We start from the raw sequence: 72089 nt of genomic DNA, 5'->3' as shown, positions 1-72089 counted from the left end.
CTTTGTGAGTCTGTTAATCATATGGATCATGGCTCCTCACTTAGTACTGGCTAAAGTAGAATTTCACACCAGGCTCAAAAACGGACACTTTTGTCTCTCATTGGCTTTGGCAAACCATGAACATATGCAGCAGCAGAAGCAAAGCTGTATTTTTATTTCCTTTCCCAGAAGCTGTGTTAAGTCTGGCATTGTTCTTATTCATATTATGCAGGCTTTCCCTTCATTAATAAAGCATGTTTTTAAATAATAAAATTTTATTTTAAAAGGACAATATTCCATATTAAGGGAGGAATTGTTGTGTTAAGTTGAATAAAGTTTTACTGGTATTCATATCTTTAAAAACATCTTCTAAAACTTGACCCTGAATTTCGAAAGCCCTTGAAGCAAACTTTCTTAGTAAGAACTAGCAGGAGAAAGACTGCAGTAGAAAAGAGGTCATGACTAATTGCCTGGGAACGTTTCCTCACACTTAAAAAGAGGTGGAACAGTGGGGTGAGGAAGTGGGGTGATGTGACCTTTTGATCCTAGACGGCTTGTTTATATTTTCTTATCACAGATCTTTTTGCTAAAAGTGAAGTGTTGGTAAAGTGACTGTAGTCTGCCAGAGAGACTCTTGGCCTTGCTCCAAACCTAACTGAAATATTATCAGAAATACATTCTTTACCATGTATAGCACTTGCAAGTTCTTCTAATGAGGCCCACACATGGTAGCCAATTAGGCAGGATGATCCAGTGCCTTGGGCAGAGAAGAGCAAGCCCTCTCACGAGTGTGTCATGTAGGGGTTCCCCACCAAATGTGGCTCTGTGTGGCATGTCTGGAGGATGGTGCCCAGGTGCTGTCTTGCAGGACAGAAATAAGCAGCATTATGTATATATGAGGCTACAAAAAAAAAAAAATCTAGTTTTTATACTCTCATTTGAGAAAAAAAAGACTTGAAGCTCATTTTGTTCTAAGATAAAACTACAAAAGAAACCTTGTTGGAGTATGCCTCTAGAAGGAGGCTGCACGTGGCAGGACAAGAAGAAAGGGTTGGTGGAAGTGACAGACTTCGGGAGGTAACAAGTTCGTGACATAACAACAAGCTCAAAATATACACGCATCCATAGAATGTCTAAAATCACTGCGGCAAACTACACAAGGATCCAAAATATACTCTACGACATCAGGTGTTCTCTGCCTTTTATTTATATAGTGCTTATTTTTAAGAAACTTCATGAAGATTTAAAAAAAAGTTGATGTTTTTGGTTGTGCCAGGTCTTAGTTGAGGCACCCAGGATCTTTGATCTTCATTGTGCCATGCAAGACATTTTAGTTGCAGCATGTGGGATCTAGTTCTCTTACCAGGGATTGAACCCTGGCCCCCTGCATTGGGAGCTCAGAGTCTCAGCCACTGGACCACCAGGGAAGTCCCTCCAGAAGTTTCATTTAGAATTTGCATGTGTGCTAAGTCGCTTCAGTCATGTCTGACTCTTTGTGACCCCATGGACTGTAACCCGCCAGGCTCCTCTGTCCATGGGGTTCTCTAGGCGAGAAGACTGGAGTGGGTTGCTGTGCCCTCCTCCTGAGGATCTTCCCGACCCAAGTACTGAGTCCTAGTCTCTTCTGTCTCTTGCATTAGCAGGTGGGTTCTTTATCACTAGCGCCACTTGGGACGCCCATTTAGAATTTGGATTAGCAGCGGTCCATGGGGTCGCTAAGAGTCGGACACAACTGAGTGACTTTCCTTTCACTTTTCACTTTCACGCATGGAGAAGGAAATGGCAACCCACTCCAGCCTTGTACCATTTCCTCTTAGGAAACCAAATTCCACTCAACATTTTCTGAAGATAGCTTTGATTAAAATTAGATCTGTTCTCCAGAGTCATCAATGGTCAAAACTAAAAGGCCTGTGGTAGGACCTGCCTCTGGCTAGAACATTTTGAAATGCTATGGGCAGCCAGTAAGCCAGCAAAACTGTGACCAGAGTTGCTTCATTGTTGTTCTTTGGCGCAATGGAGCTGTACTTCTCAAGGGTGCCCTTCTTGAGCACAAAGGGGTCCCTGGCAGCTAATGCGTTAGAGAGAGCATTGCAAATTGGCAAAAGGCATATGTCTTATTCCTCAAGAAGACCCTACACTAGCTTGTATATCCAAACATTTCAGAGCTGCTAGAGCTTATAGGAAAAAAAAAATTTATCCTTCTCTCACAGTCACTCTCTATTAAAGAAAAACCACCTGGAAATCTGTCATTGGCATGGATCTGTCTTGATTGGGTTTGCCAGTGAGTGAAGTGAAAATCGCTCAGTCATGTCTGACTCTTTGCGACCCCATGGACTATACAGTGCATAGAATTCTCCAGGCCAGAATACTGGAGTGGGCAGCCTTTACTTTCTCCAGGGTATCTTCCAAACCCAGGGATTGAACCCAGGTCTCCTGCCCTGCAAGTGGATTCTTTACCAGCTAAGCCACAAGGAAAGCCCAGGGATGTACCTAAATGGAATTCTAAAGTCTTGGTCATTTTTGAAGACCATTCTGCTTCCTTCTTGTGCCTCTCTAAAGTGTAAGCAATGCTAATGAATCTATGTGTTACATCTTGTAAGTCATACATTTGCATTTTAACAGGGGCCTCCCTGGAGAGCTCTACCCAGAGGTGTGAATCTTACTGTGGGAATTCCCACCACTGTGGCAGACCAGGGGGAAAGAAATTTTGAGAGTGAGTTAGCTTAGTGGAAAGGTTTAACTCAACCCAAGAGGATGGATAGGTGCAATTTATGTTGTGCTCTGACTTGCTAGAGTTATTTTGTGGGAGCTCGCCTGGCGGGCTACAGTCCACGGGGTTGCAAGGAGTCAGACATGACTGAGCGACTAACACACTCTAATGGGGATTCCATAGAACTCTGCAAATCAGAAGGACTCCAGGGAGTGGCCTCAGCTCTAGTGGGGGCTGCCTACCTCCATCTGTGCCAGGGTCTGGATGACAGGGAGTGAAATATAAACCCTAGTACCGTGTCCTCTTGGAAGGTCTGGCTGGGTTCCTCCAGTCCTGGGTTCCTCTGGGTTCCTCCCTCTGGAAAGTGGCTTGGGGTACACACCACTGAGGTGCCACATAGGAGAGAGAAGAATAGGTCTGTGGAAAGGGAGAAGGCCATCCACTGTCTTACTCCTGTCCTGGAAGAGCCTTCAGAGTATAGGGAAGGGTGCTCATTTATTCTAGACCTCAGTTGGCCCTCATCTGGCTGAGTGGCCTTGCTGTATCCTAGTCAGCAGCTGCATAATCCAGGTGCTTCCTTAAAGCCTGCTCAAAGCCAGACATTTTCTTGGAGCAACATTGGCAATTTCATTTACTGTCGTAAGTTACTTCTGCTTTGAAAACAACTTAAACCAAATAGCTTTGGAGATGATATATGGTGAAGAACTCTATGGCCTTAATTTGCTGCTTATTCACATCTGGGGTAGATCTAGAACCGCTTTTGGGGGGAAACCTTGGCTCTGCCTGTACGTGCTATGAGGCCTCTGCAGGATGGCTGGGTTGATGGGCCCTTCAGGCAAGTCAGGATTAGGATCTTAAAGTAGGAGCTTAAATAGTCAAGTTGAGTATTTAATGACTTTTTATGATTATAATTTATACAAATTATGGAAAATATAAGCAAATAATAAAAATCACTCATAGTTCTGTGATTCAGAGATACTGCTACTAAAATTTTGGAGTATTTCCTCCCATTCTTAATGCATTAATGCATTCTTAATTCTTATATGCATTATATATATGTATATATTTAAAATTTCTGTTTCTTTTACTTGTTACTAAATCAGAAATGTTTTCTTATGTTATTTTATTTGAAATCATGCTATTTACTGGTTGCTTACTATTTCATTGTAAGAATGTATTATAATTTATTTGTGAAAGTGAAAATGTTAGTGTCTCAGTCATATCTGACTCTTTGCAACCCCATGGACTGTAGCCCGCCAGGCTCCTCTGTCCATGGGATTCTCCAGGCAAGAATACTGGAGTGGGTAGCCATGTCCTCCTCCAGGTGACCTTTCCTTTACATGATTCGTTATGGTGATGGCTCAAATTACTTTTGTCTCTCAGGCTTTGCCATCTGCTGATGTGCCCTTAACTTTCATGAGAGATGCTATTAAAAACATAAGCTTGTTCGATGGTTCATTTTATGTCTCAGCTTGCTTAGGCTATGGTACCAGGTTGTTTGATCAAACACTAGTCTAGATGTTGCTGTAAAGGTAATTTGTTGATGTGATTAACATTTAAAACAGTTTATCTGTAAGTAAAGGAGATTACCTGAGGTAGTATATGTGGGCTCATCCAATTAGTTGAAAATTTTTTGAGCAAAAATTGAGGTTTGCTGGAAAAAAAGGAATCTACCCCAAGACTATAACAGAAATTCTACCTTGAGTTTCCAGCCTGCTGGGCTGCCCTACAGATTTCAGATGTGCCAGCCTCTGTAATCCCATGAGCCAATCCTTGAAATACATCTTCTGTTAGATCTTTTTTCTGGAGAACCCCAACTAATATACCTGTGAAATCTGTTATCACATTTGCCTTGACAATGCCATCAAAGACTTTGTCTGTCACATAAATTAGAATACCCGCAAGAAATCTCATATAAAATTTTCTTAAAAATTAGTAGTAGGGAAATATCTGCTTCAGTTGCGTACTTGTGTTTCCTGTTCTCTGAGAGTGAGAAGCACACCACTGTCCTGCTCCTCTTTGGGTTTAATTGGGAAGAAGCATGGAGCTCAGCTATGATGGGTCAATTTCTATTCTTTCATCTTGGTCACAACTTAGCACCTCACCTAAATTTTCCTCTATCCTTTTCCTTTACTCTTATCTGTACAATGTCACAATTCTCTGTGAAAAGGATAAGATGTAGAGAGCTAAAGTCCACCCTCCATTTTCCTTCCTTTGATTTTCAGGTACTCTCTTTGGTTGAATAAAGTTACATTTACTTTTGCCATTTTCCTAAAGACTTGAGAAAAACCTGTTAAACAATATCTGTTTTCTTTTCTCCAGTCTGTACTAGAGTCGTGGCTTGCCACTGAGGTATAGCCCGTGGGGCCAACCGCCTTGGGCGGCCTCCTTGGACCAGCTCTCTGGAGTTGTAAGCCTGGTCAGTGGATGAGCCTAGGGACGAGAAGGCGGGATGTTGAATAGACTTAGCTTGCTCAATTACTTGTATGTATTAAGGAGCTTGGCTTAAGAATTTTTCCAGAATAATCCCCATTATTTCCATTTGAAGGCCTATGTCAATAAAAGTCATTCTGTTGTCAGTGTCAAACTTTTCTGCCTAATAATCTGGTGCAGTCGTGGCCATTGGCAGTTTATTAAGATTCAGACGGCATACAACCCATATGAAAGATGTGAAATTCTTAGACATGCAATAACACCTCCCAGCCCTGGCACCACAGAATATCAGCAAACCCCAGGTCTGCTTTTTGCTTCCAGTAGATGCTTTTGATTTACAGACACATTAAAATTACATAGGAAATATAAATATCCAAAGTAAAAGGCATGTGACAGAGACGATTTCACCTGTCCAGGAATATTTTATACTTTGATGAGAAGAAAATGTGGCAGCCTGGCACATTTGGAATTCCAGAAGGGAAAGGGAGCCAGACAGCCCATAAAGAGAGATGTATCGAACAGAATCATCTCCAGTGACTAATGAATATGGCTAGTACCGTATATCAGGAAACAGAACTCTCTCATTTTCTTCTTCTGAAAGCACAAAGTAGACAGGAATCTAATGTTCTTTGGACAAATATTTTTGTATTTATTGTTTAGTCTCCCAAATGGCTGTTCTCAAGAAAGGCAAGCATAGTTTGAGTTCCTGAATTTGGATTTCGCCTTAGAGTCTCTCTAAATACCACTTGTCTGATGTTTCTTTAATATGGAGATTAAACGCAAACATGAAATTAGCTTCCTTGAAACATTCACTTTGAACTTGGCTCCTCGGCTACCGAGGAGATGAGCTTTTGAACAGACGCTCTGCCACATTGACGGTGAGTTCAGAGATTGGATGTGGGCCAGCCTCGCTTAGCCATTTTTCCTTATTTAAGTTGCTCAATATTATTGGCAGGTTGCTTCCACCAAAACCTCTATTTTCTAAAGGATTTTGACAACTTCAAGTAGGTTCAATATCTTTCATGGGAAGTTGTGCTAACTGGGCAGAAAGACTGAAGCGCCAATTATAGCAGCAGCAGAAACTGACCAGGTTTTGTTTTACTGGAAATATAAGAGAATCCTATGCAGGCCAATATATAGAGCCTCTGGGGTAATTTTTAAAGTAATACACAAGTGGAAGACTATTTAAATTGCATAGTGTTGCTTTTCTGAATGGTCTTGGAGGACCTTTATAAATAATTTCAAAATTCTTTAGTTTTATAATGGAGATGAGCATTATCATCCTCCCTTTAAAAAGGAGAATTTATTTTACTTTTTTTTAAAAAAAGTTTTTATTTTGTATTGGAGTATAACCAATTAACAATGTGATACAACAAAGGAAACTATAAGCAAGGTGAAAAGACAGCCTTCTGAATGGGAGAAAATAATAGCAAATGAAGCAACTGACAAACAACTAATCTCAAAAATATACAAGCAACTTATGCAGCTCAAGTCCAGAAAAATAAATGACCCAATCAAAAAATGGGCCAAAGAACTAAATAGACATTTCTCCAAAGAAGACATATGGATGGCTAACAAACACATGAAAGATGCTCAGCATCACTCATTATCAGAGAAATGCAAATCAAAACCACAATGAGGTACCATTTCACACCAGTCAGAATGGCAGCAATCCAAAAGTCTACAAGCAATAAATGCTGGAGAGGGTGTGGAGAAAAGAGAACCCTCTTACACTGTTGGTGGGAATGCAAACTAGTACAGCCACTATGGAGAACAGTGTGGAGATTGCTTAAAAAATTGCAAATAGAACTGCCTTATGACCCAGCAATCCCACTGCTGGGCATACACACCAAGGAAACCAGAATTGAAAGAGACACATGTACCCCAATGTTCATCACAGCACTGTTTATAATAGCCAGGACATGGAAATAACCTAGATGTCCATCAGCAGATGAATGGATAAGAAAGCTGTGGTACATATACACAATGGAGTATTACTCAGCCATTAAAAAGAATATATTGGAATCAGTTCTAATGAGGTGGATGAAACTGGAGCCTATTATACAGAGTGAAGTAAGCCAGAAAGAAAAACCCCAATACAGTATACTAACACATATATATGGAATCAGAAAGATGGTAATGATGACCCTATATGCAAGACACCAAAAGAGACACAGATGTGTAGAACGGACTTTTAGACTCTGAGGGAGAGGGTAAGGGTGGGATGATTTGGGAGAATGGCATTGAAACATGTATACTATCAGGTAAGAAACGAATCGCCAGTCTAGGTTTGATACAGGATACAGCATGCCTGGGGCTGGTGTAAGGGGATGATCCAGAGAGACGGTATGGGGAGGGAGGTGGGAGGGGGTTCAGGATCGGGAACTCATGTACACCTGTGGCTGATTCATGTCAATGTATGGCAAAACCAATACAGTATTGTAAAGCAAAAAAAGAAATAAAATAATAAAATGATGCTCATTTCAAAAAAAAAATGTTGTGATAGTCTCAGGTGAACAGCAAAGGGACTCAGCCATGCATACATGTATATATACACATGTATCCTTTCTTCCCCCAATTCCCCTTCCATCTAGGCTGCCATAGAACATTGAGCAGAGTTCCCTGTGCTGTGGAGTAGGACTTTATTGGTTGTCCATTTTAAATATAGCAGTGTGTACATGTTCATCCTAAATTCCCTATCTATCCCTTCCCACCACCCTTCCCCTGTCCCCCACAACCGTGAGTTCATTGTCTGAGAGTCTGTGTCTGTTTTCTGATAAGTGCCTTTGTATCATTTCTTTAGATTCCACATATAAGGGGTGTCATAGGATATTTCTCCTTCTCTGTCTTGCTTACTTGACCCAGTGTGACAATTTCTAGATCCATTCATGTTGCTGCAAATGAGAATTTACTTTTATGATTAGCAAGATTCTTTCCCTCTATTTTGGCAACTATCTGAAGGTGACTGAATTGGCTCCAACCTTTTTTTAACATCTGGGAACTCAGGATGATTGGTGGGATAACCTTTTAAGTTACACTGTCTATTTGAAACATTCACTAAAATGTGTAGGCTGAAAAATTACACAGTTCTTAATTTGTTATTTAGGTAGCATTGTTAGGTAGCATTGTTCACTGATGAACCAAGAATTATTTGTTAATGAGGAACATTGATTCTTGTGTGTTTCAATGCAGAAAATTATTTTTAAAAAAGGCTTGGTAGAAATTGGGAATGCCATTGAGTGGACACAGGAAATGTTCTCCTATTAACACTTCACAAATACATTTTATGATGATTCCTGTATAAAGAAAGCCTTATGAATTCAGTAAGGGCCCTTATACAAAATTTTTGGATGTTATACATAGTAGTTCTATTTTTTAAGTTAACACAGCATGCAATACAATAAGCCTAATAAAGCAGGGAAATAGTTTGTTTTATATATTCTTCATCCTCAGAATTAAAGTCCTTTGTATTAGGTTGTGAGGAGTGAAGGTATTATCCAGCCTTATTAGGCAATGAAGGAGTGTAATGCCGTATTGATAGAATAGTGGGTGTAAAATTGGGGATTATAGGCAATTCTATGGTTCAGGAAGGAAAATGGGTAGCTAATAGACAAAAGATACTTAGGAAATATGAACTGCACAGGAAATATGAACTGTTCGGAGTTTTCTGCTGCCAGCAGTTTTCATTGTAGACAATTTCTCGAAATTTTCTATTACTTTTCCTTGCAGTGCCTTGGCAACAGGTAAGGTAACAGTGCAGAAACAAGTAACACATTTTCTACTTGCCTTGCTTGAACATTCTGTTGGCTATGTCAGACAGGTCCAGCTGTTCTTAGGGTTCCTGAGGAGGCTGTGGCCTGAGAACTCTGCTTGGAACCTTTTGGATATATTCTCAGCCTCTGCCTCCTGGCTTGGTGACAGTGACCAGAAGGGAGAGCAACGTCAGAGGGTCGTCCATGCTGGGGAGTGGGTTTCTGGGCAGAGGAGAGCAATGTAGGCTTCCTTCGCATGTCCTTCTTCTCCTCGGATGGCATTGTCTTTATTGAGCCCTGGAGACTAGAGCAGTCTTGCTTAGCTGACACCTAGAGGCATTCCAGAGGAAAGAGCAAGCAGAATTCTTAAATTTCACTGTGTGGCTGAGGGAAAGGGAGGAACTCCTGCTCTTTGAATCCTGGGACCGACACAAACCATAAGGATTGTCCACAAGGAAAATGAACAGAAAACACACTTTGACAGTTCTGTTACTTGTTGAGACCAACTGTCACAGCCCTTTTTTCTTTTTATAAGGAGACATTAAATAGAGATAGAGAAGTTTTTAAAAAAATCCTTGGCAATGTGGCTGGCATATGCCTTTGGAATCTAGAGAAGTCTTGTATAACAAAGCTAATTTTTATGGCATAATACATTTTTTATTTATTAGAAAATGGATGGAAGCCCTCTGACAATGGGAATCAGCGAAAGGAAAATTCTTCATATATTAACACTAGTGTTTGACGTGTTCCCTCCTTCTCTTTCCTTCCTCCCTCCCTTTTTTCCTTCCCTCCCCCCTTTCTTCCTTCCCTTTCTCCTTCCTTTCTTCCTTTTTTAAAAATTAAGTACCTAGCACACTGCTATATTTACAATGGATAACCAACAAAGGCCTACTGTATAGCAGTTGGAACTCTGCTCAATGTTATGTGGCAGCCTGGATGGGAAGGAAGTTTGGGGGAGAATGGATCCCTGTATACGTATGGCTGAGTCCCTTCGCTCTTTACCTGAAACTATCACAACATCATTAATCACCTATGCCCCAATGCCAGGTTCTTCTATCCATGGGATTCTCCAGGCAAGAGTACTGGAGTGGGTTGCCATTTTCTTCTCCAGGGTATCTTCCCAACCCAGGAATCGAACCCAGGTCTCCTGCACTGCAAGCAGATTCTTTACCAACTGAGCTATGAGGGAACACTGACTAAATCACCACCCCAATACAAAAGTAAAAGTTTTAAAAAATTGAATAGTGTTAGTTGCTCAGTAGTGTCTGACTCTTTGTGACCCCATGGACTGTAACCTGCCAGGCTTCTCTGTCCAAGGGATTTCCCAGGCAAGAATACTGGAGTGGGTTGCCATTTCCTTCTCCAGGGGATCTTCCTGACCCAGAGATCGAACCTAAGTCTCCTGTACTGCAAGTAGATTCTTTACCATCTGAGCCACCAGGAAAGCCCCAGAATATATGAGTATATGCCAGATAAATCAGATACAGATCTTACCCTGAGTAATATAATATATTAATGTTATATACATATGTATATATAAATAATATACGATGGTTAAGATGAAATTGAACATATGACAAATACGATGCTAGAGTAGTTAAACTTTTTATTTATTCTCATAATCGGTATTTTTTAAGGATACTAGGGACAGGGTATTGCGTCAATGCTGGGGTTATGACTTTAGTTGCCCTGGAAGAATATAAACATCAGTAGAGGACACAGACGTTTACAGGCATTTACAGTGTGGCACAGTCAATGGTAAATCTCATTCTTTCAACAAATAAATTTCATTGCTTACTAAATGCTAAGCATTCCTTAAGAAAAGTTGAGATGAATTCATAGAGAAGGTCTCCTTTAAGCTGGATTTTGAAGGGTGGGCTTGAGCATAGAGATGGGGGAGAAAAGCATTCATGTCTGAGAATGAGGAGAGAGTGATGGGCAGAGTGAGAATGAGGGGACATTCAAGATTTTAGGAAGAAAATAAGGTAGCCATAGCAATAGCTAACCTTATGTAATATTTAATCTGTGCCAGGTACCATTCTAAGTGCTTGGTGTATGCTTTATTAACTCAAGTGTTTCTCATATTATTCCTATGATTTTTAAATAATTTTATTCGTTTCATTTATGTTTCGTTTTGACTGCGCTGAGTCTTCATTCCTGCACTTGGGCTTCCTCTAGTTCGGTGGGCGGGGCCTGCTCTCCAGTGGCCGTGTGTGGGCCTCTCACTGCGGGGGCTCCTCTTGTTGCTGAGCACGGGCTCTGGGGCTCGTGGGCTTCAGTAGCTGTGGCTCATGGGCTTCGTTGCTCCACCGCATGTGGGGTCTTCCTGGACCGGGGATGGAACCTTGTCTCCTGCATTGGCACGTGGACTCTTTACCACTGGGTCACCAGGCAAGTCCATCCCTGCAATTTGGATACTGTTGCCATTTTACACAGGGGTAAACTGAGGCACAGAGAGGTTATATGACTCCCCCAAAGCAGTACAGCTAGGGAGGGATCAACTGGGGATTCAAACTCAGGCAGTCCAGCTTGCTATAAAGAAAAGTCAAAGAAGGGGAAAGCTGTGAAGTGGAAAATAGCAAGGAGTTCAGTTTGCCCTGAGACTAAGGTTGATGTGGAGGAAATGTGGGAAATAAATAGGCAAGGTATTTGGGGCTGTATTTCAAAAGGCCCTGAGAGCTTGGTTGTGAGTTTGAATTTCCTTTTGCCAATAAAGGGAAGCCGCTGAAAGTTTTTGAGCAGGGAGTACTGTTATGTGAGCTGTATTTCAGAAGATTCAACCTGAAACACTGTGAAATGAGGGGTGTCAAGGCAGGAAGAGAAGTTAGGGACTGATTGTGGGGGTGGGTGGGAATGAGGCTCAGTGATAGTAATGAGAGTTCTTAAAAAAGGGGGCTTACAGGGCTTAGGAATTTATTAGGATGCTGAGGATTAGGATGTTAACCTTTGGCTTACGGCAGGCAGTGGTCGCAAATGGTTAAATGAATATGCCTGCTATGGAAATTTCTTGGGCATTAACATTTTCCACTCATTGGTGGTTGTGGTGGTTGTATCGAATGCCCTTGTGATGGGAGAAAAAGAACAAACATCAAAAGTACCTTTTAACTTCACAATTCTTTCTAAACTTCTTTAAGCTTATATGCTATACTGCTGATTTGCAGACTTCAAAGTACACAGAAGGATCAGGGTCAGATTGAAAAATTATTTCTTACAGTTTGATAAAATATGCATGTTAATCCTATGACCTGCTACTGGAATTATTTATGTGTTAATGTGACTTTGTAACACTAATTGTACTCTTTAGGGCCCCATGGTCCCCCTCTCATAGCTTTTTCACTGTAAGTTCTGGCAAATAATTTTTGCTTATTATTTATCCTATACTTTACTGGTTCCATGTGTTGTTTATAGATTCAAGCTGGGTTATTTTGGAGGGATTATGGTAAGAATACTAAACTCGAATGTGTTCCTGTGGGCAGTGGTTGGGAGTTTTGTATTCAATTTGCTATCTGGTTCTAAATGTTCCTTTAGTTGTTATTACCCAATGAGAACACCATCTCAATATATTTGTGATAATTTTTTTAGATGCAACACTTAATAGTTTTTCAATTCTTTTTCGAATAGGAGTTATTGCTTTTCTTCCTTCCATGTGAATGGGAAAACCAAGATAGAAAATTAATTGACGTTTTCACCATAAACTCACCAGGTTTTCCTAGTTTTCATATTTGTGAGATTCCTATTAATAACAATATCAGATTGTCTATGATTTTATAGGTTAAGGTGTTGTTTCTTTTGTTTTATAGATTGAAACTTTGTTGGAATTGATAGAAATATACCATTTGATTGTTTGCTTGGCAGTTTTCAGAGACTGGTCATTTGCAGTTTTCCTTTTTAGAGTTGAATGCTAACATTTAAGAGTTCTTAAAGCAGTGGGTGTCTTAGTTATGTGATGTCTACACAATTATTTTTAACAGTTTTCCTGACTTCCAGAAGTTTATTATAGTACTGTGAAACTGGTAAGAAAATGAAGCTTTGGGGTTTACTATTACTTCTTAAACTTCAGCGTGCTTATGAATTACTGGAAAATCTTTTCAAAGGGCAGACGTGCTGCAGTCCATGGAGTCGTGAAAAATCAGACACAACTTGATGACTGAACAACATGACGAGTAAGTCAGGGGCAGGGCCTGAAATTCTGCTTTCTAATAAGTTGGTCTTATGGGCTACACTTTGTGTGGCACTGTCTAGGGTCTAGTCCTTGTGTATAGTACTTCCTAACTGTGTGACTCTGAGCTCTCAGTTCATTTTTCTCATCTGCCACGTAACAGAGGGAGGCTATGAGGATTAAGTGAGAAAGCAGACACAAAGAGCCCGGTACATTGAAAATATTTTATAGAGTAAATGGTAACTACTGTTATTTACCATTGCCTACATAGTAGAATATAATTCCAAGAGTTTGCTGAGGGACTTCCCTAGTGGTCTACTGCATGGGGCATGGGTTTGGGAACTATTGCTAAGATCCCACAAGCTACTGTGGCGTGACACCCCTACCCTGCCCCCCCCCAAAAAGATGAAAAAGAGCTTGCTGAGAAGTCAAAAATTTTGTATCGGTTTTGGAGCGAAAGTCCTTGGTGGAAATTCTGTCTCTTTTATGTATTGCTGTGGGTCCACAGAAAGGTCATTTCGTTTCATTTTCATGAGTTATAGTTGTGAAATAAGAGACGGTTGGGTGAGGGATTTGTGAGGTTTCTTTCAACTTGAACCAGTGATTCTATAACCATTTGATTTGTATACTATTCTGTTTTTTAGACTGTTGACATAGAATAAGTCATGTATTTGCTTCATCTGCTTTAAAATTCATTTGATTTAAATTTGACTCCAAAGGTCCCCACTAATTTTTCTCCTCACCCCCCATATGTTGGTTATTGTTTTGATAAAGAATTCCAAAAAGCTATTGAGACTGCAAATTGAAGCTATGGGCAATTCTGAAGTAACAAAAGAAAGCTCATTTAGGATACCAGAGAAACCACTATGTAGCTGAAGACAAAAATTGCCTTCAGCTTCTTTGTAAACTATCATATCTGAACCATTATTATAGCTTATGAAATCATTCAGATTGCATCCTGCTTGCTGGATAATTGTCTAGAGCTTGCCTCCAAATTTCAATCTTAGAGAAAAGGCATTCCCTAAATATTCCAATCCTAATGTCTGCTAGTATGTTTTGAAAGTTGTATTGAATTATTTTAACATGCTAGAAGTATCAAATATAAATGGTCTCTCCAAAGGGAAAAGATCTTTATTAAGAAAATAAATAGCTACATGGACAGGTGTTTGGGAAAACATCTATTGTAAAAAATTTGTTAGTCATCAAAATTTTCTTTTGCTAAATTATCAGCTTTAGGGTATGAACGTGACTTTTAGCAGTGAATAAATAGGAGTTTGAAAATTGGAGGTAGAAGAGTTGAATTTTATTACTATGGAAATACTCCTGTCCATTTCCAAAAAGATTTTGAAGTAGCTGGAAGCTTTGTTAAAAATGTAGCATTGATAAAGAAATGTTACTGTCAATAAGAATGCAAATTTGTATGACCTTTCTGGGAGGTAACTTGTCAATATTTCTTAAGAGTCTTAAAAATCTTAATATTCTTTGACCCCAAAATTGTACCTTTGAAATTTCATTCATAAGGAATTAATATAAAATAAGAACATAGGTCTGTGTTGAAGATTTTAATCACATTATTAATAATAGTGATATGTTAGACTATAGGTTCCATGAGGACAATCATTATACTTGTTTGTGCTCATTATTATATCATCAGTGCTGAGTACAGTTTCTGGCATACACTAGGCATTCAGTAAATATTTACTGAATAAATGAACCTAAATGTTCAACAGTGGGGAAATGGTTGAATAAAAGATGGGGTATCACATATGATGGCATATTATATAGTCATTAAAATGTGCTTTGAGAAGTTTTTAATTATACGTGAAATAGTCATTTAAAAAGTAAGATAAAACACTACTTGTATAGTATGAGATAAACCATGTAAAAATATACACATATAAAATAAAGACTGAGAATTTTGCTAGTGGCCTAGTAATGAGAACTCTGTACTCTCAGTGCTGAGGGCCTGGGTTCAGTCCCTGGTTGGGAATCTAAGGTCCCTACAAGCTGTGTATGTGGCCAATAAGTAAATAAAAAACAAAACAAGAAAGACTGAAAGAAGAGTCATTAAAATTTCAGTAGTGATCATGTTTGAATGTTGCATTGATAGGAGCTGTATTTATTTCTCAGATTTTCTCCAGTGTGCATGTTATATTAAAAAGATTTTTTTTTTTCTTAAAGGGCAGTATTTTCCTTAGGCAACTGAAAAGATTATATAAACTTATTCTAAGTCTAAAGAAGAAGACTCTTCTTCTTTTACCTCTGTGGTCTTCATTTTCTCTGCTTTAAAATGAGTTGAAGAGAAATAAAAACAAGTCTACATTAAGACTTATGTGCAAACGTTCATAGCACTATTATTAATAAAGACTTGCACGGAAATATCCATAGCAGAATTATCCATAATAGCCAAAATGTAGAACCAACCCAAATATTTATCAATTGGTAAATGGATTAAACAAATGTGGAGTATCTGCATAATGCAATACTGGTCCGCAGTAAAAAGGAATGAGGTACTGTTATAGACTTACAACACGGATGAATCTTGAAAACATGCTAAGGGAAAAAAGTCAGATGCAAAAGATCACTTATGTGATCTACATGAAATATGCAGAAAAGATAAGTCTATGGGGACTTCCCTGGTGGTCCAGTGGTTAAGAATCTGCCTGCCAATACAGGGGACAAAGGTTTGATCCCTGGTCTGGGAAGATTCCACATGCTGTAGGCTAGTAAGCCCATGTACCACAGCTGCTGAGCCTGTGCTCTAGAGCTGGTGCTCTGGGACGAGAGAATGCACCACAACTAGAGGGTGGCCCCTGCTTGCTGTAGCTAGAGAATGCCTGTGTGCAGCAGTGAAGACCCAGCACAGCCAAAAGTAAATGGAAATAAATAAATAGACAAGTCTATGGAAGGAGAAGGTAGGTTAGAGCTTGCCAGAGCCTGGGTGTGGTAATGTCAAGTAACTGTAAGAGTGTATGAAGGATCTCATTGGGGTGATGAAAATGTTTTGATACTGGACTGTTATGATGGTTACACAACTTGGCAAACTTGCTAAAAAAAAAATCATTCAAATGTACACATAAAATTGGAGGTTTTTATGATAGGTGCATGCTAAGTCACTTGTTGTGTCTGACTCTGTGCAGCCTTGTGGACTGCAGTCTGCCAAGGCTCCTCTGTCCATGGGCTTCTCTAGGCATGAACACTGGAATGGGTTGCCATGCCCTCCTTCAGGGGATCTTCCCAACCCAGGGATCAAACCCATATCTCTTACATCCCCTGCGCTGGCAGGAGGGTTCTTTACCACTAGCGCCACCTGGGGAAGCAGATTCTTCACCATCTGAGCCACCAGAGAAGCCACTTATGACGGGTAGTTTAACGCAATTAAAAAAACATAATGACATTGGATCTGTAAAACTCCATAGTGTGAGAATGTAAAAGTAATATATAAAAAGAATATATACAGAAAGCAAGTACTGTATGTGTGAGAGGAAATCATATGTCTTATTTTCTAACAGAGAAAACTTGCTTTTCATTTGTATGAATTAAATAATTCTCTAAGGGAAAACATGAGTCTAAGTAGGATAGTTCAAAAATTTTTCTCAGGTGCTTCTGTAATTGAACAAATATTTGAGGTTTCATTTAATGTGAAATCCCTGCATTGCCACCCACCTCATATGCATACTGCTGCTAAGTCTCTTCAGTCGTGTCTGACTCTGTGCGACCCCATAGACGGCAGCTCCCCAGGCTTCCCCGTCCCTGGGATTCTCCAGGCAAGAACACTGGAGTGGGTTGCCATTTCCTTCTCCAATGCATGAAAGTGAAAAGTGAAAATGAAGTCGCTTAGTCGTGTCCAACTCTTAGTGAACCCATGGACTACAGCCTACCAGGCTCCTCCACCCATGGGATTTTCCAGGCAAGAGTACTGGAGTGGGGTGCCATAACCCTATCAACCTCTTCTCTCTTCTGCAGAAGGAGTTTTAAGTTCTTGTGCTGTATCATTTTTTGGGTCAAAGAATATATATAATCTGAAGAGTAACTAACAAAAATCTCTTGACCATTTTCACTGTAACACAGAGATGTCACCCTGCATGACTTATTAAGATGGGAAGGGATAAAACGAGCAACCATTCCAGTAGTTCCTCGGCCTGCATAATTCCCTGTAGCTCTTGTGCCCAGCATTCGCCGATCATATATACGTACTGACCTATCAGAACAACCAACAGCAAGATAATATGGTATTGGTGGACAAATAGCTACTGATGTGGCAGCACGTCGGCAGTTAATTAAAATATCATCTTTGCACTCTTCTTTTGTACAGCTAGTTTTGATGCGTGTATCAAACTACCTAACAGTGCTTAATTATTTACTCCTATTGCAAGTTTCCTGCTCTGATTAAGAACACAGCCCTAGGTTTATGCTGGGGGAAAGAGCTGCCTTTGATCAGGATTGCATTTTTCCAGCACTTCCCAGCTCACGTGACTCTCCAATGGCGATTCCCCTCTGGGAAATAGTTTTCTTCAAGTCTGAAAAGCCTCTCTTTGCTCGATAGCCCTTTAGTTCAATTCACAGTGAAGTTAGTAGTTTAGGGAAAAAAAAGCCTTTTGAGTCGTTAGCTTGTTTATCGATATGACAAGTTGTCCTGGCCTCTGTTGGTGAAACAGAGAGAAGTACAAACAGCCGAGGGCCCAGGCAGTGCAGATGGCAGGCAGAAACCAGATTAGGCTCTCTTCCTCCGAGGCACTGTGGGGGGCTTGAGTTACCCAAGCTGGGGTTCTGTCTCCCCCTCTCGACTTCCCTGTTACAATCTGCCCAGCGATAGGATTTCCTCTGCTCCACAAACACTGGCGTTTCCCCCACTTTGGCTTTGAATGCTGCACTCTAATGTAACAGGAGATCCCAATTTGAACAGCAGAGATTGATTTCATTGTTGTTGCAAAAGGATGGTAGGTAAGCGATCTCCTGATGCCTGCACCCTTTAATGAGCCGGCATCTCAGGTTTCTAGAGGGTGTCAGCTGCCACCAGCATGGCACAGAAATGGAACGACTTTTACAAAAGAAAAAGTGTGGAACTTGCCTCTCATTGACCATTTAGCGGTTATTTTAAACCAGAGTTTACTCTTACTCTAGGCTTGTGTTCCTAATTATAAAAGCCAGTCCCCTTACCTCAATCTCAGTTGAGAGCAGTGTGGGCCGGGAGAGGATTAGACTCAGATCGATGGGTTCAGCCTGGAGATAGGTATTCAGATTTCTCAGTTTAGTTTGGAGGGATTTTGGGTGGGGATGGGGTTGGAGTAACTTCTCTTTAGTTTTCAATGTTGTTAACTGTGCCGTAAGGATACTATTTCCTTTCTATCACTCCTCAGCGCCTGACGTTTTCTCTAGGCCTCTCAGTGTGTGCCGATGACTTCCAACTGCCAGTTATCTGCATTTCTGTGCCTGAAGACTTTGTTCTTCTGGGACGAAGGATAAAGGATTAAGGAATCAGCATGGGCCCACCCCCACCCCTGGGCCCTCTTTTAAAACTTTATTCATTTACTTATTGGTTGTACTGCGTCTTCATTGCTGTGCAGGCTTTACTCTAGGTATGGTGAGCGGGGCCTCCTTTCTAGTTGCCGTGTGCAGACATATTATTGAGGTGGCTTCCTTCGTTGTGGAGCATGGGTTCTAGGGTGCTTGGGCTTCTGTAATTACAGCACTAGGGCTCTAGAGCACAAGCTCAATAGTTGGGCACCTGGGCTTCATTGCATGTGGCATCTTCCTGGATCAGGAATCAAACCCGTGTTTCCTGCGTTGGCAGGCAGATGCTTTACCACTGAGTCACCAGGGAAGCTCCCTGGGCCCTCTTATAATGACTAAGGAGTTGATATATAAATACTCCAATTCCCTTACCCCTTAGGTGGATTATTTAGAAGCATGCATTGTACCCCATTTCCAGAATTTCCTGATGGGATTAAACTTCACATAGTTGTTCTCCATGGTAGCATGTGTAATGGCACAGCTTTTATTGACAGCTTTTCTTGCCTATATCTCTTTCAACTTTTCTACCTATGTTCTCTGCACCTCCCAAATACACCACTTACAGTTCAATCCTCTTCTCAGGGCCTGCTTCTAGAAAGGGCTTCCCAGCTGGGGCTAGTAGTGAAGAATCCACCTGCCAATGCAAGAGACATGAGAGGCGGGTTCGGTTCCTGGGTCGGGAAGATCCCCAAGAGAAGGAAATGGCAACCCACTCCAGTATTCTTGCCTGGGAAATCCCATGGACAGAGGAACCTGGTGGGCTATAGTCCTATAGTTCTACAGTCCACGGGGTCACAAAGAGTCAGAGATGACTGAGCATGCACACACTTCTGGGAGAACCTAAATTAAGAGACTCCCAAACTCATTTTGAAGTATAAGGTTGGGTTGGGGGCAAAATTGGGGCCCTGAATTCTCCAGAGAATAACCCTCATTCTGCATAGTATTGTAAGAACCTGAGTTTAGTTACACTGTGAATTTTAGTTCTTTTGTGGCTTGGTTGGATGCCCAACCACCATGTATAAGATATTTTTATGGCAAATTTGTTCCAAATTTCAAATAACCCACTTCTGAATTAATTTAATGCCCATACTTAGCTACCTATATTATTTCAATCATATTTTTGAAAAAAACTTTACTTTTTTTACAAAAGCATCAGAATTAATGTGAAATATTGACATGGTTAGGAACCATGGTCATATTGAAGCAGATAAAGGAAATTAAAACGATTACTTTTAAGAAATAATATGACAATTTCCAGATTAACTGGAACTGAACCCTGGTTAGAATTTCCAGATAATTTCTGCTCTTGTGTTTTATTTCTTCATTCCACCATCATTTATTGGGTGCCCTTAACTCTATGAGTGGAAAAATGTTAGACATGGTCCCTGTCCTAGTGAGCCCACGGTCTGATAGGAAGGCTGCTGCTGCTAAGTCACTTCAGTCATGTCCGACTCTGTGTGACCCCATAGACGGCAGCCCACCAGACTCCCCCTGTCCCTGGGATTCTCCAGGCAAGAACACTGGAGTGGGTTGCCATTTCCTTCTCCAATGCATGAAAGTGAAAAGTGAAAGTGAAGTCGCTCAGTCGTGTCCGACCCCTAGCGACCCCATGGACTGCAGCCTTCCAGGCTCCTCCATCCATGGGATTTTCCAGGCAAGAGTACTGGAGTGGGGTGCCATTGCCTTCTCTGATAGGAAGGCTGACGAGCAGACAATTATGTTAAGAGTGGGGTAAGTGCTGGAGCAGAGAGAGAAGCACAGATGCTCAAAGAATGCACCGCAAGGGTTTGTGTTCCAGAGAAGCTGACGTTGGAGCTGCCTAAGGACATGGGGAATTATCCAGGTGAGGGGCATTCTGACTAAGGAGTTGTGCACATGTGCATACAAAGATGGGAGACAATGAAGACTGTCAACTGTCTTCCAACATCTGTTTCTTCCTTCATTTTAGAATGAAACCTTCCAGGTTTTAGCTAAGCACGCGGGCACCCAGCTAGAGACTACATTTCCCAGTCTAGAGTTAGGACTAATTAGCACTTGTGAGACATGAACCCAAGTGATGTGGGCTGGCAGTCTATCTATTATGGATTATAATATATATACAGATCTATTTTTAATGTGTATATATACATGTATACATATATGTGTGTAATATATATATGTGTGTAGGTATATGTGTATTGCACTCATCTCACACGCTAGTAAAGTAATGCTCAAAATTCTCCAAGCCAGGCTTCAGCAATACATGAACCATGAACTTCCAGATGTTCAAGCTGGTTTTAGAAAAGGCAGAGGAACCAGAGATCAAATTGCCAACATCCGCTGGATCATGGAAAAGTAAGAGAGTTCCAGAAAAACATCTATTTATGCTTTATTGACTATGCCAAAGACTTTGACTGTGTGGATCACAATAAACTGTGGAAAATTCTGAAAGAGATGGGAATACCAGACTACCTGACCTGCCTTTTAAGAAACCTATATGCAGGTCAGGAAGCAACAGTTAGAACTGGACATGGAACAACACACTGGTTCCAAATAGGAAAAGGAGTACATCAAGGCTGTATATTGTCACCCTGCTTATTTAACTTATATGAAGAGTACATCATGAGAAACGCTGGGCTGGAAGAAACACAAGGTGGAATCAAGATTGCCGGGAGAAATATCAATAACCTCAGATATGCAGATGACACCACCATTATGGCAGAAAGTGAAGAGGAACTAAAAAGCCTCTTGATGAAAGTGAAAGAGGAGAGTGAAAAAGTTGGCTTAAAGCTCAACGTTCAGAAAATGAAGATCATGGCATCCGGTCCCATCACTTCATGGGAAATAGATGGGAAACAGTGGAAACAGTGTCTGACTTTATTTTTCTGGGCTCCAAAATCACTGCAGATGGTGACTGCAGCCATGAAATTAAAAGACACTTACTCCTTGGAAGAAAAGTTCTGACCAACCTAGATAGCATACTGAAAAGCAGAGACATTACTTTGCCAACAAAGGTCCATCTAGTCAAGGCTATGGTTTTCCATTGGTCATGTATGGATGTGAGAGTTCGACTGTGAAGAAAGCTGAGTGCCAAAGAATTGATGCTTTTGAACTGTGGTGTTGGAGAAGACTCTTGAGAGTCCCTTGGACTGCAAGGAGCTCCAACCAGTCCATTCTGAAGGAGATCGGCCCTGGGATTTCTTTGGAGGGAATGATGCTGAAGCTGAAACTCCAGTACTTTGGCCACCTCATGCGAAGAGTTGACTCATTGAAAAAGACTCTGATGCTGAAAGGGATTGGGGGCAGGAGAAGGGGATGACAGAGTATAAGATGGCTGGATGGCATCACTGACTCGATGGACGTGAGTCTGAGTGAACTCCAGGACTTAGTGATGGACAGGGAGGCCTGGTGTGCTGCGATTCATGGGGTCGCAAAGAGTCGGACACGACTGAGCAACTGAACTAAACTGATATGTGTATATGTATGTATACATGCATGTATATATGTGTGTGTATATGTGTGTATGTATATATATATGTATATGTATGTATATGTGTGTGTGTGTGTATATATATATATATATAGCAGCTTATCTATAATACAGTAGGTTCAGGTAGCCGCAAATATTATCATTCAGTATGGTTAGAGGATGGGACGGTTAGATAGCATCACCAACTCAATTGACATGAATTTGAGCCAACTCTGGGAGATAGTGAAGGACAGAGGAGCCTGGTGTGCTGCAGTCCAGGGGGTCACAAAGAGTTGGACATAGCTTGGCAACTGAACAACAACAACGATGGCCAGAGTAAGTGTAAGAGCAGTGTGGTGATATATGTGGCTGGAAAAATGAAATGGGCCAGATCGCAGAAGGTCCAGCATGCCATGCTAGGCTGGTTGGATTGTTAGCTTGAAGCTGATGGAAATCCTTTGAAAGATCCTTGATCTAGCTTGAGCTCACAGCTGACTATGATTTTTCTTTCCCAGTTAAGAACTGTATAGAATTTAAGAATCTCAGATAGGCTTTTAATGCTATTCAGCTTGCTGTTTCAAGTTTGGTTACTTACGGTTCTTTATTGGCTAGAGGAGGACAGTTTTCTGGAGTGTACAGATGGGAAATGGTAGGTCAATAGAGACCAGGTAAGATGGCTCTCGGGTATCCCTTCACTTCTGCTAACATTTTCCTTAGAGTGTTTCCAACTTCTAAAAATCCCAATGCTTGTCTAACTCAGTTTTTCAGACCTTAATTTATATGTCCCTTTTCCCAGGAAGCCTTCCACGACCATTTTTATTATATTGGACTGTAACTGCATATTTAATTTAGACTATAAATGCCTCCATGGATGGCTAGGTGTTGGTCTTATTTATTGTTGTCTCCTCAGCTTAGAATTTAGTACAGTGCCTGGACTATACTCCACAAGTATTTTGGATTGAAAACCATCTTTAACCAAGGCTAACACAGATCAAAATAAAGTGAGTTGGGGTAAAGTTTAGATGGCCCCCTCTGCACACAAAATGAATGACTGTGGTCTGAATGAATTCCCCAAGACGTTTTTGGCCCTCTTCTACTTGAGATGAAGAGGAAGCATCAGGAAAATAAAAACTTCTAAGAATGACTCTGCTTTCAGGAGAGAGAATTCTAAAAACACGCATACTTGTGGGGGAAGGAAAATAGGATTGGGAATTTGGAGGCGGGAACTGGGACTCTGGCTTCTTGACTAATTATGATCTCAGACAATTGATGAAGTCTCTCTGAACAAAAGTTTCCTCATCTATAAAATGTAGATAAAACAAAACCTGCCCAGCTTCTGTCACAGAGCTCTCATAAAGATATGAAAAGGCTTTATGAGCTATAAAATACTGTAGAGGCATTAATTATCAGAATTATATGTAACATTGCTGTGAGTCTTGCAACTTAAGGGAAGGCAAGCAAGTTCCCTGAGGTAGAAGGGGGCAGACTCCAGAGACCCCAATTTTAATTTCTCAGAGAATTTTTCTCAGGGACTGACCTGGGGTTTTAGAAACTGATTCCCTCAAAGAGAATGGTCTGCTTAATTTTTCTAGATGGTATTGCTTGGTCTTCAGGGAGGGAGTTATAAAGCCCTAGTACTGGACACAATAAATAGGATTCCTAAGTAGGATTGGGACACAGACAAGGCAAGATTGGGGGTAAGGAGAAAAATCCTGGAGTGAGGGTTGGGGACGTGCCTGAGACGTGCCTTGGATGTTTCCATGCCAAGTCAACGCAGTCAGGTTTGTTTCTTGGAGACCTTTCTCAGGTTGATGTCTTCCTCCAAATGAGCCCTTATTCATGGTGTAATTTTGGCTTGAAATACTTTCAGAAAGTCTGAAAAGCAGAGTAAAATTTTTAAAAGAGAGTCGCCCCATCAGTCTGGCTTCTCTGCAGTTTCCAGACTGCTTCTCCCTTGTTGTAAGAGCTATCCACTTAGGGGGTACCATGAAGTTGCTCTAACTTTAAATTTAAACTTGGCAAAGTTAAGAGCTGTGCAACCTGATCTGAATAGAAATGTGGTCGCAAAGCGTAAAGAAAGTCAATGAAAACAGGATTTTAATATTTTAGAAGCCATTTCCTCTGCTGCATTGGAAATTCAAATAGAACAGCACGGGGGCATGGGAATTAGAAGGAGAATATGAAGCCTACCAGGACAGGAGAGTGAAACAGATACGCCTGGTTTCCCTGTCCATCATAAATAAAGAATTGCTAATAAGCAGCTCAAATATGGGAAGTCCTCCTTTTCTCTGTTAATCAAAGGATAAAAAGTAAAGAACACAGGTGAAGTTTTGAAACTGAGCAATTTTGGTGTAGCTATTTGCTGTTAAATGTTTTTGCATTAAAACATGTTCTTGGAAGATGTCTTGAACCCTTTGGTTATTTCGAATCACTTTCACACCCACATCTGTTTCCCATTATAAACCTCCTCAGATTTAATTACTTTTTTCTATCATCCACTTTCTCATTGAAAAACAACTAATATATTTAATTTTACTTCCTCTATGCTTTTTTTCCCCCTCCCTTCTCTTTTAGATGTGTCTAAAATGTGGCTACTACCCAGAAATACCCAGATGGAGAGAATGATTCTTAATGCTAAAAGATCAGTAAAATCACTTTTCCTTTGATTCAGAAAATAGGCCTGTCAATTTGTTAGGTGGAAATGTGTATTTGAAATCTGACAGAATGCCAACATATGACATCAAGTTGTAGGCCAGGAATACTCCTGCCGAGTGGATCCTCCAGTGACACGTTAAGGAGTGTGTCTACTGGGAACATTCCGCCCAACGCAGACCCCTCAAGGTGATGAATTGCTTTATGTGTCTGCTTTGTGCTTTGAACTTGAAAAGCCCAATGTAAATACAAAGTATATTGTGATGGGGACTGGCGGTGAGGATGCTAATGACAGGATGATAGATAAGAACCTTAGCTAAGAGTGACTTTAAGCAGTTTAACAGAATTCAACATTTTCCTTGTTTTTGACACAAGTAAATAGTATTTGAATCCATGCAGCAGTTCACTAGGTTTGATTCCAGTGTGCCATATTGCTTTACTCCCATTCATAATGATTTTCAGCTTTATACACATGGTACATGAATTTTTGTTTCCCATCATGACATCTGTTTCTCCATCTCTTTGGCTGCCATTAACAACTAGAGAAAAGAATCTATAAAACTATATAGCCTCTCTCTAAATAGACTTAACTGGCCACACCTGAAAAGAAGTCCCTTCCCTTGAATGTATTGTGCAACCAAATGCTTTGCACCCCTTTCCCAACTTCCAATCAATTTGGGGCCTCAGGCTGGTGCAATCCATTGTTGACAGATATGTTTAATGAGCCTGGCTTTGAGTATTCATAGCTGAGGGACTGTGGATTAGGTTTTATCTTATTTTGCATCTTGATTAATAATCTGGGAGGAGGCTTCGACATGCTAATGGAATGAAATTTGCTGTATGAACAAAGCTTGGAGACATTACAAAGAGGAAGGACAGCTTAGAAAGGCTAGCATGGGGCGGGCAGGTGGGGAGGTGTTTTTGTGAGCTGGCCCCCTGGCTCTGTTCTCCAGAGAGGCTGTTGGAGGGCAAAGTGGACCCTTTCCTGGGGTCGCCATGCTGTATCAGCTTGCCCAACACAGAGCTCTTTTGCAATATGTTACTCACTGTTAGTTCAGGCCAAATTTGGCGAAATAATCAGAAACATGGGTTTTCCACATTAAGCAGGAAACCAGAATGTCGCAGTGCTCAAACAGACCCAGAGGCAGAGTTCCTTATGGGGTGGGCTGTTGGAAAGTGTCTCATGAGCAGGCTTCACTGTGCACACCTGGAAACCCCTTGCTCGGCCCACCTGAGTTAATTCCCCTACCCTATCAAATTGCTTCTAGAACTGTTCCTCTACTCGAGGAGCAAAGCAACCCAAACCTTCCTCTTATTGGAAGCACTCTCACATAATCTAAAAAGTGGGATCTCTCTATTAGGAGATTCTTAACTTGATGAACCCATTTTTTATGGAGTTAGTAAAGACTATGTGTTCTGATTTCCATTCTTGTGGTGATAAAAATGGTTTTCCCGTGTTAAATTTATTAAACAAGGAGGCCTTACTAAATATTTAGCCAATACATAGAAGCAACCTAAATGTTTGTTGACAGATGAAAGGATTTATGTATGTATACAACAGGATATAACTCAGCCATAAAAAATGGAATAACATCAATTATAGCAACATGGATGGACCTAGAGATTATCATCCTAAGTAAGTCAGAGAAAGACAAATATCATGATATCACTTATACATGGAATCTAAAATACCAGACAGATGAACTTATTTACATGACAGAAACAGAGTCAGTGACATCGAAAGCAAACTTATGGTTAACAAAAGGGAAAAGAGGCTTTTGAGCACTTTGCTTATGTTAGAGGATTCTCCTAGAATTTTCAAAGGCTCAGAAGATAGGAACATATGAGCATGGGGAAAGATCCACAGAAAGAACACTTTAAACCCATGATTTTATTCTTGTAGCTGTTTCAAAATTGCTTGCTAATTTCAGAGCCATTTATATACCCAGTTTGTTGGCCTGACGAATAAAGGAAACTTCCGTAATATTTGGAAAGATGAGAATGTCAAACAAATTCTACTTCTCAATGAAACCATTCTGTTGTAGGCTTTTAACACATTGGCTGACAGTCTTTAGAGCATCATCATTGAAATGATTTGTGGAGAGAAACCTTTCAAAATTAGCCACTTTAAAGCACATTGGAAGATAGGGTGGGAGCTATTAGAAGCAGTAGGAGGGAAAATATAATAGAAGTAGTTCATGAAGACATTCCAGTTTTAGCAGAGTTCTTACTGTGTGTTTGGCAGATGAACACACTCTTGCTGCTGCTTCCTCATCATAATATTTATATGTGAGAAAAACTGCATGTAGAGTTTAATTGATTTGAAAGTTGTTCTTCTGCCTTGAAATGAAGGGTATTGGACAAGTATAAATACAAGCATGATTATTTTTATTATCCTTGGTTTAAACTCCAAACTTCAAAGGGCATTGAGGAAGGAGGGGTTCCTGACACCCACGAGCCTCTGAAGTAGAACTTTTGATAGACCCTAAATATGAAAAATATGTCTTGCCCAGGAAAATAAATTTGACCTTTTAAATTTTTATTTTTTTAATAAAATAATGCTAGTACACAGGCTTTTTTCTTTTAAAAAATGGCTCAATTTCTGTGTTTTATAAGTTTGAAAGCACATGGCCAGCACTGTGTGGTATGCCTGGATGAAAGGAAAAGTCCTACCTGAAGAAAGAAGTAAAAGAGAAGGGGAAAAAAAAAAAAGGCAAAGGGAAAAGCAAATCAAGTTGAAATCAGACGAGGGGTAAAAATGTCAATGGAAAAATAGGAGAGTTCCAGTCTTCTTAAATTTTTTATAGTGGCTTTAGTATAAGCTTGATACCCAAAGGACACACCACAGGGATTAATGTTTGGAAGTGAACAACAGATGTTGGATGTCAACAGACAATATCCCAGTGGGTGAAGAGCATTTAGGGTGATTGAAAGTAAAACACATTGTCAGATGATCTCTGATACTTGGGTAAATCTTTGATAATGAGTAAGTTTCTCGTGCAGCTGTCAGAGATTCAGTGGGACAACCCAATGGCTTTTCTAGATAACAAGCTCCTAAGTGAACATCAGAGTGAAATTAATTAGGCAATGGTAATTTGCAGAAATATCTTCTCTATATGTCACTGTACTTTGACATAAACCCTTCCCTGAAGGGAAATATAACTGAGAATGATCCTTTGATTAACAAACATCTTTGAGCAAGTTGGCTGGGGCGGAGAGAAATTGTTGCTCTTTTCACCACTGGAATTGCTTCAAAAGCATCTTCCCTGGCCATCATATTTACAGGGTGACCATACCCTACCTTCTCAGTTACTCTTTATTCCAGTACTGTGATGTACTTTCTTCATAGTTTTTCTCTAAAGTTTTGTACATATATTTGTTTCCTTGTTCATTCCCCCACCAGAATATAAACCCCATGAAATTAGGGATGACCTTTGTTTTCTTCATCATAGTGCGTACACAGAGCCTAGAATAGTACCTGGCATGTGGTTGGAACTTCAAAATGCAGCCAGTGGTGTTGCAGACAGAATATTTAATTCTAGAATTTGAATAAATACAAATCACTATAAGAAATAGAGAAGATAGAAACCAAGGAGAAGAGAAGATGGAAGAGAGTGATGAAGCATAGTTTTCATGTCCTGGGTGTTTCTTGACTTACACATTGAGAAAGTACTGACTCTGGGTGACTGAGTGCAGACAGCCTTTGGTCAATGTGGATGTCTTTGAGAAACTTGCAGAAATGGACAGGACAGGCTGGAAATGCTGTCTTTATTTCAGGTGAGATCGCTGTTGCTGAGCATCAGGTATACTCATCATCTCATCCTTTTCTCATCTTCTTCCCTCTCCTGTCTACCACTTCCAAATAAAAAACACTGTAGGTTGTTATTCTACTCTCAGAAACTTGGACACTCACAGTGCTTCCAAAAGACTCGATCTATCCATTATCTAGTAAATGTTCTCTGATGACATACTAAGTAGTGAGGCCTCCCAAACGGAACAAGACATAGCTTTAACTCCACATGGACTTATCATTAGTGACTAGCAAATCTCTAGCTGCCATTGTGACTGGTGAGAGTCCATGCTTACTGTTCTCTGTAGAGGATAATGACCACAATAGGATCCTCTGGTCTCTAGCTTTGTTCCTTTGCTAGGGGGCATCAGTGGGAAAGGGGTAGATGTAGGAATTCAGTGTTTACCTACTGTTTATGGAAAATAAGATAGTTTCATAACTGTTTCAAAAATGATTGCCATCTTAAAGTATAAACACAATTGTTCTGCAAAGCACTTCATTGAACTCTGTTTCTCAGAGTTCATTTATTTAGTGAACTGGTTTCTCTACTGTGAAGGATCAGTCTGTTCACCAGTCAGATTGAACGTCTACTGTATGCTAGGCTCTGCTGTATGCGAGGTGCTGTGGAAGCAAAATGAGGTGAACAGCATCCTTGTCCTCGAGGAGCCCACGTTCCAGTGGAGGAGACAAACAAACCATGACCACAAAATAGTATAAAAGGAACAGAGTACGTGTAAGGTCCAGAAGTAACTGAGAAAAAGAGCAGTTTACTCTCTGAAGAGTAAATGACATGGAAGACATGGGGAGGTGAGCCTAGCCAAGAATGTTTACTGTTTCGAGAAGAGAAGCTACTTTAAATTTCCCCTGAGTCTTGAGCTCACTGAGGCCTGAGTGGTGGAAGCATCTCTCTGGCAGGATGGGTAGTAGAGCTGGTTACCACAGGAAAGCTTGTGAGTTCGTTCCAAGTTTAGTTTTAAATCCAAGTGTTGAAGTTATGGAGACCACATGGCTTTAGCATTGAGATGAATCTAGCCTAGATATATTTTGTATAAAGGTAAATCTATTCCATTTGAAAAATTATTCCTTAATCTGAGACTGCCTAGTTTGGTGTTAAAAATTCAATTTCTTTGCAAAATGATAATGAAGAAAGGTTATTGTTGTTGTTTTAATACTTTAAGAATTAGCAGAGATAATCCTCGGGTCAGAAACCTAAGATGCAGAAAAGAGGGTCAACCAAAATGGCAGTAGGAGTCAGGAGTTTCTGGGAAAGTGAAAAGGCAGAAATGCAGAGGAAAGGGAACAGTGACCATAGTAGTAATGTGTGTTCCAGCAGGGAGATGGGCAGTGAGAAGATAAGAGGGGCTGGAGAGCTGGCAACCCGGTTGGGGAGGAGAGGTCCACCTTCTCACACTTACCCTGTATAAGCCCCACCAAGGAGTTACTTCCCTCTTCTGTCTTTTAAGATTTGTTTGTTTATTTGACTGTGTCTGGTCTTAGTGGCAGCACTCAGTGCTTCCGTTGTGGCTGCAGGATCCTTTAATTGCAGCACCTGGGCTTAGTTGCCTTGCAACATGCGGGATCTTAGTTCCCTGACTAGGGTTGAACTCGAGACCCCTGCATTGGAAGGCAGATTCTTAACCACTGGACCACCAGGGGAGTTGAGGAGCTGCTGCTTTATTCTATAATCAGACAGGTGTGTGTTTGACTTGAGTTCTTTCACTTACTAGCTTTCATAGGAATGCTATGAGAGCTTAATAGTGATGATCCACAGGAAGATTATCTTGTTGTTGTTCAGTCGCTAAGTCATGTCCGGCTCTTGGAGACTCCATGGATTGCAGCATGCCAGGCTTCCCTGTCCTTTACCATCTCTCAGAGTTTGGTCAAACTAATGTCCACTAAGTGGTTGGTGATGCTATCCATCCTTCTCATCCCCTGTTGCTCCTGTCTCCTCTTGCCCTCAATCTTTCCCAGCAGCAGGGTCCTCCAATGAGTATTGGAGCTTCCAAAGTATTGGAGCTTCAGCTTCAGCACCAGTCCTTGCAATGAATATTCAGGGTTGGTTTCCTTTAATATTGACTGGTTTGATCCCCTTGCTTTCCAAGGGAGTCTCAAGAGTCTTCTCCAGCACCACAGTTCAAAAGCATTGTGTCTGGAGCATAGCACATGTTCAAAAAATATTACTACTACTACTGCTCTGTCATTGACGATGCCTGTTCCTAGTAGGTAGTCTCATTAGTACTAAACACCATCACCACCAGCCTCAAAGCAAGACCCACTATCAATAGTCAGCTTTGGGGCAAGATGAGAAATCACACCTGCATGTTGGAGGGTTGAGGAGTCCCAGGAAGCTGTGGGGTTTGCAGTGGAGAAGAAAGTACAACCCCACACATAAAGACAGAGAAGGAGAGGGAATCCTGGAGCTACTCAGCTGAGGGTGTGGGTAGATTGGACTTAAGTTAGGGAGGAAGGGATGCAAACACAAAGCAGATGTCGCAGGAAAATCACTGAAATGGCTGAATAACTAGAATGGCCAAGATACATTTAAAAAATCAATGGGTAAATTTATATTTCCAGATTATGAGCAGAATCTGTATGTCAGTCTTATAATTGTGACCCTCCGTTTGCTATGAAGACATCTTTGTCAGTTCTCAAGGATTTGGTGCACCTTGGATTTAAATAAAAAGTATAAATCTCTTTCTTTGATCTGGATTAACCAGTTTTTAAACATTTTAAACTAGCTTCTCTGTCCAGCAGTTTGGAAAATGTTAATAGAAAGATATTAGTAATGATAATAATATGTATTTATCTTGCTATCATAATTTGATTTAAGAAGAGAGCCAGTTGAGGAAGTAATTAGCCTTCCATTAAAGAAGAGGGTGGTTAAGATAGGCTGGACCTGGGTGTGTGTCCGTGATCCCAGAATTCTAGAACCCAATAAATCATTCCCTCACTTACCAAAACTGGGGTAAGCAGGGGAAATACAGGTAAGAATGAGCTGCAAAGCCTCTAAAGGGTTTACAGTCTGGTGAGTGAAGCACGTAAAAACAATTACAATATGGGATGTGGGAAATAGAGCCTCAAATAACACTCTGTGGGAACGTAGACAAAATGCCTTGCCTGCATGAGGTGGTCATTGAAGATTTCCAGAGAAGAATCCAGGCTGAATCACTTGAACAGGAATTTTCAGAGGTGGATGGTTGGAGGAGTGACTGGGGAAGAATTTTTAGGGTAGAGAGCTGTCTGTTGTTCAGTCGCTCTGTTGTGTCCGATTCTTTGCAACTTCATGGACTGCAGCATGCCAGGCTTCCCTGTCCTTCACCATCTCTGTCTGTAGAGAAAGCTTTTACCTTTTGGAGAACAAGTAGTTCAGTGCAGCTGAACATGGGTTACCTATGGGGAAATGGCAGAAGATGTAACTAGGTAGGAACTGATCAGAAGTGGGTTTTTATGCCTCAATAGCAAATTTGGATTCATCCTATATACGTGGGGAAGCACTGTGACTAGATAATATTTTAGAAAGATCTTCTGACACTGACATGGAGACTAGATTGAAGGGTTTTGGGATTGAAGACAGAGACTCAAAGTAGGTGACTACCTTATGGTGCAGGTGGGAAGTCATAGGGCTTACACAGAGGCGGTGGGGCTGGAGAGGAAGGAGGAAGAGGACTTGAAAGTTGTGTGGGTGGCGATAGTGGGTGATGGAGTAGAGAAGGGAATCTTAAATTATGTTCTGAATTCTCTTAGGCACTGGGTAATTGGGGATGCCACCCCAATTTAGAGGCTACAAGACAGGTAAGGGTGAGGGGCCTTCTTTGAAACATACTCTATTCTCTGAATAAAGATCAATAATAAAGGGATTCTAGGTACAATACTTGCCCCATGTTTCACATGAAATTAAAAAACACTTGCTCCTTGAAAGGAAAGCTATGACAAACTTAGACAGCATATTAAAAAGCAGAGACATCATTTTGCCAGCAAAGGTCCCTATAGTCAAAGCTATGTTTTTTCCAGTAGCCATGTACGGATGTGAAAGTTGGATCATAAAGAAGGCTGAGTGCCAAAGAATTAATGCTTTTGAATTGTGATGTTGGGTAAGACTCTTAAGAGTCTCTTGGACTGCAAGGAAATCAAACCAGTCAATACTAAAGGAGATCTAACCCTGAATATTCACTGGAAGGACTGATGCTGAAGCTCCAATACTTTGGCCACTTGATGAGAGGGTGAGAAGGGTAGATAGCGTCACTAACTCAATGGACATGAATTTGAGCAAACCGGGAGATAGTGGAGGGCAGATAGTGGAGCCTGGTACACTGCAGTCCATCGGGTCGCAGAGTCAGACATGACTTAGCAACTGAACAATAGCAACAATCTCCCAGACATTTTTTTCTTCCCTGGGAATGCCCTCCTCCATATTTCTGCAAATTCAAGAGCTATCTATTCTTCTAGGTCCAACACAAATCCCAACTGGTCTTTGGATTCTCCACCAGACAAAAGTAATCTGTTCAGGGGTTCGCTCCTATAGCTCTGTTCTTCTGAGAATCAGTATAGGATTGTTTTAAGAATGTGATTCTGGAGCGAGACTGTGTGGGTTTAACTTTATCTCTATCACATCTGAGTCATCTGGTCTAACAACTCTCTGCTTCCATTTTCTCATCTGAAAAAAGGAGCTAAGATTAGCACCTACCTCACAAGCTTATTCAGAGAAGGCAATGGCACCCCACTCCAGTACTCTTGCCTGGAAAATCCCATGGATGGAGGAGCCTGGTAGGCTGCAGTCCATGGGGTTGCTAAGAGTCGGACACGACTGAGCGACTTCACTGTCCCTTTTCACTTTAATGCATTGGAGAAGGAAATGGCAACCCACTTCAGTATTCTTGCCTGGAGAATCCCAGGGACAAGGGAAGCCTGGTAGGATGCAGTCCATGGGGTCGCACAGAGTCAGACATGACTGCAGCGACTTAGCAGCAGCAGCAGCACAAGCTTATTTGACTACTAAATGAGTTCATGTGGATAAAGCAATTCAGACAATGCCAGGCACATAGGAAGTGTTCATAAATTCTGGCTGCTACAGGTATTTCTCTTCTGGTACTAAACCCTTCCTATATTGTATTTTAATTATTTATGTAAATTTTCCTGATAAGTCTGTCAGCTTCTTGGGGTTAGGAATCACCTTTCGAATTTCTTTCGGCATCAGTCATTATGCCTTACACAACAAATATTTATTAATTCATCAGTCTGTTCTGTACTATTGTTTTGAAGTACAGAGTGTTCTTGTTTAGGACAAGCAATACATTTCAACCTATTTTTTCTGGGGGCTTCAGCCAAGGGTTTTAAATAATTTGAGAGTTTATCATTGATGGCTGAGACATGTTCTCATTCATATTTATGGTTTTCCTGCTGCTGAATATTTGGTCAGGAATGCAACCACCAATTATTTAATTTTTCTAGTGGGAAACATGATCTTCTTTATGACTCAGTTTCCAGGAATGGGTGAAAACTGAGGACTATTTGTGCTTTTCTAAGGAACACTAATATACATTGTCTCAGATCTCATAATTTCTTACTTTTTCTGCCTACCTCCCTGACACTAAGCCAAGAGAAGAACTTGCTGAGTGTGGGTACAGTTGCCCACCCACACAATAATTGTGTGGTCTAGTAATTCTAGACCCTACTTTCCCAGTTTAATTGTGAGTATATATATCTGTGAATCTGTATATTTGTCCTGTAATTTTCTTTTTTGTAGCATCCTTGTCTGGTTTTAGTATCAGAGTAATAACTGGTCTCATAAAAAGAGTTTGGAAGTGCTCCTTCCTTTTCAGTTTTTTGGGAAGCGTTTAAGAAGGATTGGAAAAATTGTTTCAGTATTTGATAAAATTCACCAGTGAAGCCATCTGGTCCAGGGCTTTTATTTGTTGGGAAAATTTACATTACTGATTCAATCTCCTTGTTCATTATTGGTCTGTTCAGATTTTCTATTACTTCATGATTCAGTCTTGATAAGTTATATGTTTCTAAGAATTTATCCATTTTTCTAAATTATTTAATTTGTATATACTTTTCATATTCTCTTGTGATCCTTTGTATTTCTGAGGTACTAGTTGTAATGTCTCCTGTTTCATTTATAATTTTTTTACTATTTCTTTAAAACTTATTGGAGTATAGTTAATCTACTATGATTTTAATTTTATGGAAAATCTTTTGCCATCCATTTACTTTCAGCCTGTGAGTGTCAATAAAGAAAGCTTAAATGAATCTCTTATAGGCAGCATAGAGTTGGATCTTGTTTTTTCCCTATCCAGCCACTTTGTCTTTTAATTGGAGAATTTAACCATTAACATTTAGCATAACTATAAGGATTTACTACTGACATTTTGTTAATTGCTTTTTCATTGTTTTGTAGTTCCTCTCTTGTCTTTCTTTGTGAATTGATGACTTTTTGTAGTGTTATGCTTTAATTCTTTTCTCTTCGTCATTTGTGTTTCTGTTATGTTTGTTTACTTGATGATCACCATGAGGCTTTCAAAATGTACTTCATATTTATAACAGTCTAATTTAAACTGAAAACTATTTAACTTCAATTGCATAAGAAAGTTTTACATATTTACTTGCCCCTCTCCTATTTTTTGTTGTTGATACCAGAATTTGCACCTTTTTATGTTGTTCACTAACAAAACATTGCAACAGCAGTTATTTTATCACTCTTACCTTTTAGCTTGTGTGCTACAGTTCACAGTGATTTTCACCTTACCGTTGCAGTTGATCAAGGGCCACGTCAGCAATGGGAGGGAGATAGTTGCAAAGTGGGAGGCCAGAGCACAGGTTCAGGTAGGTCCAGATAAGCTCAGAAGCAAGACTATCTGTATACCTCTAGGCTCTCCTCCCATTTCTTTCCTCTGGGTTCATTGGCAGGTTTGTTTCTTTCCTGCTCTTCCTTCTCCCATTTTACTTTTCACTTTTCTTGTTTTATTTTCCTCTCTTGTTTCCTCTTCAGTCACCCTCTGCCCAACATGGACGCCCTTTCCCTTCTCTCTCTTCCTCTTAACCTTTGAACAGCTCTGTCCTCTGTACTTTTTTTTTTTTCCCCTCAGGCCCCTGGAGAGGAGAGGAACTTTCTATTGTTAGGTTGATACGTGCTTGCAGTTCTGGGAACCATTTGGAGCTACTCATATCTCCTCCCACATTCTCATCTAAAATTTCTATTGACAGCATCAGCCTCATTCTTGACTTTAGGGGCCACTTTTAGCTTTCAGGGTTGGCTCCTATCTGCCTGTACAAATTGTAATATGATCTGAGGGTGTTCCTACTGGTTTCTGTAGCTTTCACTAACTAAATTGCTCTTGCTGTTCTCCACTTAATACTAAATGCAACCAGTGACAATACTGGTTTGATTAACTCCAAAGAAGTGGTTCTCTACTTTGTGATTTTTGTCCACCAGGGACATTTGTCATTATCTGGAGATATATTTGGTTGTTATAGTTGGGTAGCAGGGAGGGGTACTAGCATCGAATGGGTAGAGGTCAAGGAGTCTGTGAAATATCCTAAGATGCATAGGATAAAGGGCTTTTTGGTTAAGAATCCACCTGCAGTGTAGCAGGAGACCCTGGTTTGATTCCTGGGTTGGGAAGATCCTCTAGAGAAGGGATAGGCTGCCCACTCCAGTATTCTTGGGCTTCCCTTGTGGCTCAGCTGGTAAAGAATCCGCCTGCAATGAGGGAGACCTGGGTTTGATCCCTGGGTTGGGAAGATCCCCTGGAGAAGGGAAAGACTACCCCCCTCAAAAGAGGTTGTCCAGTCTAATATGTCGAGAATACTGGGAATGAGAAACTCTGGTCCAAAGGTATTTATCTTGGAACTTGCAGATACAGTGAATATGCAAATAATAACAGGATTAATCAAAACCAAGTTAAATATCAATAAACTAAGGCAAGCAGTGGGGCATCTTGAGGTGGTAGACTATAAATTTGCCAGCTTTAATGACAGCAGAAATAATTCTTTGTGCTCTACCTGCCTTCTGATTTTTACTTATAAAAATTATATTCACTAGCTCTCTCATCTGTCCCAGCCACCCTGTGAGCCTGGTATGTGAGATATTTTGAATATAAAGAAACTGAGGGGTAGTGAATATGATGCCTCTCCTTAGGACCCTGGCCAAACATAGATTTGTGGATTTTTATCCAAGGCGAAAAACACAGGGCTGTTCATACAGCTCAACTGGAGCTGTAATGGCAGAAAATAAGGGCAGAAACTAAAGCTGCTGTCACAAAGAAAGGACTCTCCCAGTTCTCCATTTGGTATTTAAAAATAAGAGTGAAAATGGCATAGCTTGAATCTGAGCTAATGCTTGCCGCTTTGTGAATGCTCTAACAGTGCATTGCCTTCGAAACAAATTGGCCCTCGTCTACAAAGGTTTCTTTTTTGTACTCTCGCAAACTCATTTTTAATGGCTTGTATGGCATCGGCTGTGCCCCTGAGCTGTAATGAAGCACTCTGCAAGTCACCGCACGCGAGTCAGAAACGAATCTCACAGCGAGGAAAATGCTGGAACGTTAACAGGTTTTAATCCTAGGTAAGCAAACCTAATTGAGCCACTACCATGTGCTTTTTAAATCTAAATGTCATGAAATTTTTAGTGGTTTTCTCTTGCCTGCAAATCAGTTTTGGTCCAGAGACGGTCAAGTAGGGATGAGAAGGGAAAAATCTCAAATACACATACTGCCCAGAAGCACACCTTGAGAAGGGTGCAAGGACCATCCAGGCAAAACAAAGAAATAATTGATGGTACACAGGGGAAACTGGCTTCATAGGGCAGGCATGTGAAAAGCCTGTAAGTGCAGCAAACATACATACCACAATATATTTGATCCTATCTTCAATATCTTGGGTGGAGAAGGGGTGTTGAAATCTGAAAATCTCTTGTTATGTGGGTTTTCCCCTTCGGGTTTCATTTAAGTGGAAAAGCAGTGTTTGTATATTGCACTTTATTGCACTGACACTGGGCTACTTACTGAGTGAGATTTAATTGCCAAGCACCCAGTTTCAAACTTCATTTTGCGCAGTACCTTGACAGCTTTTGATAAATGCTTAATCATTCTGAAAACAATGATCTCTGAATATTGAAGTACAACAAATTGGTTTTATGCTGGTAAGACTTTCTGTGTATGCGGGACTCTGGAGGCATGTTTTAGATTTCCCCCCTAGCTGGTGTTTGCCTGTGGAACACAGAGATAGCCTCAAGGCCTCACTTTCAGGCCCTTTGGGGGCCATGTGTGTTGGCTCCACTTTCATCATGCTTCTCAGTGCTTATAACAATTAATGTGTTAATTGTTATAAACAGAACCATGGCGATGTTCCTCTTCTCTCTAATGGAAGGGAAGTTGTGTACCTGGTCATAGCACAACAGATTGAAATAAGCTGAATTATAGAAATGTTGAGGCCCTACAAAAATACGTTGAAAATTAGCCATATTTTCAAGTTTGCCTTCATATGTTTTTGCAGAGCTTACTATGTATAAGGTGTGATTCCAAGGGCTTTATTACTCTAATCCTAAAACTTTTCATAGGTACTATTATCATACCTGTTTTAAATGATGAAACTAAGGCACAGAGAGGTTAAATAATTCACCAAAGCTGACACAGCTCATAGGAGACATATGTAGAATTTGAATCCAGACCGTCTCTGGAGCCTTTTGGTGTGCCTAAACACTTTACTACACTTCTCAGAGCAAGTAGTAGTATGAATATTCACTAGTGAATTGCATTAATTTTAGAGACCCTCTGTTGTGTTTTCTTATTATCTAAGGCTATGAATAATTTGCAGCCACTCAAAAAGCTTAATAGGTCTGAAAAATTTTGGTCCCACTCAAGTGCATTCCTCAACACCCTACAGATGCCTCCTTCTACAGATTTAGCAGCCTCTATATAATGATCCTACCAACATTTTAGATCAGTATTTAAACCAAGTGATTCTACAAATGATTCTCAGACCATAAGCAAAAATTCTGGTGTCCTGGAACATACTTGGGAGAGTCAGGATAAAGAAGAAAATAAAATTCAATATGTCCTTCCCATGACCTGCAATGTTATAAATTTGCAACAGTTAGTCAGTAGTCCCAAGGACTCTTTCTTATCTTGTGGCTTTGGAAAATGGAAGAAATAGAAAGAGGAAGATAGATTCAGAAGGTCAAGGGTGGTGCTTCCCATACTTTAATGTGCTGATGAATCTCCCAGAGACCTTGTTAAATTAAGCAGGTTCTTTTTTGTAGGTATAGGGTGTGTCCAGAAATCCTGGATTTCTATTAAACATCTAGGTATTGCTGATGCTACTGGTCCGTGGGTCATATTTTGATGCAAGGATCTATAATCAACTAACAGCATCACCACCACCTGGAAGGTTGTTAGAAGTGCAGACTCTTGGATTCTAAGCCAAGCCTAATGAATCAGAATCTACATTTCAACAAAATCTCCAAGTGATTTATTTGCACTTTAATTGTTTGAGAAATAGCAGTCTAGAGTGTTCTTCATATGATGAAGATGGACATAAATCATTCAGCACACCTGCAAATGAATTGCCATGGTAGAAAGAAAGACAGATAATATAAAGTTCTCATTAGAAGTTCCATTTAGGACATCCCTGGTGGCTCAGTGGTGAAGAATCCACCTACCAATGCCGGAGAGATATAAGTTTTATCCCTGGCCCAGGAAGATCCCTCCTGCTGTGGAGCAACTAAGCCCATGCACTACAACCACTGATGCTGTGCTTTAGAGCCTGCAAGCCACAACTACGGAAGCCCACACACCTAGAGCCTGTGCTGTGCAACAAGAGGAGCTACCGCAATGAGAAGCTTGCCTGCTGCAACTAGAGAAAAGTCGGCACAGCAATGGAGACCCCGCAAAACCAAAAGTAAATAAATAAATTTGTATGAAAAATTAAGTCTTATATACCTCTTCTCTTTGTGACCACTTCAATAGCTGAAAAAGCACCTGGAATATACTATTGAAAGCTAACTTTCAAAAGTTTGTAGCATCTTTTATTTAGAGGTGATATTTACCTCAAGTTATTTCCTCTTTAGGATCACGCTATCATGCAAACACTTGAACATTGAGAATTTAGAAGAATGACAAGAATTTCTCCATCTCTGGATGGCCGAGTCTCCTGCAGAATGCTATATGGTGCTGTCAGCCTGGATTGGGATTGGACACTACTGTGTCCCATGCAGAGATGCCAGGGGGATTCTAAATACTAAATACTGGTCTAAATACTAAGGACTAAATACTGGTCCTTCTCATACCAAGTGCCCAGGCCCCTTTGGGGGCAGAGGGATGAAGGTCTAACCTCCTCCCTCAACATGAATGGTAGCTGCCCCAGATGGCAGCTGTTGTGGGGCAGGTTTGGGGAGGGCAACCCTAAGTTGGCTGGGGTGCCATTGATCAGGGAAGAGTGGAGACTGAGAACCCATCCCAGAGAGGAGGAGAGATGATGGGAGGTCGGGCCAGGCCAGGCTTCAAGCCACATGCAACTTGCCCCCCTCCCGCCCTGGCATGCTCCATTGTCCTACTGAACTTAGACAACACAAAATTCAAAGATCAAATCTCATCTCTCCCTCTTCTGGTAAGACCTCTTTACTTACTAGAATAACTATTTACTTTTTCTGAGCCCTTGTGTCTTCAGCCATGCAATGGAGATAATAATAGTGAATCCTACTTCCTGGGGTTCTTGTGAGGACTGACTGAGCTGTTGAGTGGACATCCTTATCATAGTGCCTGGCACACAGTAACACTCAACAGATGATAGCTATTATTCAGAGAATAAAATTATGATGTACTCTTCTATGATACGGTTATATATTTATTAATTTGATTGTTAGTAATCATCATTTGATATAAATTGAAACATCCTATTTCCATAAAGGTCAGTTTGTGTATGTCACCCATAACAATCCTGTCATCAGCATTCATCAGGATGTCAGTCCTTCTTCCTGGATGCCACCTGGCCCACTGGAGGATTGGGTTTTTTCCTTCCTGAAGGACTAGCAACTCCATTCTTCCCTAGCATCAGCTTACTTTTGTGCTGAGCATATGTAGGCTTTCTTCCTCTTGGCTCCTCTGTCCATGGAATTCTCCAGACAAGAATACTGGAGTGGGTTGCCATTCCCTTCCCAACCCAGGGATTGAACCTGGGTCTCCTGCATTGCAGGCAGATTCTTTCCCATCTGAACCAGCAGGGAAGCCTGTTTTCTTCCTCTTAGTACCCATATATTTTCTGAATCAATGATCTGCAAAGTATAAATAATACAAAGGATCCCCTTAGGTAAATATTTGCTGCTCAGAAATATTGCTTTCTGAGCAGAGACAAAGGTTCCCTTCAAGCCTAGTGTTGAGGAGATTGGTGGTCTGTCTATTCGATGCCTGCTACTTGCCCCTTCATCACATCAGTTGCAGGGAGAGTGGAATCATCCCCACTCAGATTTATGTGGGCCTTTCTTTGGGTCATAAAACCAACTCCAGGCTAATTGTATTCTTCTTATTGAATAATAAATGAAGATCAAGGTCTGCTTGGCTCTGAATATAAGCCAACTTGAGTGTGAGTTGAATATCAAGGCCAATAGGCCTTTTCTGCAAATAAACACTGCTTTTTAGATTTGTTAAAAACCAAACAAAAGAAGAAGCAACCGCAGCAAAAACAACCCAAGCCACGAATGATTCAACAGAAAAAGGACACTCTCTTCAGGGACCTCGGGTCCCAGGTGGCGTGCATCTGGATGTCTTTAGTGTTGCAGGACTTTGAATGCTGAGGGCTGAAAATACTACAGCCCAGCTCTCCCTGGTATCGATTTCCCTCATACTGATTTAGTGGCAAGCCTTTTGGCATCTCTCTACCACTTCCAGCAGCTGAGCTTTGGCCCCAGAAGGCTTTATTTAATGAAAACTTGGGGCTTATGCTGTGCAAAAGCTGCCCCAGGAATTGAGCTTGTAGATATCCCGATGGAGAAAACATGCAGACAGGAGTCATGTGCTCAGACCATTCAGGGGATGGGGTGATGATATGAAGCCTCCACTAGAGTATTTGTGTTAGAAGAGGGAGCAGCAGCTCTTGGATGACTGTTGAAAGTGAACAGAAGCTCTTGTTACTGAAAGATAAAGTGCTTACATGAAATATGTACAAAAGTTTCACTGGGAAAGGAAATCGGGGGGAGGAGGCCACGTATTAGGATTTTGGAGAAGACTGTGTGGCTGTACATTAGAGCCTGATTATAGACAGTGATGGACTGCCCAGGTGTCTAAGCAGCAAAGAATCTGCCTGCCAGTGTAGGAGACACGAGTTCAATCCCTGGGTTGGGAAGATCCCCTAGAGAAGGAAATGGTAACCCACTCCAGTATCCTTGACTGGAGAATCCCATGGACAGGGGACTGGGGTTGCAAAAGAGTTGGACACAATTTAGCAGCTGAACAACAACACAGATATTGATGGCCTTTGGGAGTTAAACTGGAGCATGTAAAAAAAAATAAACTTTCTATTTTGAAACAATTTTGGATTTACAGAACAATTGTAACCATAGTACAGAGAGGTCTCATAGGCTCTGCGTTCAGTTTCGCTTATTAGTAACATCTTAGATTACTTACATTACTATGATACGTTTGTTACAACTAATAAATGAATATTGAAAAATTATTATTAGCTAAAGTCCATACTTTATTCAGATTTCCTTTGTTTTTACCTAATGTCTTTTTTTTGTTGTTGTTCCAAGATCTCATACATATTATGTTAGTCATCTTGTCTCCTAAGGCTCCTCTGGGCTGTGATAGTTTCCAAACTTTCTTTGTTTTTGATGACATTGGCAATTTTGAGGAGTACTGGTTAGATATTTAATCAAGTACCCCTCAGCTGTGAGCATGGGATTTGTTTCATGCTTTTCTCATGATTAGACTGGGATTATGTGTTTTGAGGAAGAAGACCCCAGAGGTAGGTACCCTTTTCATCATATCATCATATCATTTCAAGGGTATATGCAATCACATGACTTATTACTGTTAATGTACCAAGAGTGTTTTCAATGGAAAACTGAACTGGAGCAGGTATTGAGTGTCAGAAATTAAGAATATTTTACCCTCCAATTGCAGTATATTTCAGTGGAAGTTAAAAGGGACACATTAAAGAACCATCAGTATTAATGAACCATACAAATACCCATCAGATGATGATTATTACAAGGAAAAAAAATTACTTTAGCTTATCACAAAAATGAAATCATAGAAATATGTGAACAAGGGGAAGAATGAAACATACCTGACCCCAGTTCCAGTTGCAACTGAAAGAGTTCCAATTTCTCAAACTAATTCTCTTGTAAGGGAGAAGATCTAAAGAACATAAGTCTGAAACTTAGACACTGTTCAGTTCAGTTCAGTTGCTCAGTCATGTCCGACTCTTTGCGACCCCATGAATCACAGCACGCCAGGCCTCCCTGTCCATCACCAACTCACGGAGTTCACTCAGACTCACGTCCATCGAGTCAGTGATGCCATCCAGCCATCTCATCCTCTGTTGTCCCCTTCTCCTCCTGCCCCCAATCCCTTCCAGCATCAGAGTCTTTTCCAATGAGTCAACTCTTCGCATGAGGTGTCCAAAGTACTGAAGTTTCAGCTTTAGCATCATTCCTTGCAAAGAAATCTCAGGGCTGATCTCCTTCAGAATGGACTGGTTGGATCTCCTTGCAGTCCAAGGGACTCTCAAGAGTCTTCTCCAACACCACAGTTCAAAAGCATCAATCCTTCGGTGCTCAGCCTTCTTCACAGTCCAACTCGCATCCATACATGACCACTGGAAAAACCATAGCTTTGACTAGATGGACCTTTGTTGGCAAAGTAATGTCTCTGCTTTTCAATATGCTATCTAGGTTGGTCATAACTTTTCTTCCAAGGAGTAAGTGTCTTTTAATTTCATGGCTGCAATCACCATCTGCAGTGATTTTGGAGCCCCAAAAAATAAAGTCTGACACTGTTTCCACTGTTTCCCCATTTATTTCCCATGAAGTGATGGGACCAGGTGCCATGATCTTAATTTTCTGGATGTTGAGCTTTAAGCCAACTTTTTCACCCTCCTCTTTCACTTTCATCAAGAGGCTTTTTAGTTCCTCTTCACTTTCTGCCATAAGGGTGATGTCATCTGCATATCTGAGGTTATTAATATTTCTCCTGGCAATCTTGATTCCAGCTTGTGCTTCTTCCAGCCCAACGTTTCTCATGATGTACTCTGCATATAAGTTAAATAAGCAGGGTGACAATATACAGCCTTGACGTACTCCTTTTCCTATTTGGAACCAGTCTGTTGTTCCATGTTGAGTTCTAACTGTTGCTTCCTGACCTGCATATAGGTTTCTCAAGAGGCAGGTCAGGTGGTCTGTATTCCCATCTCTTTCAGAATTAGACACTCTCCCCATTCAGAAAGGGATCATTAATAAGAGAGATTTAGGAGTTTCTTATCATATCCTGATTGTTATAGGGTAGAGGTCTTTAGGAAATAGCCAGTTGGTGATCTGACCCTCTATGGCTCCCCTGTCCAGCAAGGTATTGATTTTTAAAAGTAGATATTTTAAAAAGTCACAACAAAATAATCACAACCATACATTTTTGTAGTTTTGGAATATAAGTTCTTCATCTTATCTGCATTAAGGACTTTGTGCAGTTTGTTGTACTCTCAGGACCTCACACCCCAGAAATTGTGTCTTTGACTACTTTAGTGAGACTAGGCAATTTTCATCATGGCTGAGGCCCCAGAGTCATCAGCTTGAGTCACTGGAGTGATTATAAGCATGAAGGACTAAAATGCATCCCTGCTGATAGTAGTAGACAACTTTTTGGCTTTAAACGTCCCAGGTAAGCATCTTCTGTTGGAGTGGTTGAGGGGCGAATTTGAAGGAAACTGTATTAGTTTGCTAGGGCTGCTGTAACAAAGATCCACAGACAGAGTGTGTAGGCAACAGAAATTTGTTTTCTCACAGTCGTAGAGGTGAGACGTCTAAGATGAAGGTGACAATAGGCTTGATTTCCTCCTGAGGAAGGAGATCCTTGGCTTGCAGATGGCCATCTTCTCCCTCTGTCTTCACCTGGTCTTCCCTCTGTGTGTATCTGTATTAGAATCCCCTCTTCTTATAAGGCGACCAGTCATATTGCATTAGTGCTCACGCTAATGACCTCAGTTAGCTTTAATTACCAACCCAAAGGCCCTATTTCCAAACAGAGCCACATTCTGAGGCACTGGGGATTAGGATTTCAACCTACAAGGCTTGGAGGGACACTGTGGAGCCCATAACAAGAAAAGCAAAGGATTTGATAAAGAAGGCACTACCTCACCCTTCAGGCCTGGGTTTCCAGGAGTCTGGGATAACTGACATCTGATGCTTACCTTTGGCTGGGCTGTTTGAGGGGATTATAACAATGGAGAAAAATGTGAACAGGAGCACTTCATGTGGGGGAGAGAACGTGCTGTGTAATACGCTTTGTCAGTTGTCCATTTCTGGAAGTTACCTGAGGTGTTTGCACAGCTGTTCCAGCATTGTCCACACTGGCAGCCCGAAGGCTGATTTCCTGGTGAATTTTCACCTAATTTCCTTTGCATCTGCCTTATATGTGATAGTTTCATTCCTGCACTTAAAAAAAAATGCATCAGCCTTTATGCTGACATTAATTTACAATGAGAAACATAATCATCTAGTGGACTGGTTACTCTGGCTTCTTGACTAGCATGTGCTTTCCCTACAGGCAGATCTAAGCGGGAAGCCAAATTATCATCAGAGGGCGGCTTGGTGAGCATGGAATCAGGCCAGGGGAGTTCGTTATGAGATTTGGCATTCCTGTGCTTTTTATTCTTTATACCAAGCAGCCCTGAGAAGCACAGACTCGCTGACTGTGGCTGGCTGCCTCTGCCCTTGCTGTTCTCTCCGACTTTCCATCATTCCCTCGGGTGAGCTACTTGTAAAGCAGGACCCAGCTCAACCACCTCCTACTCTGGAAAGCCTTGATCTTCCCCCAGACAGAGGTAGTTCCTCTTCTTCCTTACCCTTGTAATACTTTATGCTAAGTGAGTATTTTGCATCGTGTACTGTGGTTATTAACCCACCTGCCTGCTCACTGAGCTCCAAGGAACTTGAGTCAAGGGACTTTCCATCATGGCAGATGGTCAGTGTTCAATAAATACTCTATTAATGGGAACAGTGGTTATGATGAGTTACATTATGCTAAGGCTTTTAAAAATGTTTTAATTGGAGGATAATTGCTTTACAATATTGTGTTAGTTTCTGCCATATGTCAACCGCTAAGGCTTCATATATATACAGTTCTGTTTGTTTCATAGTTTTCAAACACTTTCCAATAAGCTGTTTATAAGGCATGAGCTTATACTACACTCATAGCTGTGAGACAGTCAGAGAAAAGATGCTTCGAGGCTGGATGATTTATCCAACTCTCGACACACTTTCCACCAAGACTGTTTGTCTTTGGGAGTGAATCTTGTCTCCCTTCTAAGTGCATGGTGTTCTCCTTCCAAAGGAACCTTATCAGCGCTATCTTACTGGGGAGAGGTCTGCACTCCAGAACCCTTTTCTCCCCTCTTTTGAGCAACCAACCTCTCCTCAGGCATCTCCCTTCCAATTTCCGGGTCAAACTCTCATTCCCTCTGAAACTGAGTCTTCAGGAGAAAGCAATGTGATTAAGTTTAATTTACACTAAGATGTTAATAATCTCTGAGACGTATTCACATTTTAAGATTTTAACAGTGAATTCCTTATAGTACTCATGCGTCTGTATATATATTCATATATATTCATGTTAGTGTGTATTTGTGTGTGTTTAGTTGTGTTAAATATGCATTTGGTAAAAATTTCCTGGGCCTTTAGGAGCTATTTCTTTTATTTCTTTTTAAAAGAAATTTCTATAGCTTGCAGTCCAAATGCTACCATGAATGAGTCCTTCAGATGATCAGCAACTAGTCATTATAACCTTTGGGGGAGACACAGCGCTTCACGAATGAGTCATTAGTTCTGGGCCCTGAGAACAAATCTGAAGGACCTTTTCATATCTTATAATTAAATACATTCTGTAGCTCGAAGATAAACATGCTGATCTGACAGCGAGTTAAGGAGGTTTATCAGCATTTGTGTACCTGCAGAGTTACACTAAAAGACATGACTTCATTAAAACTCCCTGTGCTTGTGAGAACAATGAGGAATGGTCGTAGGTGTAGAAAAGAAAGACACTACTAGACGGCGGCTTTAAGCTCATCTTTGAAGGGATGAACTCATTCTATCCGACATGTCCAACTGTGCAAACAGCAGCACCGAGTGAGCTGCAGTTAGCCGTCCTAATACATAGGATCAGAACAGAGGCTGGGCCTCGTGTAAATGATGCGAATGTTTAATGTGCTTGAACACTATGAATGCAGCATGGACTGGGAATGAGAGCCCCAGAAGTGACAGGAGATATTTTGCTCACTGTCATGAAAGGAGTTTGTATTTTCAGGGCCTTCTAGGAACATTTCTCTTGCCAGAGACTTTTTGCCTTTTGAGGCCAATATTTCCTAAGATGAAAAAACAATATAAAACATCAATCTTTCAAAAAAAAAATCCATAGAGAGACAACAAGGGTTGCCACAGTTACCACTGTTCTCACATAGAGTCTCAGAATGAGGAAACTGTAGATGTGTGTGTGTTTATGTGTCTGTGTGTGTGTCTCTGTGTTGAAACTTCACCTGCAAGAACATCTCAGGCTACAGAATCGATAGGTGGGGTGAGACTGCAACTGGAAACCAGAGCCTGGGCTAGAAGACCCAGTCATGAAAGTACTAGAAAGTGGTTTGAAGGGAGCAGAAATCAGGTTCCAGAAGGCTTGGCATAAATAGAAGGGTCCAGGAGTGAGGCAGACCTTTAATCTGTGCTGACCTTGTCTGAGAATGTGATGGTGGGAATGGATTCTTTGTGTGAGTAACCTGAGCTGAGCATGGGACAAATGGAAGAGAGTAGACTGGAGGGAGCCCAGCAAATCCTAGTCCTCTGCAGATATATCCCCAACCCTCCTGGCACTGCCATAGAAATAAAAGAATAGAGTATCCATAACACCTTCTTTCTTATTTCCCTAAGACCTCAAATTGCTGTTTTTGAAATATTCCTGAGTAGTGCAGAATGTGTATAGGTTGATATCTTTATTAGTATTAGGAGCTGAATATTGTGGATTGTGCTCATGTACAAGGACCTAAACTGATTGCCTCTTTTTGAGAGTTGGTCTAGAAACATCGCTCTTCCACTCTGGATTTACATAGTCAGGAAAGCTGTTAATGCCCTATATAAAAGAGAGTGCTTCTGAAAATTTCACTGAAGTCTATAATTACACTTTTCCGTATTTGAGTCATGTTTCACTAAACAGATACCACCTCTTCATCTTCTTGGTAGAATGCATGATAAGAACTAAAATCTGTTTTTAAAGAAAGTTAGCTTGTTAAAATGTTAGCATGGACAGAGCCAGAGATGCGGTAAAAGATACAATTCCATGTTGCAAATGATTGCGGTGGTGTTTTTAGAAACATGGGTAAATTCTCTTGAATAACGTTATATATGCCTAGTTGATGTCTCTAGATAGACTATAAAGTCCTTTAAGAATGCTATTTTCTTCCTTTCACATCCCCTATCAACCTGACACAATACTCAGCATGGTATAAAAATATGAAACATACATAACTGGCACAATCAGTTCAGTTCAGTTCAGTCGCTCAGTCGTGTCCGACTCTTTGCGACCCCATGAATCGCAGCACGCCAGGCCTCCCTGTCCATCACCAACTCCCGGAGTCCACCCAAACCCATGTCCATTGAGTCAGTGATGCCATCCAACAGTCTCATCCTCTGTCATCCCCTTCTCCTCCTGCCCTCAATCCTTCCCAGCTTCAGGGTCTTTTCAAATGAGTCAGCTCTTCGCATGAGGTGGCCAAAGTACTGGAGTTTCAGCGTCAACATCAGTCCTTCCAAAGAACACCCAGGACTGATCTCCTTCAGAATGGACTGGTTGGATCTCCTTGCAGTCCCAGGGACTCTCAAGAGTCTTCTCCAACACCACAGTTCAAAAGCATCAATTCTTCGGCACTCAGCTTTCTTTATATTCCAACTCTCACATCCATACATGCCTACTGGAAAAACCATAGCCTTGACTAGATGGACCTTTGTGGACAAAGTAATGTCTCTGCTTTTTAATATGCTGTCTAAGTTGGTCATAAGTTTCCTTCCAAGGAGTAAGCGTCTTTTAATTTCATGGTTGCAGTCACCATCTGCAGTGATTTTGGAGCCCAGAAAAATAAAGTCTGACGCTGTTTCTACTGTTTCCCCATGTATTTGCCATGAAGTGATGGGACTAGATGCCATGATCTTAGTTTTCTGAATGTTGAGCTTTAAGCCAACTTTTTCACTCCTCTTTCACTTTCATCAAGAGGCTCTTTAGTTCTTCTTCACTTTCTGCTGTCAGGGTGGTGTCATCTGCATATCTGAGGTTATTGATATTTCTCCCAGCAGTCTTGATTCTAGCTTGTGTTTCTTCCAGTCCAGCGTTTCTCATGATGTACTCTGCATATAAGTTAAATAAGCAGGGTGACAGTATACAGCCTTGATGTACTGCTTTTCCTATTTGGAACCAGTCTGTTGTTGCATGTCCAGTTCTGACTGTTGCTTCATGGCCTGCATACAAGTTTCTCAGGAGGCAGGTCAGGTAGTCTGGTATTCCCATCTCTTTCAGAATTTTCCACAGGTTATTGTGATCCACACAGTCAAAGGCTTTGGCATAGTCAATAAAGCAGAAATAGATGTTTTTCAGCTCTTCACATCAGGTGGCCAAAGTATTGGAGTTTCAGCGTCAACATCAGTCCTTCCAATGAATACCTAGGACTGTCTCCTTTAGGATGGACTGGTTGGATCTCCTTGTAGTTCAAGGGACTCTCAAGAGTCTTTTTAATCTTTATTGTTCCTCAGCTGAAACTTTGTTTTTCAGTGATCCAGCAGATGTTGGCAATTTGATCTCTGGTTCCCCTGCCTTTTCTAAAACCAGCTTGTACATCTCAAAGTTCATGGTTCATGTATTGCTGAAGCCTGGCTTGGAGAATTTTGAGCATGACTTTACTAGCATGTGAGATGAGTGCAATTGTGCGGTAGTTTGAGCATTCTTTGGCATTGCCTTTCTTTGGGATTGGAATGAAAACTGACCTTTTCCAGTCCTGTGGCCACTGCTGAGTTTTCCAAATTTGCTGATATATTGAGTGCAGCACTTTCACAGCATCATCTTTCAGGATTTGAAATAGCCCAACTGGAATTCCATCACTTCCACTAGCTTTGTTCATAATGATGCTTCCTAAGGCCCACTTGACTTTACCTTCCAGGATGTCTGGCTCTAGGTGAGTGTGAGTGATTACACCATCATGATTATCTGGGTCATGAAGATCTATTTTGTACAGTTCTTCTGTGTATTCTTGCCACCTCTTCTGAATATCTTCTGCTTCTGTTAGGTCCATACCATTTCTGTCCTTTACTGAGCCCATCTTTGCATGAAACATTCCCTTCAGTATCTCTAGTTTTCTTGAAGAGATCTCTAGTCTTTCCCATTCTATTGTTTTCCTCTATTTCCACTGATTGCTGAGGAAGGCTTTCTTATCTCTCCTTGCTATTCTTTGGAACTCTGCATTCAGATGCTTATATCTTTCCTTTTCTCCTTTGCTTTTCACCTCTCTTCTTTTCACAGCTATTTGTAAGGCCTCCTCAGACAGCCATTTTACTTTTTTGCATTTCTTTTCCTTGTGGATGGTCTTGATTCCTAGCTCATAAGTTTCTCTAAATCATATCACATTTAGTCATCTCCCTAGACAATATACCCAGGTTTGTCCATTTCATGCATTCCAGGCTCAGGATAGAGCTCAGGACTCACTGGCTTGCTGGTCAATAAGTTACTGTAGTTAATCTTTGTTTAATGAATCATCAGCAAGGAAGATACACAGATGACAAATGTTTAATTTTCAGAAATCTCTTGCCCAATCTGTTTCTCTTCTGTCTTCCTAATTATTGATTTAACATATGAGCCCCTCCTCCCAGTTCTTCAGCCAGCACCCTTGGGAGTTCAGCCTTTTGAGGATGTTCTCATTAGAGTCAGTAATTCACCATGGCATGTTATATAGTGCCCTGAATATCTATAAAACTGTTCTTTCATGTTACATCCTGGGGTGCTCAAATAATTAATTTGACTAGCTATAAAGAACAATACCTTCTATTGTGAGTGGTATTAATGTGTTATTCACAGAGGCACATGTATAGACGTGGCTGGAAGGCAGGCTCTGGAGGAGATTTTCTCAAGAGGATTTCAAAATTGGAGTCAGGTGGTTCTGTTCTTGGACCTATATGGAGAAATAAAATTAAGTGTAATTATGATTTGAAATAGTCAATTATGAATCGATCCAAATTCTTTCTTTGGGCATTTCTTTTTCTAATTTTTAAAAGTAAAAGAACTCTTAGAATTGATTTGTTTGGTGTCATTAAAAATACTTGCTTGAACTAAAGCATTCCAAAAACATAATACCAGAGTTCTGTTTCTCACATTGATTTGGAATTGTTTCAGTTTTAAAATAGTTATTTGTAGAAAAGTTAAAGGCTCTTAATTAATTCATATTAATGACTATTCATGACCCAATTTAGCTAGATAGAAAAGTAATAACAATAGCCACATTAACATTTTAATTATTGCTAAGTAGAAGTACAGACTGGTTTGAAGAAAGTGAAAGTGTTAGTTGCTCAGTTGTGTCTAACTCTTAGAGACAGACTGAATTCTCCAGGCAAGAATACTGGAGTGGGTTGCCATTTCCTTCTCCAGGGGATCTTCTCTAGCCAGGGATTGAACCCAGGTCTTTTACATTGCGGGCAGAATCTTTACTGTTTGAGCCAGCAGGGAAGCCCTGCTGAAGAGTGGTTTCGGTTCAGTTCAGTTCATTTCAGTCACTCAGTCATGTCCAACTCTTTTTGATCCCATGAATCACAGCATGCCAGGCCTCCCTGTCCATCACTAACTCCCGGAGTTCACTCAAACTCATGTCCATCGAGTTGGTGATGCCATGCAATCATCTCATCCTCTGTCATCCCCTTCTCCTCCTGCCCCCAATCCCTCCCAGCATCAGAGTCTTTTCCAATGAGTCAATTCTTCTCATGAGGTGGCCAAAGTATTGGAGTTTCAGCTTCAGCATCAGTCCTTCCAATGAACACCCAGGACTGATTTCCTTTAGGATGGACTGGTTGGATCTCCTTGCAGTCCAAGGGACTCTCAAGAGTCTTCTCCAACACCACAGTTCAAAAGCATTAATTCTTTGGCGCTCAGCCTTCTTCACAGTCCAACTCTCACATCCATACATGACCACAGGAAAAACCATAGCCTTGACTAGACGGACCTTTGTTGGCAAAGTAATGTCTCTGCTTTTGAATATGCTATCTAGGTTGGTCATAACTTTCCTTCTAAGGAGTAAGCATCTTTTAATTTCATGGCTGTGTGGTTTAGTTTGTAGCAAATCAGGATTAATTTAGATAAATTTTAAAAGTACCCTTTAAACTCCTGTGGAATAATTAAAAAGTCAGGGATCCCAGATTAAAATTCCATCTCCTCCCCTAACCAGGAAGCTTTGAGTAAGTCACTTCCCGTAACCTAGCCTCAGTTTCCTAAAGCCCATGAAATAGAGATTTCTTCCTTCCAACACTGTGTTCTATATTTCTACTTATGATCATCCCTTAGACCTCCAGTGAATGAATCACTCACTCAATTGGAACAGAAAAATTAAGTAGCCATTATTTTTTTTTCCTGAGTAAATCCTTCTGGCTAGAGATATTTATGAAGCCAAGAGACAAATGAGTTATTGTTAAAATATTTATATTTCCTTGCATGTGACAGTTCCCAGGCTGAAATTTTTGCTTTAGCGGAAACTGGTTTAGGAAACCCAAGTCAGAATGTAGATCTATTTATTTCTAGGTCACAGTGTGAAAACTTCTACTGGAAAGATGGGAAGAGTTCTTTTATATTTTTTGTCCAACTTTATAGAGATATTATGGACACATGACATTATTTAAATTTAAAGTGTATGGCCTGTTGGTTTGATAAACTTAAATATTGCAAAATGAGGACCACCATAATGTTAACTAACACTTCCATCACCTCACATAATTATCACTTCTTTTCTGTGGTGAGAACATTTAAGATCTGCTTTCTTAGCAACTTTCCTATGTATCGTAAAGTATTATTGATTATAATGGCCATGCTCTTCATTAGAGTGTATTCATCTTTTAAGTAGAAGTTTGTACCCTTTGACTAGCATCTCCCATTTCACCCCACCCCAACACTTGGCTGCCACTTCTCTGCTCTCTATTTCTACGAGTTTGACTTTTTTAGATTTCACATAGAAGTGACATAATATAGTATTTTTCTTTCTCTGCTGACTTATTTCACTTAGCATTGTGCCCTCAAGGCCCATGTATGTTGTTGCAAATAGATGGATTGATTTCCTTCTTTCTCATGACTGAATAGTATTCCATTGTGTGTATGTACCAGGTCTTTATTCCTTCATCCATTGATGGAGACATAGGTTGTTTGCATGCCTTGGCTATAGGGAATAAGTGGGACTGCAGATGTCTTTTTGAGATCCTGTTTTCATTTACTTTGGATATATACCCAGAAGAAAGATTGATCATATGGTAGTTCTCTTTTTAACTTTGAAGAATCTCCATGCTGCTCTTCATATTGGTTATGCCAACTTACATTCCCTCCAACAGTGCCCAGAGCAGTTAAGTCAAAGAACAGACCTGGAATCACAGTAGCCACAGGCGTTAGCCACACATACTAGCAAGGCAGGCAGTGAGCTTTTGAACACAAGATGTTGCTCCAGAGATTAGAGGCATCAAAGTACACAATACCTAACCACCTGAGGACATTTCTTCCTGGTAACTCAAGCCGTACCCCTTTACCTCATCCTTGGATGCCGTTTTGAATGAAAGCAAAGGACTATAAGGATGAAAAATCTGGGACTAAGTTGTCTTTCCTGGAGAAGCCAAGCACAATTTCAACCAGATTAGGCACTTATATTTCTTTCCTGTCACCCAGCAGGTGGCAAAGACAAAACATTTGTTCATAGGCAAAATAAAAGAGGTTGCATTTCTAAATTTTTTGTACATCCAATTGTATTAAATTTGTGTCCTTGCTGTGGCACAGTAGATTATATAATGACTATGTTTTATAGACCGAAACAGTCCTCCACATTTAACACTGGAATCTTAAGCAACTATGTTTTATAGACTGAAACAATCCTCCACATTTAACATCGGAATCTTAAGCGACTATGTTTTATAGACTGAAACAGTCCTCCACATTTAACATTGGAATCTTAAGTGAAGAAAGACGGTGTTTCTCACATATTTTATCAGATTTGTCACTACAAGTCCTTTGTCTGCAGGCATATCAATCTGGAGACGACTCCTAAGAACCCAATTGGTAGAACTTCTTGGAGTTAATAAAATTGTGTTCCCACTGGTTCCCATTGCTGTTTTGTGCACACTTCCCCACTGAGTATTTGATGAAATTCTACTCCTTGGGGGCCCCAGTTTTTTGTGAGTATGCTGAGGATCCATCCGTCTTGTCACAGGGAGGAAGATGATTTCCTCTGATAACATTCCCCTGGCACCTGAGGAGCTTATCATAGCCCTTTGTTTGGCTGTCTCTGTTATGTTGGCATGGGTCCAGAACACTGGAAAAGAAAAGGTTGTGCTTTTACAGGGAACATTTTATTCCCTCTTGGGAAAAAGGAACATGACTCAATGTCAGGAAAGGAAATTCTTCCTACAGATAAAGAGAGTGAACATCTGCCTACTTCTTTTAATAGTTAAAACACATTTAATGGTCCTTTTGTATTTTGTTTTCTTGAGGAGCTCAAACTATTTTAAAAAATGGATTTCTTGAAATCAGACCTGCCGTGGTCTTTTTTAAAGCAGGACTGATTTTTCTCCCAGAAGAACTGGGTGGTGGGGAGGGTCAAAATGGTCAGGTCCTGTTGAGTGTCGATTGGTGGGAGGAAGATTTCTGAAATAAGGATCCTGAGTTTGGGTACATGCTGAACTTTCTCCCTATGAGAAGCTGAAAGGGGGATGACAGTTATTAAAGATTGATCAGTTTGGACATCTGAACTTATTAATAGGTCTCAATGTATTGGATGGGAACCTTGTTATTAAATAGTCACAAAAACCACATTCTGATATGGAAGGTGATGGTATGGTACTGCGAGGGATTGGGAAAAATCTAATATTGAGTTTCCCTTTGTCTTATGTTGTCATTTTTCATCTGAAAATCATCATTCCTTAATAGAACTGTAAGTCTAGAGGGTGGGGAATGTGTTTTATTTTTTAAAAAGTTAAAGAAACTCCCAAGAGTACCTGGCTTATCTCCAAGTATGTGCTCAATAACATTGTAGATGTTCCCTAAATATTTTTTTTGAATTGACCTGTGTGTGGTCTAAAGGTAGAGACTCATTGACTCCCACTCAGCAGTTCATATGGACTCTACAGACACCCCTACCCACCAGATAAGGAGCAGTATCATATTTTGCCATAACTTCTCCTCTGTAATGAAAACGTGTTTGTCAGTGATCAAGATGGAGAGAAACTTTTTGCTCTGTGTTTTCTCCAGACTCTAGTTTATGCTTAAATCCAAAATGAAGGATGGTTCTTGTTTCAGAGACTTGTCCTCCAAAATTCTTCTCCACATCCACCCTCCTTAGTCATTGAGCTCCCAGGGCTTTTTACAGGGCCCATTTGTTGTTCAGTTGCTCTGTCATGTCCGGCTCTTTGTGACCCCCTGAACTGCAGCACGCCAGCCTTCCGTGTCCTTCACTGTCTCCCAGAGTTTGCTCAAGTTCATGTCCATTGAGTTGGTGATGCTGTCTAACCATTTCATGCTCTGCTGTCCCCTTCTCCTCACACATACTGTAATCTCCAGCTTCCCTTATGGTTAGATGTGGCCGTATACCTCAGTCCTGGCCAATGGAATGTAAATGGAAGTACAACTTTGGCTGTTGTCTTTAATGGGAGAGGGAAAACCTTTCTGCCTTTCTTTCTTCCTTCTTGCTTCCTGAAATGTGTGTGAGCTGCTGCTCTACAAGTGTCTTAAATCATGATTTTGGGGATGAAAGTCATTCATGCAGAACAAGGTAGAGGAGACTAGACATCTTGACACCATGGAACTTCCATAGCCTCTCTGGATTACCCACCTGTGGGCTCCTATACGACAGAGAAACAGCCACATTATTTAACAGTTTTATTTCATATTTTAATTCTAGTTATAACTTGATTTTAACTAATACTGTCTGCAAAGCTAGCTGCCTTTATTCAGTTATCAGCCACAATTCTACTGTATAAAACAAGACTAACTTGCATTATACAATAGATAAATTTCTGTTATAAACCTTTTCTTGGGTAAATTTAAAGATATTTACAATATAATAATAAGAGTTATAGTTTAAAGAAACCAAATAAATTCTTTCATAAAGGATTTACATGTTTTTGTTCTTGCTGTTGTTACAAAAAGGCTTTTTTTCCCTGCATCTGTTGAGATGATCGTATGGTTTTCATTCTTCAATTTGTTGATGTGGTGTGTCACACGGATTGGTTTGTGGATATTGAAAAATCCTTGTATCCCTGGGATAAATCCTACTTGATCATGGTGTATGATTATTTGTACGTATTGTTGGATTCAGATTGCTAGTATTTTGTTGAGGATTTTTGCATCGATATTCATCAGTGATACTGGCCTGTAATTTTCTTTTTGTGTGTCTGGTTTTGATATCAGGGTGATAGTGGCCTCATAGAATGAATTTGGGAGTTTTCCTTCCTCTGCAATTTTTTGGAGTAGTTTTAGAAGGAGATGGAGAAGGCGATGGCAGACCACTCCAGTACTCTTGCCTGGAAAATCCCATTGGTGGAGGAGCCTGGTAGGCTGCAGTCCATGGGGTTGTGAAGAGTTGGACACGACTGAGTGACTTCACTTTCACTTTTCACTTTCATACCCTGGAGAAGGAAATGGCAACCCACTCCAGTGTTCTTGCCTGGAGAATCCCAGAGACGGTGGAGCCTGGTGGGCTGCCGTCTATGGGGTTGCACAGAGTCGGAGACGACTGAAGCAACTTAGCAGCAGCAGCAGCAGGAGGAGAGGTGTTAACTCTTCTCTGAATGTTTGATAGAATTCACCTGTGAAGCCATTAGGTCCTGCACTTTTGTTTGTTGGGAGTTTTAAGTCATAGTTTCAGTTTCAATGCTGTGACTGGTCTATTCATATTTTCTATTTTTTTCTCAGTTCAGTTTGGGGGAGTGTACCCAAGAATTTGTCAATTTCTCTCCCAGATTGTCCAATTTATTGGCATAGTGTTGCTTGTAGTAATCTCTTATGACTTTTTGTATTTCTATGGTGTCAGTTGTAACTTCTTTTTCATTTCTAAGTTTATTGATTTGAGTCCTCTCCCTTTTTTCCTGATGAGTCTGGCTAAAGGTTTATTAATGTTGGTTATCTTCTCAAAGAACCAGCTTCTAGTTTTATTTTGGAATTTATTGATTTGTTTTATGTTTGCTTGCCGGCCCAATAATTTTAAATCTGATGAATGAGGACTTTCTATGGCTCCCAAAGCTATATACTGATTGAAAATTGGATTAACATTTTCTATTGTAAGTTTTGGGTTTGCTCTTCCAATGAGGTTTTTATATAGCAGTCTATTATATATATGGCTTCCCAGGCGGCTCAGTGATAAAAAAATCTGCCTCCAGTGCAGGAGACATGGGTTCAATCCCTGGGTCAGAAAGATCCCCTGGAGAAGAAAATGGCGGCGTATTCCAGTGTTCTTGCCTGGGAAATCCCATGGGCAGGGGAGCCTGGCAGGCTACAGTCCATGGGGTGACAAAAGAGGACAGGATGTATCTGCTAACCACCACCACCAACAACTATGTATGTACAAGGTTGTTTTAAGTTGCTGGTCTCTTTCCAGCCTAGAGGAGTTCAGCATTTGTAATGGCCCTAAGGCCCTCAGCAGTGGTACCATACATTCCGTACAAATTCCCAAATACTCCCATCCATTCTGTCCTAACACTTTGGGGTATCCTTACCACCCATTGCCATCACCATATAACTTAGTATTTAACCCTACCAGGTGATGTGTTTGTGTGTGCATCTTAACATTTCCTTCTCCACAAGCTCCTTCATAATCTCAGGACACTTGTATGAGTATAGTGACCTTCAGCCTAGAGGGTCCGAGTCATCTGTAAATGCGATTTGAAATTCCTACTCACAGTGCTCGTAGCACTCACAGTACCTTGCACAAATCATACACTTAATGACTGCTCGGTTGCTTTCTTGAACTTTGCGTCCAGTGTGGTTTCTAGTACTACACTGAGCACATGCAGGCTGAGCTTAGCCTCCCTATACCCATGCACATACCCCACATCTGTTCCCAGATATCTGTTCTCCATCCAGACACGCACGCTAGAAACCTCAGCTTCAACCTTGATTCCTTTTTCTCCCCCACCTGCCATATCTGATGGGCCACCGAAGTCTGCCAGTTTTACTTCTTACCTTTACATTTCTTGAGCATATCTGCTCCAGAAAGGTGGGGTTTCTGGCTTCCATGTCAAGGTCATGTGGGATTTTAGCCCCCTTCAGATGTATTATATCCATTAAGATGAGTAAACAAAATCAAGGAGTTGATTCTTAGTCCTTTTTACTTGTGTATGTTCCAGGCAAATACTTAACTGTGAATTTTCATTTGAGAGACAACCCCATTTCTTTAATATGCCCAGTCTGATGCTTTTGACAGTTTCAATTTTTCTATTCTCAATAATGTAACAGTTTTTTTTTGGAGGGACGGAAACTGATCAGAGGATGATAATAGAGAAATTTCAATAGAGTTGTACAACACAATTAGCTGGGCTAGAAAAGTTCATAAAATAATGTCACAGCTTAGTGGTGATTTATACACAATGACCCCAAGTGACTAGCCATGGGAAGAGTTCCAGTACAGCTAATCTTTATTTTTTATTTTTAAAATGTATTTATTTTAACTGGAGGCTAATTACTTTACAATATTGCAGTAGTTTTTGCCATACATTGACATGAATCAGCCATGGGTGTACATGTGTTCCCCATCCTGAACCCCTCTCCCACCTCCCTCCCCATCCCATCCCTCAGGGTCATCCTAGTGCACCAGCCCTGAGTACCTAGTCTCATGCATTGAACCTGGACTGGCGATCTGTTTCACATATGATAATACACCTGCTTCAATGCTATTCTTTCAAATGATCCCACCCTTGCCTTCTCCCACAGAGTCCAAAAGACTGTTCTATACATCTGTGTCTCTTTTGCTGTCTCACATATAGGGTCATTGTTAACCATTGTTCTAAATTCCATATATATGCATTAGTATACTGTATTGGTGTTTTTCTTTCTGACTTACTTCACTCTGTATAATAGGCTCCAGTTTCATCCACCTCATTAGAACTGATTCAAATGCATTCTTTTTAATGGCTGAGTAATATTCCACTGTGTATATGTACCACAGCTTTCTTATCCATTTGTCTGCCGATGGACATCCAGGTTGCTTCCATGTCCTGGCTGTTGTAAACAGCAGCACAGCTAATCTTGATGGCATATGACCCCCAGATGAAGGAGAGAGCTAATCTACTCAACTAACATTTATACCAAATCTCATCAGCAGGATCAGCACAGCTGACACTGACTTGAAGTCCCCCACTGCCAACAATCTCATTTAGATGAAATAGCTTGGCACCATTAGGACACTGAACATCCAAAACATCCTAACAACATTTCATTTTGAATATAGTTTATAGTTTATTAGTTCTGTAATGATTGGTTATATAGATCAGAATATTGGTGAAAGTCACTCAGTCGTGTCCGACTCTTTGCAACCCCAAGGACTATACGGTCCATGGAATTCTCCAGGCACAATACTGGAGTGGGTAGCCATTTTTTTTTAGGGGATCTTCTCAACTCAGAGATTGAACCCAGGACTCCTGCAGACGGGTTGCAGACAGGTTCTTTACCAGTTGAGCCAGTAGGGAAGCCCCAGCATATTGGTAGTTATGGCTTTTAAATACCAATAACTTCAATTAGAAGAGGATCTGTGGTAAGCTTTCCATTTGGTCTCTTGTCTTAAGAGACTTAAGACTTCTTAAACTTCTTAAATAGTCTATTCTCCACATTCTACAGAGATAGAGTAAAATAAAGGCTGAAATGAGGACAGACCATCCTCTAGAGTGAAACCGATTTACGTGCTTCCATGTGTTAGGTTGATCTAGATGAATTTACTTTTTTTTGGCCTGGAAAATTCCATGGACAGAGCAGCCTGTCTGTGGGGTCTCAAAGAATCAGACACAGCTGAGCACGTACGCACACTCATACGTAAGTAAAAACAATTCGAATATCAGCAGTTTTTTTCTGGTTCAACCTCACAATACTGAAATCATTGCAGAAAAACAGCAGTCTACACTTTTCTTAGCTCTTCCTCAGCTTCCTGTAGCTGCCCCTTCTATTGTCTTGGAATTTGTTCATTCAGGAAGTTCTTACTATTGACCTAAATCCCTCTTGAATTAATTAAAGCTATTTTACTTCTTCTTTCCAGAAAGCACATTGAAAAGGACAGCTTGTCATTGCTTATTTGAGCCCCCTTCATCATTTTGAAGACTGTAATGAAATGTCCAGCCAGTCTCCTTTCTCCAACTTAAATAAAGTTCCACTAGCTGTCCCTCAAGGACCTATTTCCCTTCAATTTTTAAATACTATTAGCAAGAAGAGACCACGTACATGAACTCTTAATCTTTTAGGATTCAGCTTCTTTGTTTGCAAAATGAGGATATGAAATAAAATCCAATGTTTTTCCAACTGCTCTGAAGACCTTTCCTAGGGGATCCTGGGAAGAGGTATGGTTTAGTGTGTGTGTGTGTGTGTGTGTGTGTGTGTGTGTGTGTGTTGTGTGTATTGTGAGGAGAATAAAAGAAGGCTCAGCTCTGCTATACTCTATTTGTACTTCAAAAAATACTTAAAATTTGTTTTAAAGTTCCACATGGTCAGTTCTCCTTCTTCTCATCCCTTTCCCTTCCTACTCACCTTCACTGTAACATGCACAAACACGCACACAAACACACACACATACAGTCTCATAAAAGAAAATGCAAACCAGTCTGTTAAAAATAGCATTTAAAATCCTAAATAAATTATTAGGCAAATTCTGGGGGCATATTTAAATAATAATATACTATGATCAACTTAAATATAAAATTCACCTAATTATAATTCATTAATATAGTATAATGTTTATTGATGAAAGGGCAAACTCATAATAATGTCTAAAGATGCTGAAAGTGAATTTCACAATTTTAACATTAATTGTAGATTTTTTAAAGCTCTTAATTAAATAGGACTAGATGGACATTTCCTCAACCTGATGTATATTTATATATCTCAACCAAGAAGCCTGCCAGTGACTAATGAGGAATCACCAGAAGCAGTCCTATTAAAATTAGGAATAAGACAAAAATGCCCAATTTTGCTATACTGTGGTTCAACATAGATCTGAAGATACTGATCAACAATTCTGATAAGAATATGATCAGGAGGCTTGAGAAGATATAGATATTGAAGCAGAATAGAGAATATGGAAGCATCCATATATACAGAAATCTGAAAAATGACAGAATGATATTGCCTATCAGCAGATAAAGAATGGATTCAGTAAATGGTACCAGATGGAGTTGCCAGATAAAATACAAGATGCTTTGTTAAACTTGATTTTCAGAAAAACAACAAATACTTTTTTAGTAGTATGTGTCTAAAATATTTCACAAGACATAATTACACTCAAGCGTTATTCATTTTTGTCTGAAATTCAAGTAGAACTAGGTGTCCTATGTTTTTGTTTGCTAAACTTTGGCAACTCTAGTGCCAGGACAATATGTCATTCATATGGACAAAAGTAAAAATGGTTTACTAACTCATTTTCTGCACAGAAATCAATTCTAAACAGATCAAGTTCTTAAAAGTAAAAGGCAAAATCTTAAAATATAAGGGAAAGATTTCATGACCTCAGAATAGGAAAGAATTTTCTAAATAAGCCTCACATATTTTGGAGGAAAAGATTTGTAATAAGTAAAAATAAATATGACCATCTGAAAATGAAACACTCTTTTTTCTAAAAAGAAAAACACTATTAAGAGATTCAGAAGACAAGCTATTAACTAAAGGTTGTTGTTTGTTTTTTTCCCCCACTGGGCATACACACCAAGGAAACCAGAATTGAAAGAGACACGTGTACCCCAGTGTTCATCGCAGCGCTGTTCATAATAGCCAGGACGTGGAAGCAACCTAGATGTCCATCAGCAGACGAATGGATAAGAAAGCTGTGGTACATATACACAATGGAGTATTACTCAGCCATTAAAAAGAATACATTTGAATCAGTTCTAATGAGATGGATGAAACTGGAGCCAATTATACAGAGTGAAGTAAGCCAGAAAGAAAAACACCAATACAGTATACTAACACATATATATGGAATTTAGAAAGATGGTAATGATAACCCTGTATGCGAGACAGCAAAAGAGACACAGATGTATAGAACAGACTTTTGGACTCTGTGGGAGCGGGAGAGGTTGGGATGATTTGGGAGAATGGCATTGAAACATGTATACTATCATGTAAGAAACGAATTGCTAGTCTAGGTTCGACACAGGATACAGGATGCTTGGGGCTGGTGCACTGGGATGACCCAGAGAGATGATATGGGGAGGGTGGTGGGAGGGGGGTTCAGGGTTGGGAACTCAGGTACACCTGTGGTGGATTCATGTCAATGTATGGCAAAACCAATACAGTATTGTAAAGTAAAAAAAGAAAAAAAAAAAGAAAAAAGAGAAGACAAATAATTATTAACTTATAAAAAATAAAGTTATTGGAAAAAAAAAACCCTACTTATAACCAAAAAGGTCTTGTAGGTCTTCATAGAATCATTTAACTTCAGCTTCTTCAGTGTTACTGGCTGGGGCATTGGCTTGGATTACCGTGATATTGAATGGTTTGCCTTGGAAACGAACAGAGATCATCCTGTCATTTTTGAGATTGCATCCAAGTACTGCATTTCGGACTCTTTTGTTGACCATGATGGCTACTCCATTTCTTCTGAGGGACTCCTGCCCACAGTAGTAGATATAATGGTCATCTGAGTTAAATTCACCCATTTTAGTCCATTTTAGTTTGCTGATTCCTAGAATGTCAACGTTCACTCTTGCCATCTCCTGTTTGACCACTTCCAATTTGCCTTGATTCATGGACCTAACATTCCAGGTTCCTATGCAATATTGCTCTTTACAGCACCAAACCTTGCTTCCATCACCAGTCCCATTCACAATTGGGTGTTGTTTTTGCTTTGGCTCCATCCCTTCATTCTTTCTGGAGTTATTTCTTCACTGATCTCCTGTAGCATATTGGGCACCTACCGACCTGGGGAGTTCCTCTAAAATTCTCCAAGCCAGGCTTCAGCAATACATGAACCGTGAACTTCCAGATGTTCAAGCTGGTTTTAGAAAAGGCAGAGGAACCAGAGATCAAATCGCCAACATCCACTGGATCATCAAAAAAGCAAGAGAGTTCCAGAAAAACATCTATTTATGCTTTATTGACTATGCCAAAGCCTTTGACTGTGTGGATCACAATAAACTGTGGAAAATTCTGAAAGAGATGGGAATACCAGACCACCTGACCTGCCTCTTGAAAAACCTGTATGCAGGTCAGGAAGCAATAGTTAGAACTGGACATGGAACAACAAACTGGTTTCGAATAGGAAAAGGAGTACGTCAAGGCTGTATATTGTCACCCTACTTATTTAACTTATAAGCAGAATACATCATGACAAATGCTGGGCTGGAAGAAGCACAAGCTGGAATTAAGATTCCCAGGAGAAATATCAATAACCTCAGATATGCAGATGACACCACCCTTATGGCAGAAAGTGAAGAGGAATTAAAAAGCCTGTTGATGAAAGTGAAAGAGGAGAATGAAAAAGTTGGCTTAAAGCTCAACATTCAGAAAACGACATGGCATCTGGTCCCATCACTTCATGGCAGATAGATGGGGAAACAGTGGAAACAGCTTCAGACTTTAATTTTTGGGCTCCAAAATCACTGCAGATGGTGACTTCAGCCATGAAATTAAAAGATGCTTACTCCTTGGAAGAAAAGTTCTGACCAACCTAGATAGCATATTCAAAAGCAGAGACATTACTTTGTCAACAAAGGTCCATCTAATCAAAGCTATGGTTTTTCCATTGGTCCTGTATGGATGTGAGAGTTGGACTGTGAAGAAAGCTGAGCGCCGAAGAATTGATGCTTTTGAACTGTGGTGTTGGAGAAGACTCTTGAGAGTCCCTTGGACTGTAAGGAGATCCAACCAGTCTATCTTAAAGAAGATGAGTCCTGGGTGTTCATTGGAAGGACTGATGCTGAAGCTGAAACTCCAACACTTTGGCCACCTCATGCTAAGAGTTGACTCATTGGAAAAGACTCTGATGCTGGGAGGGATTGGGGGCAGGAGGAGAAGGGGACAACAGAGGATGAGATGGCTGGATGGCATCACCGACTCGGTGCACATGAGTTCGAGTGAACTGCGGAAGTTGGTGATGGACAGGGAGACCTGGCGTGCTGCAATTCATAGGGTCGCAGAGTCGGACGCGACTGAGTGACTGAACTGATCTGATAACCAAAAAAATTAATGTTCAAGGTATATGAAGAATTTCTACAAATCTGAAAGATTTCAACAATAAAGGACAACTAAAAACATAAAAATGGCAGAAGGTATGAAGAAGCTGTTTCTAAGAAAGAGAAGCACAAAAAGACAATAACTGAAGATATGTGCAACATTATTAGTATTCAGAACAGGTTTATCAGAGATGCCATTCACTTCATCAGATGACAGTGGAATGTTTTGACAAGGATGTAGAGCGAAGGGAACATATATTTCTGATGGCTGTGTGAATTAGTGCCATCACTTCAGAAAATGTTAGTGCTCTCTGGACAAGCTGACTATGCACCTTCTGCTGCTGTTGCTGAGTCACTTCAGTCGTGTCCGACTCTGTGCGACCCCATAGACGGCAGCCCACCAGACTCCCCTGTCCCTGGGATTCTCCAGGCAAGAACACTGGAGTGGGTTGCCATTTCCTTCTCCAATGCATGAAAGTGAAAAGTGAAAGTGAAGTCTCTCAGTCGTGTCTGACTCCCATGACCCCATGGACTGCAGCCTACCAGGCTCCTCTGTCCATGGGATTTTCTAGGCAAGAGTACTGGAGTGGGGTGCCATTGCCTTCTCCAGACTATGTACCTAGATTCTGCTTAAAGCAATCCTGCCCCCCACCCCACCTGCACCATGCTCATGTATCCCAAAGAAATTCTTAAACATGCTCATTAGGATATATATGCAAGAATGCTCAAGGAAGCCTTATTTGTAATAGGAAAAACAAAAAAGAAAATAAATCCAAGTGTCCATGAATAGTGGAAAGACTAAATAAATTGTGGTGTCTTGTTACAAAAGAATACTATATAGCAGTGAAAAGAGTCAGCATGAACTCTTTCTATTCTCTCGGAGAAGGCAGACATGGATAAATTCAAAAGCTTAATGATGCGAAGAAAAAAGCAAGTCATGGAAGAATGTATACACTATGACTCCATTTATATAAAATTCAAACTGGCAAAAACGAAATTACACAGATATATATACACTAAACTGCAAGGGAATTATTATTACTACAAATTCAAGGCTGTGGTTACTTCTAGGAAAGGCACACAGAGAACTTCAAAGGAACTGATATTTTATTCATTTGGAGAATAAGTGGGTATTTTATTTGAGAATTATTACTATGTATAATAATTATACTATGTATAATACTCTTTTGTATGTGTAATACATTTTTAAGTAAACTAAAAGAAAAGGGTCAATTCAATTTCATTTTCTGGAGAGTATGACAATATTCTTAGAAGATTCCAGAGAATTTAGAGAAACGAAGAGTTCAATGAGGTTGGATAAAAATAAATACACAGAAAGTAAGTTATTTTTACCTGTAACTCATTTAGAAAATATAGCCTTAAAATATTCCCCTTAGTCATAAAATCCTTAATTTTCCTAACAATGTATCTGATAAGGAAAATATAGCACTTATATGAAGAAAACTATAAGGGTTGGCTGAAGGGTATAAAGTTCTGAATGTATATAAATAAATACTGTTGACATCTGCTAAAAGTCCTCTCTGAACGCTTTCCCCATGTCTGTACTTCAGGCCTAATGGAGAGGATTGTCCATCCGGTTAGTGGGGATCAGATATTGTGTCACTTTCAACAGTAACAAAAAAGTTAGGTCACTTTTTCTGGTTATGGAACTTTGAAAGAACCAGAAACTTGATTTTTGTCCATATTTGAGCTGAGAACATGAAGTGGCCCCAATTCTTTTCCTTTTTCTTCTTCTTCTTCTTTTTTTTTTAAATCAAGCTGGCCATTCTCTTTCTTTCACTGGACTCTTCCTTTCCCACTGTAGTTCTCTTTATTTTACATATTACTTTTAACAATGGGACAAATATATTTTCTCTGGATACTCTTTCTTTAATGCTGATGAGTTTGGCATTTCATCCCATGGCCATGTCAAATTTTGGCACATGGTGTTTGTTATTTGGTGGCGGTGGAGCTAGAGGCAGGTCATGGGATAAGGATGAAGGGAACTGGTGGCATGGCAGAGGCATAATGGAGTCTTCTGTGTGCTGGGCCAGCTATACTGATAGAGCTTAAAAAAGGAGATCCTGGCTTGGTCCAAATTATCTTATCAGAGGTCTGAAAATGGTGTGAGTCCAAAGTTAATATGGTAGTGTTCAGTAATATTACTACAAGTAATATTGTAGTATTCAGTTAATAATCAAGCATTGTTTATCCTTACTTTGTCTTCCTCGGGAACTTAAAGAAACAAGCGTTAACTGTGCCAAAGTAGAATTTATTATTGCTATTATTCTCTTCCACCAATATAGCACATCATTTTCTAATAATATTATGTTCCTGAGTAGGAAGATGCAGAACTGTAAAGATGCTCCCCTAACTAAACTATAAATTGAATAAAATTTCAGTAAGTACACTGACCAGTTATATCTTTTAATCTTGAAAAGTTGATCAAATTTTTTATATACAAAAAGACACAGAAGAATGTTCAGAAACTGTAGAAAAAACAATAATCATAGTAAAGTAATTGCATTACGAGTTATCAGCACAAAGTCTTTATTGATGTTCCGTCTCTAAGTCATGTCCAACTCTTTGCAACTCCATGCACTATAGCATGACAGGCTGATCTGTCCTTCACTGTCTCCTGGAATTGGCTCAATTCACGTCCTTTATGTCAGTGACGCTTTCTAACCATCTCATCCTCTGCCACCCCTTCCTCCTTTTGCTTTCATCAGGGTCTTTTCCAATGAGTCCACTCTTTGCATCAAGTGGCCAAAGTATTGGTCAGTTTCAGCATCAGCCCTTCCAATAACTATTCAGGGTTGATTTCCTTTAGGATTGACTGGTTTGATCTTCTTGCTGTCCAAGGGACTCTTAAGAGTCTTATCTAGCACTACAATTTGAAAGCATCAATTCAGCACTCAGCCTTCTTTATGGTCCAACTCTCACATCCATACATGACTACTGGAAAAACCATGGTTTTGACTATATGGACCTTTGTCAGCAAAATGATGTCTGTGCTTTTTAATATGCTGTCTAGCTTTGTTATAGCTTTTCTTCCAAGGAGCAAGCATCTTTTAATTTCATGGCTGCAGTCACTGTCTGAAGTGATTTATGGATCCCAAGAAAATAAGATCTGTCACTGCTTCCACTTTTCCCCCTCTATTTCCTGTAAAGTGATGGGGCCAGATACCATGATCTTAGTTTTTTTAATATTGAGTTTCAAGCCAGCTTTTTCACTCTCCTCTTTCACTGTCTTCAAGAGGCTCTTTAGTTCCTCTCCACTGTCTGCCATTAGACTGGTGTTATCTGCATATCTGAGGTTGTTGATATTGCTCCCAGCAGTCTGGACTCCAGCTTGTGCTTCATCCAGCCTGGTGTTTCGCATGATGAACTCTGGGTAGAGGGCTTCTCGGGTGGCTCAGACAGCAAAGAACCTGCCTGCAGTGCGGGAGACCCAGGCTTGATTCCTGGGTCAGGAAAATCCCCTGGAGAAGGAAATTGTAACCCACTCCAGTATTCTTGCCTGGACAATTCAAAGGACAGAGGAGCCTGGTGGGCTACAGTACTCTGCATATAAGTTGAATAAGCAGGATGACAATATACAATCTTGCTCTACCCCTTTCCCAGTTTGGGACCAGTCAGTTCTATGTTCGGTTCTAACTGTTGCTTCTTGACCAAGTACAGGTTTCTCAGGTGGTCTGGTATAAATCTGTTTAAGAATTTTCCACATTTCTTTGTGATCCACACAGTGAAAGGCTTTAGGATAGTCAATGAAGCAGAAGAAGATGTTTTGTGGAACTCCTTTGCTTTCTGTATGATTCAACAAATGTTGGCCATTTGATTTCTGGTTCCTCTGTCTCTTTGAATCCAACTTGTACATCTAGAAGTTCTTGGTTCATGTATCGCTGAAGTCTAGCTTGAAGGATTTTAAGCATAACCTTGCTGGCATGTGAAATGAGCACCGTTTTACAGTAGTTTGAGCATTCTTTGGCATTGTCCTTCTTTGGAATTGGAATGAAAACTGACTTTTCTAGTCCTGTGGCTTCTGCCGAGTTTTCCAAATTTTCTGACATAATGAGTCCAGCACTTTATTTATTTTTAATTTAAATTTATTTATTTTAATTGGAGCCTAATTACTTGAGTTCAGCACTTTAACATCATCATCTTTTAGAATTTTAAATAGCTCAGTTGGAATTTTGTTACCTCTCTTAGCTTTGTTCATAGTAATCCTCCCTAAGGCCCACTTGACCTCACACTCCAGGATGTCCAGCTCTAAGTGGGTGACCATACCATCATGGTTATCCAGGTCATTAAGAACTTTATTGTTTAGTTCTTTTGTGTATTCTTGCCACCTCTTCTTAATCTCTTCTGTTTCTGTTAGGTCCTTACGGTTTCTGTCCTTTACTGTGCCTATCCTTGCATGAAATGTTTCCTTGATATCACCAATTTTCTTGAAGAGATTTCTAGTCTTTTTCATTCTATTGTTTTCCTCTGTTTCCTTGCATTGTTCATTTAAGTAGACCTTCTTATCTCTCCTTGCTATTCTCTGGAACTCTGCATTCAGTTGAGTTTATCTTTCCCTTTCTCCTTTGCCTTTAGCTTCTCTTCTTTCCTCAGCTATTTGCAAAGGCTCCTCACACAACCACTTCGCTTTCTTGCATTTCTTTTTCTTTGGGATGATTTTGGTTACTGCCTTCTTTACAATGTTATGAACCTCCCCTGTCCATAGTTCTTCAAGCATTCTATCTACCAGATCTAATTCCTGAATCTGTTTGTCACCTCCATTGTATAATCATAAGGGATTTGATTTAGGTCATACCTAAATGGCCTAGTGATCTTCCCTACTTTTTTCAATTTAAGCCTGAATTTTGCCATCAGGAACTCATGATCTGATACTTGAAATCCATAGTAATTAAAACTGTGGTAATCCCATAGAACATGTGTGGGCTTTTAAAATTAATTAGAAATATGTTATAAATATCATTGTTATAACTGAGTGACAATTTGGGAAAATATATGTAGATAATGTATCACTATTTTCAAAAATCAATTCCAAGTAGTTTAAGGATTTATTCATATAAACTCCTTAAATTATGGTACTAAAAGAGAGAATATTTTCTGGTCTTGAAGCAGGCGTGATCTTTCATAGCATGTTGCCAAGATCTGAGTATATAAACGGAAGGATGAATAGATTTGACTTAAAACAAAAGCATCTGAACTGGGTAAAAGAGCATAAATAAATGGGAGAGTCAAGAAATAAACTGGGAAATGTATTTGTAAAAGGGAGTTAATGCTCATAATATATTAAAGAGATTAAAGCAAAAAAAAAGCAATAGAAAAGTGAATAAAGGCATTTTATACTGGCAATTCACAGAAAAAGAAACTCAAGTGGTCATTAAATATATTAAGAAATTCTCATCTACACTAATAATAAAATATGTACAAAATATACTATTGTGATTCTATCATCTATCTACTCATATCTATCTACCTCTGTATTTGCTTATTTTCTGCTTATCAGATTGGCAAACATTTAGAAACATTTAGAAGACCAGGGTTGTTGAATGTGGGCAATTCAGCCATTTCATACATGTTACTGGAACTTTCATTCAATACACTATTTTTGGAAGGTAATTTGGTGATTGGTATTGCAAATTTAGAATATAGTGCTTTATACCATTTGGCTTAGCAATTCTCCTTTAGAATGTGTCAAAGATACTCTTCATTGCTTTCTCAGTAGCCAGCCTCCATTTCCCTTTTTCTTTCCCAAGAGTCTTAAGACTCTGAATTTTCTAACAGGTTAAATTGTTCAGTGAGCTCAGAGATGATAGGCTGTAGCCCAAGATCCAGGAAATGGATCATGGTGGATTTCAGCTGGTCATGATGACTCCATTCTTCTTTGCCTGTGATTGGTCTGGGGATGGGTGTGTAGCACAGTTCTGAGCAAAACGTCATTGGTGAAAGTCTGTGGGGCACTTCCCTTCTAGGAGGAAGTTTTGGGTCCTGAAACCTCCTTCTTGCTGGGATGCTGGGGTGTAGATGTGGTACCTGGAAAACATAAATAATGAACATCAGTTCAGTTCAGTCACTCAGTCATGTTCAACTCTTTGCGACCCCATGGACTGCAGCACACCAGGCTTCCCTGTCCATCACCAACTTCCAGAGCTTACCCAAACTCATGCCCATCGAGTCTGTGATGCCATCCGACCATCTTATCCTCTGTTGTACCCTTCTCCCCCTGCCTTCAATCTTTCCCAGCATCAGGGTCTTTTTCAGTGAATCAGTTCTTTGCATCAGGTGGCCAAAGTATTAGAGTTTCAGCTTCTGCATCAGTCCTTCCAATGAATATTCAGGACTGATTTCCTTTAGGATGGACTGGTTGGATCTCCTTGCAGTCCTAGGGACTCTCAAGAGTCTTCTCCAACACTGCAGTTCAAAAGCATATAAAATAATGAACATAATGAGCATAAATAATAGCTGAGGATGTTGGAGTGGAAGGGTTGAAAGAACAATGCTAGCAATTGCTTACCTTTCAGCATTTTATTATGTAAGGAAATCCATTTTAACACTCATTCTTGGTATGGTTTTTATTACTGCCAGCTAAGTGCATTCATAATTTATGCAATCCTGCGGAAATACCCAAGTGTCTAAAGATAGATATACAGAGATTCACAGATAAGGATAATTTATAATAGTGAAAATTTTGAAACATTTAAATGTGCCTCAAAAGAGACTAATTAAATAAATGTTAGTATATTAAGTATAGTTAATGTTAGTATATTAAAGATTGAGTTACAGCTATATGTACTAACATGGAAATATGTCTGCAATTTATTATTACAAATGAAAACTAAGCTCTAGAGAACAACGCTTAGCATGGTCCCATTTGGGTTATATACACACACAAATATGAAGGCTATGATGGAGAATATAAAATGTGATGAGATGCTTTTTGTCATTTCTATCAAAGAAGACACTGAGCAAAATTAGAGTATACTAGAACATATTTGGGTTGTCAGTTATTCACAAGTTTTAAACATCATCAGAGGCCCCTTGTATTATTTTTTTCACTGTGGACTCTCTGTTTTAAAAAATTTCATATCATAGAACTTATTTATTTCAATGTTGATCTAAGTTATTTTTTCAAATGTATATCCTTTAGATTATTTTCCATTATAGTTTATTATGAGATATTGAATAAAGTGCCCTGTTTGATATAGCAAATCCTCGTTAACTATCTATTTTGGGCCTCACTGTTGTTGTTGTTTATTCCCTAAGTTGTGTCTGATCCTTTTGCCACCCCAGGGACTGTAGCCTGCCAGGCTTCTCTGTCCATGGGATTTTCTAGGCAAAAATACTGGAATGGGCTACCATTTCCTTCTCCAGGGGATCTTCCCGACCCAGGGAGTGAACCCATGTCTCCTGCATGGGCAGGCGGATTCTTTACCCGAGTCACCAGGGAAGTCCATTTTATGCATAGTAGTTTGCATCTACTAATCCCATACTCCTAATTGATCCTTCCCTCATTCCTTTTCCCTTTAACCGTAAGTTTGCTTTATATGTTTTATATGAGTTTCTGTTTTGTATATAAATTCATTTGTATTATTTTTTAATTACACATATGAGATATTATATATTTATCTTTTTCTGTCTGACAGTGACTTAGATATTCTCTACGCCCATCCATATTGCTGCAAATGGCAATAGTTCATTGTTTTTTTCTGGCTGAGTAATATTCTAGTGTGTGTGTGTGTGTGTGTGTGTGTGTGTGTATGTGTGTATGTGTGTGTGTGTGTATGTGAATGAGAGAGACAGAGAGAAAGAG

This window comes from Ovis aries, chromosome 4 (genome assembly GCF_016772045.2).
Source record: "Ovis aries strain OAR_USU_Benz2616 breed Rambouillet chromosome 4, ARS-UI_Ramb_v3.0, whole genome shotgun sequence".
NCBI classification, from domain to species: Eukaryota; Metazoa; Chordata; class Mammalia; order Artiodactyla; family Bovidae; genus Ovis; species Ovis aries.
This window is presented reverse-complemented; position numbering follows the sequence as displayed.